Here is a 72,089-nt window from a genome sequence, read left to right on the forward strand (position 1 = left end):
AGGATGTTTTCAAACATAAACCTTGATTGCAAACAAGAACATCAGAAAGTTTATATTCAATACTAAGACTATGTCCACCCGCAGAAGAAAGGCTGTGGGTCGTTTTTTCAAAGTATAGAGAGGGAACAATGCCTTCTCTAATACAATTTAGGTCTGCTCCAGTGTCAATTAAAGCAGTATCTTTGACAGTGAAGCTGGACTGAATTTTGAGGATAATGTCACATTTCCATTTTTGATTTATATACTTTTCTACGGTATCAATATTATTAGAGAATTTTGTATTATTTGGTTGAGACCTTAAGGTAAAAATTTCTTGTTTGAGATTTTTAAGCTGAATTTTGACTTCTTTTTGTTCTTTTTTGAGGTCTTCAATGGATGCCTTTTTAGATGGAAAAGTTAGGGAAGAAGGGGCACTCTTTTTACCTTTTATCATCTCGAGATATTTCTTTAACTGTATCCCTTTTTCTTGAGGATTAGTAATAGCATTAATGGTCTCAAGAATGAAATGTTCATGTTCATCTAGGGTATTTAATTCAGAAGAAATATTATAAGATGTCATGGATGAATTATCAGAACTATTTTCCTTTTTAGAAGTGCAAAGATTATTGCACTCATCGTTAGAGGAAGAATTATCATCAATAAGATTTAAAGTATTAATAAGTTTTTCGATTTCATCTTCAGTAAAGGCATTGGAGTTTAATATTAACTCGTTAATCTTCTTTTTTGTTTCCTTTTGAAAACATTTATTAGCATAATGTCCTTTTTGTTTACATTTATAACATGTAGGAGTTTTCGTATTATTTCTATTTTTCCTAAAATTTCATTTAGGAGGTTTTCTTGGTATTCTTTCAGTTTTATTAGAATTAGATTTTGTTTTGCGATAATTCTTAGGACTATTTTTTATCCTAGGATTGTCCATTTGAAAACCAAATCGGTAACAAAAATCTCCCAATTCTCTTTTACCTAAAAGGTTTTGATTTTTTAATTGAATCTTAATTTTAATATCGTTGCAAAGTTTTAAACCAATAGTGTTGACCTTTTGGATTAATTCTCCGAAGGGAATTTGATCATAGAGAATGATGCCCTTACATTGTTCTTTAAGAGAAGTTCTAACGTTTTCGGCAAATAAAGGTGGAAGGCCAGAAATAAACTTTTCTTTCCAAATGGGATTATTACAATCATGTAGTTGGTAAATTTTTGACAAAAACACATCTTTGTACCATTTAAAGTCTGTAAGGGTTTTACACCTAAAATTTATGAGTTGTTCCCTGACTTTATCTTGAAGTTTATCGACAAGGCCTATAAAGTGATGATATATAGCAAGGAGCAGGGTGTAGACAGCATCATTAATCACATGTCCTGTCTTATCAAGGATAGGTTCACCATATTGGGATTTTTTATAACTATTTAAAATATTATGTTTTTGTGTATCAGTAAGATACCGATCCCACCATCCTTGTAATTGACCGGAAAATCAGATAGGTCATTGATTGCAAGAGATTTTCCTTTTTCTATATCTTTTAATCTCTTGGTTGATTCTTCATTAAAATCCTGGATTTGATCATCAAAAGGTTTATTATTCCTTAATTTGGTATTGGTAAAAATCTGAGGTGGAAAAGATGGTATAATCAGTTCATCAAAAGGTTTATTATTTCTTAATTTGTTATTGGTAAAAATCTAAGGTGGAAAAGGTGGCGTAACCAGAGGTTTCTTTATGTCAAGAATCATATTTTCAATTCTATCCGTTTGTTTACCTATTGTCTGAAGGTGAATATTGGCAAAATTATTTTGTTCGGATACAAGGGTAATATCCCTTTGCAAGGGTACCCAACTAGAAGGTTCCAAAGATGTGATAGGGACAGCTTTAATATCTTCATTTCCTACCTTTATTGGTTCAAAGGGTGGATGTAAAGATTCTATTTCTTTATTCTTATCTATTTTCCATGTATTGGATATTGTTTTTAAAACAAACGCGTTATTTTCAATAGGAAGATGTTTAAGAGAAGATTTTAGATCTTCTAAATATATGGCTTCAAACCATAAGAAAAAAGGTATATTTTGCTTGTTGGTTAGCATGAAATCATAATATAAGGTTCTAATAGATGATCTAAAGTCTTTGTCATATGCTTGAAAAAACCATTCCTTTTTCTCTTTGTTTTTAAAAGAATTAAAATCTTTCCTTAGGAAATCTTTATCGATTTCAAAGGATGATTTATTATTGAAATCTTCAATAACATTTATATTTTTAAATTTGAGATATGAATTTTTAACTGTCATGGTTTTGACACAAGGATAGCTTAGAAACTTAGGCATCTAAAGAAAGACTTTAAGACTCAACCTGTCAACAGCAAGGGATGAACACGGACAGAAAGGCCTAGACGCAAACAAAGCTTAGCGGGCAAAACCGTGTGAACTGCGACAACTAGTTAAGAAAATAAAGACTTTAAAGCAGATAACAAAAGATCAAGCTAAAAATTAAGCATAAGAAGAACTCTAAAAGGTTCGCAGTGTCCCCACCAGTCAACAACACCAGATGAACACAGAACAAAGCTGTGTAAGTTGCGACGAAGGCAAGTAAAAAGAGAACAATAAAGAGAACTAGAAAATGCTAGAGATTCTAGATCATACTAGAAAAAATAGAGAATTAAATAAAGCAGTAAAGCAAGAGAAGTGCTTAAGATTAAAGCAATAATAAAGCAATGAGGCTGAATAATAAAATGCTTGGAATTAAAGCTCTAAAAAGGAAATAAAGGAAGTGCTTTTAGAATTTAAAGTAATCAAGCATACAATATTTGTAGTAGTTGTTAACTACAAATATCTACAATTGTTTTATTGTAGAATAAGCACAAGAAACAAAGAGTGAGTTGTTTCTCACGGGGATATACACCGGCTGACGAGGTCTATGGTTTCACCACCGCAGGCCGACTCCTCCACCGGCTAACTTGGCTCTGATACCAACCGTGACCAGGACTTGTTTAGCCTTGATACGATAGAGCTAGCTCGGGGGGAATACTGTGTAGACGGAGGAGAGGATATATCTATTGTTTATAGCTATATCTTCTTCTTCGTTCACATGTATATCAAAAATAAAAGAAGAAAATATAGAAAAGAATAGTAAAAATGAACAGTAACAGCGTGAACAGTAATGAACAGTAATAGAGGCGGAAATGAACAGTAACAGAAGCAAACTAGATAGCATTTACATAAGAGATTTACAAGCTGGAAAGAAAATAAACTTAAACACTTACAAACCGAAAGCTGGGAGATCCGTTGGAACTAGTAGTAGTAGAGCACACTTATCTTACAAACACTCAAAAGAAAGATTAAAAGCAAACCTCACTCAGACTCAAACTAAAACTTAAAACTTAAAAAAGGGAAACTGGAGGGATTCCACTAGAGAGGATAAGACTTCAGCTCTCCAAAACGCCTCCCTTGAACGCATCAACTCCTTCTCCTTTTATAGACTTTTTAGGAACTATGCAAAGATTCCTTTCATATTATGACAAAGCTTGTAGGTCCCACCGGCTTCAATTTTGTCAAAACCTAAGAGAGGTAGAGTAGCGTAGCCTTTTTGTTAAAAATTGCCTTCTTCCTTAAGCATCCAAAGCTGAGTGGTCGTAGGTATGTAGGCTGTTATTTTAGCTGCAGTCTGCTTTATTTAGCTGTGAATAAAATATGTATAGGTCGTAGGTATGTAGGCTGTTATTTTAGCTGCAGTCTGCTTTATTTAGCTGTGAATAAAATATGTATAAAAGTTAGTAATTTTTTAAACTTTTTGAAAAGGATAATGGGTGATCGACTTAGTGTTTAAGTCATTGATATTAATCAGTAGTTACCATGAGTTAATGGTATATGAATTTTACCATAAGTTAATGGTGTATTTTACCATAAATTAATGGTACATCATAGATCAATTCCGTAACAATCGTCGCCATTGTTGTCAAAACCTTCTTCACTATCCATAGGAGTATCTTCAAGCACAGGTTCTTCTTTTAGTTTAACAGGCTCAGATGGCTCAGCAGGTTCAGAAGTAGAGGATGTAGTATCCATTAGTGCTAGTATCATTAGCATTTCAATATAGGTTAATGATTTTAGTTTTTCTTCACTTGCATTCGGATATTGTAGCGCAAATTTATCATAAAGGCTTTCTTGTATAGCCTTCATATCAGACCTTCTAGGATTTGCTTTTAGGCCATATTCTGGACTATAGTCTGGGAGCAAAGAGATTTTTCTTCCATTAAGATAGTTTGCAATATTCCATCGATCATACCATTTTACAGAAATACTCCTTGCGAAATAAGATGGTGTGTCATTAACACAATCCCAATCCCATTGCATAATCCAAGGGAGACCAAATTCCATAGATATTTGAAGCATATCTAGTGGAGATATATTTTTTCTTTGTTTTTTGAGGATCTCTTTTGGCATAATTTCTTTGATGGCTCCAAATTTAGCCCAAAATGTTTCAATAAACCAATTTGGTAGACACATTTGATTCATAAAACGTATCCACCATGAATGCTTACCCAGATGATTTTGAATATACAGGACATGTTCCCAAGCTGCTTGATAGTCCTAATAATTATATTGTTGGGGACCAATTAGAGTTTTTTCTTTAAACTTTCGCGGAACGTTGAGATTTCCATATGAGTTCCATTCATTTAATGGAATAATACGATATATTCTTAGCCGAGAGTAACTATATTCTTTACCTCGGTATCTATGATGAGCAAATGCACTTTCTGTTTCTTTAAGAATTTTCTCATAGTAGAGGGTAGTTTTACCAAACATGGACGGAACATAGTAGTATTCCTTGGGAAGGAACTTTGCTGCCATTTCAATCGGTAAAAGAGTCTGATCAGACATTTCGAGGATGACAAGTTTATCCAATGTTTTCTGATAAAATTGAGAATAAGTTCCCTTATTGTCTTGTGTTAAGGGAGTAGAAGAAGATCTTTCTTTTTCATGTGAGAGAGCCTATTGGTAATGATATTTTGACAGGGCCATATCCTTGTAGAAATTCCCAGGAGAGGAAATTATTATTATCACCCTTAATAAATTCTATATCAAAATCAAACACAGTAAGGATAGCTTGCCATCTAGCAAAAATTTGTTTAGATGCTAAGTTTTGAACATCGTATTTGGCAGACATACAGTCGATTCTAAGTAAGAATTTTTGGTTTAATAAATCGCTTTGAAATTTATTGATAGAAAGAACAATAGCAAGCATTTCCTTTTTTATTGTTGAATAATTTTTTCGAGTGTCATTCCAAGCACCAGAAGTAAAGGCTACTAGAACATCTTTATTGTTAACTCTTTGCTTAAGAATCCCCCCGTAGCCAAAATCAGATGCAACTGTTTCAACTATTTTAAAGGCTGTAGGATCTGGAAGGGATAAACAAGGCAACGTTTTTACTTTAGTTTTTATCCTTTTGACCGCTTCAGAATGTCTTTCTGTCCATTCGGTACAATCTTTTTTTAATCGATCACTAAGGATTTTTCTATCATAGGCAATGTCTTTATAGAAATCAGAAACATAATTAAGACATCCTAGAAATCTTTGTAATTGCTTAGTGTCTTTTATCTCATCAGGAAATTTATCAGCAAAGGCAATGACTTTTTGGATAGAAAAATAGTACCTTTGTTAATAGAATATCCTAAAAATTGTATTTTGGTTTGGAAGAGTTTTATTTTTCTAGCGGAGACAACTAAACCATTATCTTTAATGATTTTAAAGAAGATATGTAGATGTTTCCAATGTTGGTCGATATCTTTAGAAAAAACAAGAACATCATCAATGTAAACAATGGTGAAAGAGGTGTAGGGATTAAATATTTCGTTCATTATTTTCTGGAATTCAGAGGGAGCATTTTTTAAGCCAAAAGGCATAACATTCCACTCATAATGACCGAAAGGGACAGTAAAAGCTGTTTTATAGCGATCCTCTTCAGCAATTTGTACTTGCCAAAATCCTGATTTCATGTCAAACTTCAAAAATAATCTTGTTCCTTGTAATCTTTTCATTAGATCTTGTTTATTTGGTATAGGATATCGAATCCATTGTAAGACTTTGTTAAGAGGTTTGTAATTGATAACCAATCTAGGGACTCCTCTTTCAAGTTCCACAGCATTCTCAACATAAAAAGCTGCGCAACTCCAAGGAGAAGAGCTGGGTCTGATCAGGTTTTTCTTTTGTAGATCAGAAATCTCTTGCTTACATATTCTTAAAAGTCTCTGACTCATTTGTATTGGGCGAGCTTTGGTAGGGATTTTATTTTCAGAGAAATCATTTTCATATGGGAGGTTAACAACATGTTTTTTTCTAAACCAAAAAACATGAGAAATCTCCGAACAAACTTATTTTTAAGTTTTTCATGGAAAAGTTTTATCCTTTTAGCAAATTTTTCTTCATTAATTTGTTTTTCTATCTTTTCTAATTTAATCTTATCAGAAATGTCTTGAAGGAGCAAATTTTTCTTCATTAATTTGTTTTTCTATCTTTTCTAATTTAATCTTATCAGAAATGTCTTGAAGGAATTTTTCTTTATAAGATAAAGATATTTTCTATCTTTTCTAATTTAATCTTATCAGAAATGTCTTGAAGGAATTTTTCTTTATAAGATAAAGATAAGACTAAATAATTAAGATAACCTTCTTCAGGGGCATTGTTAAACTTGATAGTATATTTAAACCCATTTGTATGAAAACGAAGACCATTGTCATCAACAAAAAAGGGTTTGAAAGGAGTGCCAAGGATAATGCTTTGTTGTAAGTTTTTGACCAAGATAAAGGATGTTTTCAAACATAAACCTTTATTGCAAACATGAACATCAGAAAGTTTATATTCAATACTAAGACTATGTCCACCCGCAGAAGAAAGGCTGTGGGTCATTTTTTCAAAGTATTGAAAGGGAACAATGCCTTCTCTAATACAATTTAGATCTGCTCCAGTGTCAATTAAAGCAGTATCTTTGACAGTGAAGCTGGACTGAATTTTAAGGATAATGTCACATTTCCATTTTTGATTTATATACTTTTCTACAGTATCAATATTATTAGAGAATTTTGTATTATTTGGTTGAGACCTTAAGGTAAAAATTTCTTGTTTGAGATTTTTAAGCTGAATTTTGACTTCTTTTTGTTCTTTTTTGAGGTCTTCAATGGATGCCTTTTTAGATGGAAAAGTTAGGGAAGAAGGGGCACTCTTTTTACCTTTTATCATCTCGAGATATTTCTTTAACTGTATCCCTTTTTCTTGAGGATTAGTAATAGCATTAATGGTCTCAAGAATGAAATGTTCATGTTCATCTAGGGTATTTAATTCAGAAGAAATATTATAAGATGTCATGGATGAATTATCAGAACTATTTTCCTTTTTAGAAGTGCAAAGATTATTGCACTCATCGTTAGAGGAAGAATTATCATCAATAAGATTTAAAGTATTAATAAGTTTTTCGATTTCATCTTCAGTAAAGGCATTGGAGTTTAATATTAACTCGTTAATCTTCTTTTTTGTTTCCTTTTGAAAACATTTATTAGCATAATGTCCTTTTTGTTTACATTTATAACATGTAGGAGTTTTCGTATTATTTCTATTTTTCCTAAAATTTCATTTAGGAGGTTTTCTTGGTATTCTTTCAGTTTTATTAGAATTAGATTTTGTTTTGCGATAATTCTTAGGACTATTTTTTATCCTAGGATTGTCCATTTGAAAACCAAATCGGTAACAAAAATCTCCCAATTCTCTTTTACCTAAAAGGTTTTGATTTTTTAATTGAATCTTAATTTTAATATCGTTGCAAAGTTTTAAACCAATAGTGTTGACCTTTTGGATTAATTCTCCGAAGGGAATTTGATCATAGAGAATGATGCCCTTACATTGTTCTTTAAGAGAAGTTCTAACGTTTTCGGCAAATAAAGGTGGAAGGCCAGAAATAAACTTTTCTTTCCAAATGGGATTATTACAATCATGTAGTTGGTAAATTTTTGACAAAAACACATCTTTGTACCATTTAAAGTCTGTAAGGGTTTTACACCTAAAATTTATGAGTTGTTCCCTGACTTTATCTTGAAGTTTATCGACAAGGCCTATAAAGTGATGATATATAGCAAGGAGCAGGGTGTAGACAGCATCATTAATCACATGTCCTGTCTTATCAAGGATAGGTTCACCATATTGGGATTTTTTATAACTATTTAAAATATTATGTTTTTGTGTATCAGTAAGATACCGATCCCACCATCCTTGTAATTGACCGGAAAAGGATGAACATATGCCACTAGCAAGATCAGATAGGTCATTGATTGCAAGAGATTTTCCTTTTTCTATATCTTTTAATCTCTTGGTTGATTCTTCATTAAAATCCTGGATTTGATCATCAAAAGGTTTATTATTCCTTAATTTGGTATTGGTAAAAATCTGAGGTGGAAAAGATGGTATAATCAAAAGGTTTATTATTTCTTAATTTGTTATTGGTAAAAATCTAAGGTGGAAAAGGTGGCGTAACCAGAGGTTTCCTTATATCAAGAATCATATTTTCAATTCTATCCGTTTGTTTACCTATTGTCTGAAGGTGAATATTGGCAAAATTATTTTGTTCGGATACAAGGGTAATATCCCTTTGCAAGGGTACCCAACTAGAAGGTTCCAAAGATGTGATAGGGACAGCTTTAATATCTTCATTTCCTACCTTTATTGGTTCAAAGGGTGGATGTAAAGATTCTATTTCTTTATTCTAATAGGAAGATGTTTAAGAGAGTGTTTTAGATCTTCTAAATATATGGCTTCAAACCATAAGAAAAAAGGTATATTTTGCTTGTTGGTTCGCATGAAATCATAATATAAGGTTCTAATAGATGATCTAAAGTCTTTGTCATATGCTTGAAAAAACCATTCCTTTTTCTCTTTGTTTTTAAAAGAATTAAAATCTTTCCTTAGGAAATCTTTATCGATTTCAAAGGATGATTTATTATTGAAATCTTCAATAACATTTATATTTTTAAATTTAAGATATTAATTTTTAACCGTCATGGTTTTGACACAAGGATAGCTTAGAAACTTAGGCATCTAAAGAAAGACTTTAAGACTCAACCTGTCAACAGCAAGGGATGAACACGGACAGAAAGGCCCTAGACGCAAACAAAGCTTAGCGGGCAAAACCGTGTGAACTTCGATAACTAGTTAAGAAAATAAAGACTTTAAAGCAGATAGTAAAAGATCAAGCTAAAAACTAAGCATAAGAAGAACTCTAAAAGGTTCACAGTGTCATCACCAGTCAACAACACCGGATGAACACAGAACAAAGCTGTGTAAGTTGCGACGAAGGCAAGTAAAAAGAGAACAAAAAAGAGAACTAGATTATGCTAGAGATTCTAGATCATACTAGAAAATATAGAGAATTAAAATTTAATTCAAATAAAGCAGTAAAGCAAGAGAAGTGCTTCCGATTAAAGCTATTATAAAGCAATAAGGCTGAATAATAAAATGCTTATAATTAAAGCTCTGAAAAATGAAATAAAGATAGCGCTTTAGAAGTTAAAGCAATCAAGCATACAGTATTTGTAGTAGTTTTTTACTACAAATATCTACAATTGTTTTATTGTAGAAAAAGCACTAGAAACAAAAAGTGAGTTGTTTCTCACGAGGATATACACCGGCTACGGGGTCTATGGTTTCACCACCGCAGGCCGACTCCTCCACCGGCTAACTTGGCTCTGATACCAATCGTGACCAGGACTTGTTTAGCCTTGATACGATAGAGCTAGCTCGTGGGGAATACTGTGTAGACGGAGGAGAGGATATATCTATTGTTTATAGCTATATCTTCTTCTTCGTTCACATGTATATCAAAAATAAAAGAAGAAAATATTAAAAAAATAGTAAAAATGAACAGTAACAGCGTGAACAGTAATGAACAGTAATAGAGGCGGAAATGAACAGTGACAGAAGCAAACTAGATAGTATTTACATAAGAGATTTACAAACTGGAAAGGAAATAAACTTAAACACTTACAAACCGAAAGCTGGGAGATCCGTTGGAACTAGTAGTAGTAGAGCACACTTATCTTACAAACACTCAAAAGGAAGGTTAAAAGCAAACCTCACTCAGACTCAAACTAAAACTTAAAACTTAAAAAAGGGAAACCGGAGGGATTCCACTAGAGAGGATAAGACTTCAACTCTTCAAAACGCCTCCCTGAATGCATCAACTCTTTCTTCTTTTATAGAATCCTTTCAGAACTATGTAAAGATTCCTTTCATATTTTAACAAAGCTTGTAGGTCCCACCAACTTTAATTCTGTCAAAACATATATATATATATATATATATATATATATATATATAAATCAGAACGTTCATAGGGGATTAGGGGTTTGTTATTATTAAACAAGGTTCGTAGTATATATATATATATATCAACCTGCAACATGCACAACTCAACACACAAATCAGAACGTTCATAGGGGATTAGGGGTTTGTTATTATTAAACAAGGTTCGTAGTATATATATATATATATCAACCTGCAACATGCACAACTCAATTGTGCATCCGACCTCCGGTCTGAATGTGTGATCTACATGTCTCTTAAAGACGGGCAAAACACATCAATTGTTGCGGACTAAAAACCCATCGGGGGTGTGGCGATCGAATATTTGAACCATTGCATCAGCATTCACGCGGCAATCTTTAACCGGTAGCGGTACGAAGCATGAATATAACTTATCTGCACGGCCCCTCAACAACAGGGTTAAAACACCGACGACGGGTTGTTCATCCCAAGCAAGCTTGATGTGTGTTTGGCGTCTACGACATTGTCTAGATCAAGCGTTACAAGCACCGAGAGCGCGTCGCAAAAAACAAGTTTTATTCGTAGTGAAATATATAGTTGATTTTAGGCCGCGTGGTCCTTATAGTGGGAGCTACTCAAAATATGACACAAAAGCGGCCTGTCGACCTTAGATGTCAGCTGTTTCCCTATACTATATAATATATATATACTACATATATATATATATATATATATATATCAACCTGCAACATGCACAACTCAACACACAAATCAGAACGTTCATAGGGGATTAGGGGTTTGTTATTATTAAACAAGGTTCGTAGTATATATATATATATATCAACCTGCAACATGCACAACTCAACACACAAATCAGAACGTTCATAGGGGATTAGGAGTTTGTTATTATTAAACAAGGTTCGTAGACGGTCATACCCAACAGGATTAGCCCCTGATTAGTGGGTGATGAGCCCCTATTTATACCTAGCTGAGTGGGGTAGAAATATAACTATGGCTGAATCCAGGCAGAAAGCTGGATTAGCAGATATCTTTACAGGTTTCAACCGCATAGGCAATTAGTCATCCTCGATTGGACATGAGGGTGATTGAGGGGGGTATGGTGAGTGATGAGTCATGAGGACTCGTGGCATCCATGATGATGATAATGGATAGCTATTGGCGTCGCTTTCAAGGTCAAACCGCCTCTTGATTCGGCTTTGCGAGAGGAACGATAAGTGTTGGATAGTAGGTTCCTAATATGTTTCCTAATTTGTTTTGGTAACAGGTTATTAGGATTCCTAATCTGTTTTGGTAACATGATTCTAAATCTGTTTTGATAACAAGTTATTAGGATTCCTAATCTGGCTGGGTTGAGCTGGCATCATTGATGCTAAGATCCGACACATGTCGGCTTCATGAGGATGATCAATACTTAGGCTAATTGATGTTATAACAGATTCTATTCCTTTTTTTTTTTTGTATTATTCTTATCAAATCTTTATATCAGCCTCATCAATTCTTTAGTATTTTAAACATAATCCCTCAAATCATTGAGTTTGCTATTAGTTCTTCCAATTCTTACGTCTTACTACTTCTTCTCTTGCTTGAAGGTATTGATTGAAACAGTTTACAAAATTTGGAGACCTAATAGCAGTGTCAATGATTTGGAGGAATAGTTTTGACAATTGAGGGACCTATAATAGCAATTTCAATCATTTGAGAAACTAAATTTCAAAATATTAAAGATTAATATGGAAATTAAGTTCCCATTTCCGTATTAGGCCTTCAAATCTTCATATTTGTATTTTACACCTTTAATTAAACTAAAAGCAAACTAATGGATTTGTGTATTAGTAGGTTGTTATTTAAAACAATTAATGAATTTGATGGGTTATAACATTATAACTTGTAAAAATATGGGTGTTCTTTGCGAAATAATTTAATTATTCAATTGGGTCGACTTCGGTCCAACGCAATAACAGACGGGACGGTTTGAATCCGGATACCTAATACAATTGCCTACCCGAACCGACTCTTAATGTTTCCTGATATAGAATTCAGAACAAGTCGATCCAAGTCCTTCGTTAACGATACTTACCAAATATGGCTCCGGTTATTTCAAATCCTTGTTGTATTAGGACAGAATCTTATGTATTTATCTGCAAACAAATACCCTGCTGATAGAAAATTACACAAAAAGCTAGAGAGCATAGAAAGAAGAAGAGACGTTGAAAGCAATGAGATGGTAAAGCAAGAGAACCGCAGAAGGTTTCGAAGATCGAGAACTTGCCCGAGAACCCGCATGAAAATGTAAGTTTTTTTTTCTTTAATTATTGAAATTTTCTTTGATAATGTGTTAATGTCTTGCTCGGATCATTCTAGTCTGAAACTGGGTTTTTTTAAGGGATTGTGGATTGTCTTCGACCTGTTTGTTCTTCTAGATATGATCAGAAAACACATCATGGAATTCAAAGGTTTCACTCTGCAATGAGGTTATTGCAATTAATAAACCCCCTATTCCTAATCGAGAAGAGGAATAGTATTAAGTTAATCAACCTCCTAATCGAGAAGAGGAATAGTATTAAGTTAATCAACCTCCTAATCCTAATCAACTGTAGGAATTGAATTAAGTCAGTAAACCTCATAATCCTCTTAATTAACAAACCTCTTAATTCTAATCACTGTAGGAATATGATCACATTAATAAAACTCCTAACAGGAATCGGATTACCAATCTATGATATGGCTGAGAAAAATTGTGCAGAGCTTCCAACGGAGCTCCTCGGGCTGATCCTCCAGAAGTTGACCTTGCCGGATCACATTAGATTGAGTACGTGTTTGCAAGTCATGGAACCAAGCCGTTAGGGAGAAAGCCTGGCGCCCGAAGCCTGATTCCCCGTGGCTCATGCTACCCGGCGAAGACGATATTAGTGCTAAATCCTTGAGCTTCTCTGAAAATCGAACCTACAGCATCCCTCTCCCTCTTCCAGAGATACGAAGACGCGTGTGCATCGGATCTTCTCACGGTTGGCTCGTAACTGTCTATGATATGTCAGAGATGCATCTTTTGAATCCGGTAACCGGAGTGCAAATCCAGCTCCCCTCTATCACCACTCTACCCTATGTCTGCGACTACGTAGAGGCTGACCGTCGCTATTTTCTCTACAAGGCAATCCTGTCCTTGCCTCCTCCTGCTGATGGTAGCGGTGACTTCACAGTTATTCTTCTCCACAACCCTTTTAGGCTGCACGATGATGATTTCAGTAACATGGCAATCACAAAAGTTGGAGATAATAGCTGGACTTCATTGCCACAAGCATGTCATGACAGTATCGCGGATATCATACCCCACAAAGGACAACTGTATGGTGTGGATGCACGAGGGGTACTCCATGTATGGGACCATCATCACCTTACATCTGGTCCCAAATCCACTCTGAAAATACAATTTTATTGCGGCATGACCAAACTATTGGTAGAGTCCTTGAACGGAAAACTATACATGCTATACAAGGGCCTATATTACAATACATTTATGGCCATTAGGCTCGACGCGGATAACCCTGAATTCATCCCTGAGAATGATCTCGGGGACAATGTCTTTTTCGTTGGTTCAAATACCTTATTTTCCGTCTCTGCAACAAAATTTCCAGAGCTTGGAGGGAGCTGCATCTACTTCACAGATGACGTCTACTTTGACTTTGACAACCTCGAACACGAGCCACGTGAGATGGGTGTGTTTGATGTGAAGAATGGGAGCATGAAGCCTATACGCAATCTTGGACAGCACTTACATTGGCCTCCGCCTATATGGATCATTCCTACCTTATTCTGAAAGACTAGTAAATGACTAGCAACAACCATCAGAGGGACAGCCAGAAACCTATATGGCAACAGATTTTCGAAGGGTTTGTAGTCAGTCGGTATCAAAGTGTAAAATATGTGAAATTTTAGGGAACCATTTTTAATTTAAACTTCATACTACTACTTAGTTACAGTAGATTACTATTAGCGGTTTCTTAGCATTTGAAATGTCTGATGCAAAACCAGCTCTGTATCAGAAACGTGTTACATACGACTTAGCAGATTCGTCCTCGTTAAATAGCTCATTCTAATTCCTCATCTATATGCATATTTGTTTAGGTGCATTGAAGACATTTTGATTGATGAGGATGATGCATGATAGACATCTGGTTTCTTGCCTCAGAACTTCTTCTGCAGTAGTCTACACAATCAACTGGCTCTAGTTTCTAAACTGTCAGCATTTATAATATATGGTTGCTACACTGTATCAGAAATCTGATTCATATAGTTTCGTATCAGATTCATGAATCTTAAACATCTCAGTCAAATTACCAATATGAATATGTTTCCTATCTTGCGAGTTTACAGTTTGACACTGTAGGCTACGTTAATCTTCTCATATTTCTTTATGTTATTTATATGCACACATGTAACAATTTCCATCTGTCAGAGAAATGCAATAAGTATTACAGTTATGTGTCACATATTCTCTACAAACTTTTAGCCTTGAAGTATTCCATACCTATTTTGGAACAATAGTCTCGATAATGCAGGGCGGAGTAAAACAGGCTAGTAGCTATTATTGAAAACAAGAGTACTGAAATTAGGAAATTCTTGATACCATGTGAGAATTTATTGGCTCTTTACTTCAGAACTTATGATATCATACTCCCTTTAAAAGCACGAGTTCGGAAAAATCTTTTTTTGACAAATATACCCCTATAAAGTTTGAACTACCCTATCTATAATCAAATTCTAATTTTCAGATTTAATTAAATGATGGGAAATGATGCTGTTATTTTGGAATTAACTTTAATAACTATATACACTATATTAATAACAAATTCCCGAACAAAATATAGCTATAGAAATTAATAACATCTATATACATTGGAAATGACATTGTTATTTTGGAACTAACTTTAATAACTATATACACTATATTAATATAACAAATTCCCGAACAAAATATAGCTATAGAAATTAACAACATCTATATACACTATATTAATAACTATCACGGGTATAGGAATATTACAAAACATCCTATCCCGGGTATCATGGGGAACTAACTTTAATAACTATATACACTATATTAATAACAAATTTAATAGGGGTTTTTGCTTTTAGACCCATTTGTTTACTCTCATTTATCTTTAAACCCAAGTACTATTATTGTATCTTTAAGCCCAATTCACTTTTTTTGTTTATCTTTAAACCCAATCTTCAAAATACTATATTTTCATCACTTGTATTTATACACCATGAAGGTAAAAAAACCAAAAATACCCCTTCATTGCCAAATATAAACCAAAATCACTCTCATAATTTTCCCCTTTCTCTCTCAGCCCTAAATTCCCAAAACGACCACGAACTGCCGTGTCGCCGGCTCACCCACCGCCACCGTGTCGCGCGTCCGCCCACCGCCGTCGTGTCGCTCGTCGCCCACCGCCGTCGTGGTCGACCACGAACCCGTTGCCACCCATCGTCCACCGTCCCGCTCATCATCGCCGTCGAAACAGATCTCGCCCATCCCAGTCGTCGTCCACCGCCGTCAACCTCGTCGTTGTCATTTTGCTCAATTGGGTAAGTTCTAATTTGATTTTTTTAAACTTTGTTCCAACCTTACATGTTGTAAATATGGGTTGGATTTTGATTGTTTTAATCTGAAAAATGATATATTGAGTGAGGATTTCATAGGTTGAGATGGGTTCTGTATTAATTTGATATGGGAACTTTTTTTTGTGGATGAAGTTTGATTTCATTTTCATTTGGAGGTGATAGATAGAATTGGAAATTTGAGATATTGTGATAAATTTATAAAAATTATGTGATCTTGGGTTCATTAATTAGGGAGAGATGAGGTTTGTTGTTAATATGATTAGTTTTGGTTCTGGGATGTGGTATGGGTTCATTAATTAGGGAGAGATGAGGTTTGTTGTTAATATGATTAGTTTTGGTTCTGGGATGTGGTAGATGATGTTGATAAGTTTCATATTGGAGATGGATCATCATTGGTTCTATTAATATTAGTTCTAAATTGTTGTTGCCTATGATATCGTGGTAGTTTGATTCTGGGTATGACTGACATGGTTTTGGAGATGCATCAATGAAAATAACTCGTCGAGTGTGGATCGAATGTTTAAGCCAATAACGACAACTCGATTCTAAGAACATGATAAGATTATTTTCAAATGAGGGTAGAGAGGGGAAAAAATTATTTGCAAATTGGAGAAGACTAGCATGCTTCTGTTTCTTAAAAATGAGTCCTAACAAATAAGAGTATATTGCATTTTTTAATTTTTTTCCCCTTGTTTAATGCAGTATCAGTATATTGTATGTTCTTAGGAGGCTAAACAAAATGGGCATCACACGCACGGAAATTGCCTTAAGCGACACTGCCCCTGTATCGCAATAAGATGTTAACATGAAAATGATATACCTGTCATGTGGACTGTGAGTTGGAATATACACAACAGTAACTTATACAGATCTTCGCCCCGCATCGTCGGATCTCGTCGTCGCCGCCTTATCAGATCACGTCATCAGATCACATCATCTTCGCCTCTTCTTCGCCCGCCTCGTCTTCACCGCACGCCGTCAGATCTCGAGATCTGTTCCACAAGGTCGAATCGAAACTCTAGTTTTAATTTCATATCTAAATTTCTCTTTTGAATTATATGTGAACTAAGTTGTTTTGAAATGACGATATTACATTTCTAAATTGCTCTCTTTTCATTGGGCCCTTGTAGAAGTTTCACAGAAAAATACAACTCTCTCTTTCTCTCTCATCAGTAAGTAACAATTTTCTCGCCGTCGAGTCCTCTCTCCGACGATGGAAGAAGACGATGATGAAGACATTACTAGTAGAATATCAGAAGCTTAGATTGGATTGGGAGGCATTGGAAATTTAGGTGAGATTATTTTCCTGGCTGATTTTTTCCTCATTATTTGATGTTTTTTCTACAGTTTCTTTATTGAATTTATAGCATTGAAGTCCATCTCTAAAGATTAGAAGTAGTACTCTTACCTAATGCCGTGTTTGATTTTTATTTTTATTTTTATTTTTATTTTATATTTTTTACGAGCTATTGCTAGGTAAAATTCCAGCTTTTAGTAAGTGAAATTGGGGATTGCCAATTTCTTTCCACAATTTCTGAATATAGATCTCCATAGCCTTATACCTCACATTCAATCCAAGCAGATGACCCGACCATCTTCTCTAGAGTTCAATCAGACATCTCAACTTTGGATAATACCTCTTGCATTGATAATGTACATCCTAAATGTACATCCAAAGTTGCAACCATGGATCTATTTTGCTTGGGATTAGGATTAGGAGGTTTACTGACTTAATTCAATTCCTACAGTCATTATGAATACGAGGTTTAACTAAATCCTATTCCCATAGAGATTAGGATTACGAGGTTTAACAATTTAATCCTGTTCCTGTACCTATTCCTGTACTAGTGATTAGGATTAGGAGGTTGATTAACTTAATACTGTTCCTCTTCTCGATTAGGAATAGGAGGTTTATTAATAGCAATAACTCATTGCAGAGTGAAACCTTTGAATTCCATGTGAGATTAACACAATTTAATCCTGTGTTTTCTGATCATATCTAGAAGAACAAACAGGTCGAAGACAATCCACAATCCCTTAAAAAACCCATTTTCAGACTAGAATGATCCGAGCAAGACATTAACACATTTTCAAAGAAAATTTCAATAATTAAAAGAAAAAACTTACATTTTCATGCGGGTTCTCAAGCAAGTTCTCGATCTTCAGAGCCTTTTCGTGTAATTTTCTATCAGCAGGGTATTTGTTTGCAGATAAATACATAAGAATCTATCCTAATACAACAATGACTTGAAATAACCAGAGCCATATTTGGTAAGTATCGTTAACGAAGGACTTGGATCGACTTGTTTTAGAAAACATGTCTGAATTCTATATCAGGAAACATTGGCGTGATTTGAAAATTAAGAGTCGGTTCGGGTAGGCAATTGTATTAGGTATCCGGATCCGATAAGGTTTAACTAGAAGGGCTTGTTTATCGGGTTGGGTAGAAAATTTAACGGGGTCGGATTCAAACCGTCCCGTCTGTTATTGCATTGGACCGAGGTCGACCCAATTGAAAAATTAAATTATTTCGTAAAGAACACCCATATTTTACAAGTTATAATGTTATAACCCATCAAATTCATTAATTGTTTTAAATAACAACCTACTAATACACAAATCCATTAGTTTGCTTTTAGTTTAATTAAAGGTGTAAAATACAAATAAGAAGATTTGAAGGCCTAATACGGAAATGGGAACTTTCCATATTAATCTTTAATATTTTGAAATTTAGTTTCTCAAAGGATTGAAATTGCTATTATAGGTCCCTCAAATGTCAAAACTAGTCCTCTAAATCATTGACACTGCTATTAGGTCTCCAAATTTTATAAACTGTTTCAATCAATACCTTCAAGCAAGAGAAGTAGTAAGACGTAAGAATTGGAAGAACTAATAGCAAACTCAATGATTTGAGTGATTATGTTTAAAATACTAAAGATTTGATGAGGCTGATATAAAGATTTGATAAGAATAATACCAAAAAAAAGGAATAGAATCTGTTATAACATCAATTAGCCTAAGTATTGATCATCCTCATGAAGCCGACATGTGCCGGATCTTAGCATCAATGATGCCAGCTCAACCTAGCCAGAGGTGACTCGAGTCACTTGGGCACTCGACCTTCCAGAGCTAGGACGAGTTGACACCAGCTCTCATTCGACCCATCATTCGAATCAACCACCCTCATTCACTCGGCTGTATTGACAACTTGCGAGGCCAACTAGAAAGGCGGTACTTATCGTTCCTCTCACAAAGCCGAATCAAGAGGCGGTTTGACCTTGAAAGCGACGCCAATAGCTATCCATTATCATCATCATGGATGCCACGAGTCCTCATGATTCATCACTCACCATACCCCCTCAATCACCCTCATGTCCTCGAGGATGACTAATTGCCTATGCGGTCGAAAACTGTAAAGATATCTGCTAATCCAGCTTTCTGCCTGGATTCGGCCATAGTTACATTTCCACCCCACTTAGCTAGGTATAAATAGGGGTTCATCACCCACTGAGCAGGGGCTAATCCTGTTGGGTATGATCGTCTATGAACCTTGTTTAATAATAACAAACCCCTATGAACGTTCTGATTTGTGTGTTGAGTTGTGCAGGTTGCAGGTTGAACGGAAAAGGATGTATGCATGATGATGGTAATGGATAGCTATTGGCGTCGCTTTCAAGGTCAAACCACCTCTTGATTCAGCTTTGCGAGAGGAACGATAAGTACCACCTTTCTAGTCGGCCTCACAAGTTACCAGTACAGCCGAGTGAATGCGGGTGGTTGATTCGAATGATGGGTCAAATGAGAGCTGGTGTCAACTCGTCCTGGCTCTGGAAGGTCGAGTGCCCAAGTGACTAAAGTCACCTCAGGCTGGGTTGAGCTGGCATCATTGATGCTAAGATCCGGCACATGTCGGCTTCATGAGGAAGATTAATACTTAGGCTAATTGATGTTATAACAGATTCTATTCCTTTTTTTTGTATATTATTCTTATCAAATCTTTATATCAGGCTCATCAAATCTTTAATATTTTAAACATAATCCCTCAAATCATTGAGTTTGCTATTAGTTCTTCCAATTCTTACGTCTTACTACTTCTTACCTGGATTTGGCCATAGTTACATTTCTACCCCACTCAGCTAGGTATAAATAGGGGTTCATCACCCATTGATCAGGGGCTAATCCTGTTGGGTATGATCGTCTATGAACCTTGTTTAATAATAACAAACCCCTATGAACGTTTTACAAATATATAATTAATATATATACAGTTATATATACTTATACATATATACATATATACTATACATACTTACATACATACATTATATATATATGTGTGTGTGTGTGTGCGCGCGCGCGCGCGCGTGCGGCGCATACTATTTCCAAAGCCCAAGAAAAAATTTTTTACAAGATTTCCGCCAGGCCTAGTTCAAAGTGTGTAGGAAAAAACCCACACAAACAAGCCTAACTAAGATTTACTGTGCATATCTCACCGTTACAGACCACGTGTCTCCGATCCGTTCAGCCTTGCGTCGATCTAGCGGCGCGCATCAAATGCGCGTGATTTTAGCTGCAAGCGGGCCCTACCTCGTATGGGTGCGCCACTGAAGGGGGAGAGAAAAACAAGCAAGGGACCACAAGAGGATATTTCAGCCAATAATTGCATGCCACGTGGCATATGGAGTGCAGAAAAGCGGTACAAATACAGAGTCCTATACATGTATGTGTACAAAGTGTTTTATGGGTGTTTTGACTTTTCTATGGCCCCAGATTGTGCCACAAGTCATATCCAAAGGGCAGAATTAAACCCTAAGCAGATTAGGGCTAGCAAAGCCTACTTAAAGGCTGTTAATGACGACGAAGTGAGATTAAAAAAAAGAGAGCAGAATACAGCAAAATTCGCAGATACTTCTTGCGCAGGCTTTGCTCAAAAATTGGTAAAAATCTTCGTTTTGTGATCCGTCAAAAGCTGTACGAAGTAGACTCAGAGCCAGACGCGTTAATACTAGTTTTACAGTGAGTGCTACTTTAGAAAATTCCAGATTGATGCTACAAAGACAATAGAATATGCAAATCCTCCTTGCACAGACTTCGCTCAAAAATTCGTAGAAATTCATCAAAATCTCTGTTTTGTGATCCGTCAGAAGTTGTGCGAAGTAGACTCAGAGATGGACGTGACAATACCAATTATACAGTGAGTACTACCTTAGAAAATTCCAGATCGACGCGATAAAGACAACATTGAGCTTCTATAAACTTTGTTCCTTTTTTCGTTGTCGATTTGTATCGTCTTTTATACTTATTTTGGACTCTAGATCTGTTTTAGGTTGGGTTGCGGGAAATCAGGCCATTTGAAAGCTGAATGTCTATTTCTAAAATTCGTGAAAAATCAATGATGGTGACCTGGGATGATGATGATGAGAATGATCCCGAAATGGAGGACGCTTTCTTGACATTGTGCTTAATGGGAGACGTCGACAAGAACAACAATGAAGATGAGGTACAACCCTTGTCCAAGTCTGACATTATTGCGATTTGTGATAACATGTACACCATGATAGAACAATAACATGCTAGCATAAAGGAGTTTCAAGAAATAAATTACAAATTGCAAGAAGATGATTATAACTTGAAAATAAGAAATGAAAAGCTAGAAAATGAAAATAAAACGTTGAAAACTCTTCTTGCTAAAATCGAAGAAAAACATGCTTCGCAAGAAAGTAGAATTTGTGAGAGGTGCTCTATGCTTGAATTAGAAATCAAAACTTCTAAGAAAAATTTCGAATGTGAAGTAGATAAACTGAAAAATGATTTGAAAACAAAAACTGTTTGCGAAAAATGCCTACTGTTTAAAAAGGAATTCGAGAAGGAAAAAGAAAAGCTTTTGAAGGAAAAAGAAACGTTTGAAAAAAAAGGAGGATCTTTTGAAAGGTGAGATTCAAAATCAGAAAACTTTTGCTAGTTGTTGTACCTTAATAGTTAATGAAAATATCTTTTTAGTGACATTGCAATTGACCAATTATTGACAAACACGACAAGAACATTGCATGCATAAATTGGGATGACTATGATGCACCAAAATTTTAGTCCGACATGGGGAAAACTATGAGAAACTTAAAGAACTTAATCCTACCCCCTTTAAAAGTACGAGTTCGGGAAAATCTTTTGGTAAACAAAAATACCCTTAAAACTCAAATACTAATCCATAGACCTAAATTATCTATTCTCACTTCCTTTTAACTAACCTCCAATCAAAATTTTCGTTTAACTGACTGGCTTAATATGCATGTATATTATTCAATTATCTCATACTTTGGCGATATTTTTTTTGAACTGTTGTAGCCACTTTTGCATGTAAGCCCTTCATATCCAGCTATTTTCATGTTTACTTAATCCTAATGCTAGGAGAATTTTACATCAATTCAATTTAATAGTCTTTATGAATTTGTTTTATCTTTTAAGTAGGAGTTGGATTTGTTCGTTATGTATATTATTCAATTATCTCATACTTTGACGAGATTTTTTTATTTTTGAATTGTTATAGCCACTTTTGTATGTTAACCCTTCTGAGTTGGATTTGTTTGTTATATCATTGTAGAGTTACTATTATCATAGAATTCTTTAATAGACCATCTACCTTATATATATTGCCCATCTTGCACCCGTGAACATAAATGCAAACAAATTAATTAATCCCTAATTAAGCTTGTTGAATATTATTATTTAAATAGAACTCTCTTTATAATTGTTATCCTCTCACATGCAACATAACGTATCGATATATATAAACCAAGAAATGACAATAATTTTCTTAGCACATTCGTCTCCTTCAACAAGTATGTGACTTTGTTATTTTCTTCTTATTAGGTTAGATTGGATTATTTTAAGGTAATTAATTATATTATATGTTTGTATATTACATCTTTTTTAAGATCAAGAAATTGTAACAATTTTCACAGCACTTTCATCTCCTTCAACAGGTACACGTCTTTGTTATTTTCTTATTAGATTAAATTAGATTGTTTAATCAATACGCATGTATATTATTCAATTATCATGCATGTAGAACCAATATACGCGTTTAAAATTTTTTTAAGAAGTATTTCTTAATCCTATATCTTGATTGAGGACAATGTTATATGTATAAGCATGAGTTCGTGAAAATAGTCTGGTAGACAAAAATACCCTTGGACTTCAAATACTAATCCATAGACCTCAATTATCTAATCCTGCTTACATTTAACTAACCTCTAATAAAAAATTTGCCTTATATATATTGTTCATCTTGCACCCGTGAACATATATGCAAACAAATTAATTAAGCCCTCATTAAGCTTGTTGAATATTATTATCTAAATAGAACTCTATTCTGCTTCTACTCCAACTATAGGGAACGAATACCTTTGAGTCCAAACAAAGCTTTCCATCACGAAGTCCAGTTCTACTCTTCATTGAGATAGGCCTCTGCCTTTCCTGGAACAACAAAAAAAACTATTATAACATGATACTTGTCGCTTACCTCAGCAAATTAACACCGTTGACATTAAACTCCCATAAGCTTACAATCAGAAGTTACATTAATTCCTAAAAATGTATGACTTTTAGTTCCAATTTTTGTCAACATTAACTTCATATAAGAGTGTGTACATGAACTCCTAGAAATATTTAGTAGAAAATACCTTACACCGGCTGTGTCCATGCATTGCGTGACCAGCAATCATTGAATTCCAAGCAACAACGTCCTTCTCAGGCATTTTATCAAACACCAAGCACACATCTTCCAAGCTGCCACACTTATAATACATATCGAGGAGGGAGGTGGAGACGAAGGGGTTGGAGAGTGGGAGGAGCTTGAGGGCGAGGGAGTGGAGGGTGCGGCCGATGGGGAGAGGGGAGGACTTGAGGGCGGAGGAGAGGATGTAGGAGTTCGGGAGGGGGTCCGGTGAGGAGGATTAGACATAATATACTACTTGTTATCATTAAAATCATGAGAAATGAACCAATTCTCTGATAACTCTAATCGCCAATTGAACCAATTCACGAATAATTTCTAGATTTCTTTAATGACCCTTCCCCTCAGCATCTCCTTTCCCAGCATCTCTATTTTCCCCTCAGCGTCTCCTCACCTAGCTGCTTCTCCTACTTATCCATTGGAGATAAGGCACTGAAAATCATTGAGAAAACAATACCAAGATTCAAATTCAAGCGTGACAACCAAACCAAAGTTTGAATATGCTAGAGATAGCCAATGTGAGCAGTTATCCCAACTCGATATAAAGTCTGCATTCAATCATCTAAAAGAAGACGTTATACATACAACTTTAGACCTCTCCTTCCATAACATAATCTGACAAAAATTATGACCTCGAGTTAGAATCCACTAGATTATACAAAAGAAAAATGCTCAGGATCAAACATTGCTTAGTCATTTTTTAAAGAATCAAAAGGAAGACATGCTCAGGACTAAATTATTACTAATTTTCCCCATCCTTTGTCATTCTGTGGTGATCCCTGCAGTATACATGTATGTATAAATATGACAGGCTAACAATATTTTATATCAGTGAATCTAAACTCTTCATCTCTAACGCTATTCTAGCTTAGTTAATTAAGAATATTCTCACAAATGGAAACCACAGTAAAGATTGAAGATCATCATAAACATAGTAAAGTGTACTACATGAAATTTGCAAAATACAGTTCATAAATTAAAGCCTACGACATGAATTGGAGCATTTGTCCTATCCATATGTGTATTTATCAAATAACATATAATTGTGTGTATTTTATTTTGCAAGATACTAGAATGGTATAAAGTGAAAATAGTGGCTGTAGTGAATGTAATTGGTAATATAAACGAAGTACACTTGTTCATTAGAGACAGTGCGCTGAATTGTACTGCAAACATACTAATAATAACATAATAAAAATTTCAAACTATTATATATGTTTCCAACAATATTTAATATAATAGAAATGCAAAAAGTAGAAGTAATAAATTTCTATATTACAACGTCAATTTAAATAACGAAAGCCTAACAAGAAACTTACATAGCCTCAACTTCGGATGCTTTACTTCAATCACCTTCGCTTCAGTTAACAATAGAAGGTTCAAATATAATTCAGTAAAGTTTGTCATTAGATATTGAACGATAATATGATATCGGACAGCTAAATTAAACTCCAACATCATCAACTATAACACTAAAAGTTTCAATTATTTACCATAATTCAGAGGACAAAGACTACTAAACAAACATATACATTACATGGTTGAGAACATTAAATACAACAGAAATGTTACAGGGAATAGCAATCTCGCCCGTGCTCCGCGTACCCCATTGATCATCGCGTCCCAACAGACGCAATCTCGCGCGGTCGTTCCATCAAACATCTGTCGCGCGGTCTCCAAATCGTCGGGCTTCGCGTAGCAGGTGATCATGGCCGTGGACAAAAATACCCTTGGACTTCAAATACTAATCCATAGACCTCAATTATCTAATCCTGCTTACATTTAACTAACCTCTAATAAAAAATTTGCCTTATATATATTGTTCATCTTGCACCCGTGAACATATATGCAAACAAATTAATTAAGCCCTCATTAAGCTTGTTGAATATTATTATCTAAATAGAACTCTATTCTGCTTCTACTCCAACTATAGGGAACGAATACCTTTGAGTCCAAACAAAGCTTTCCATCACGAAGTCCAGTTCTACTCTTCATTGAGATAGGCCTCTGCCTTTCCTGGAACAACAAAAAAAACTATTATAACATGATACTTGTCGCTTACCTCAGCAAATTAACACCGTTGACATTAAACTCCCATAAGCTTACAATCAGAAGTTACATTAATTCCTAAAAATGTATGACTTTTAGTTCCAATTTTTGTCAACATTAACTTCATATAAGAGTGTGTACATGAACTCCTAGAAATATTTAGTAGAAAATACCTTACACCGGCTGTGTCCATGCATTGCGTGACCAGCAATCATTGAATTCCAAGCAACAACGTCCTTCTCAGGCATTTTATCAAACACCAAGCACACATCTTCCAAGCTGCCACACTTATAATACATATCGAGGAGGGAGGTGGAGACGAAGGGGTTGGAGAGTGGGAGGAGCTTGAGGGCGAGGGAGTGGAGGGTGCGGCCGATGGGGAGAGGGGAGGACTTGAGGGCGGAGGAGAGGATGTAGGAGTTCGGGAGGGGGTCCGGTGAGGAGGATTAGAGGGGAGGGAGGCGGGGGTGGAGGCTTGAGTAGGGAGAGGGGAGGGCGGCTTAGTTGAGGGATATAGGAGCGTGGAGCTTGAGGAGTGAGGGCGGGTGGGAGCGTGGGCGGGTGAGGGTCGCGAGAGGAGAGGCGCGACTGCGGCATGGAGATCGGCGGTGTGGCGGCGCATGGAACTGATCCATCTGCTTGCTGGCAGGGCGATTAGTGGGAGTTGTCCCTCGGAATCACAGAAGAATTAGGAATGAAATTTAGGTGGTGATTAGGGGTTTCATTTCCGAGTTTGAGAATTTAGGCAGGGAAAAATTTGGAAATGAAATTTTTAAGGGAAGGGCGCACTCTTGTGGAACAACCATCCTAGACTGAAAATTTTCGTCTAGGATGCATCCTATATGGAAATCCGTCTAGGATGCTAGTCCCATTTAAAATTAAAAAAAATTAAAACACGAAAACCGTCTACTTTGCTATTGTAGACGGAAAATTCCGTCTAGGATACTTTTTCCTAGATGGAATATCCTAGACGAAAATTTTCCGTCTAGTTTAATAGCAAACTAGACGGTAACATTTCCGTCTAGGATATTCCGTCTAGGATGTGGGATTTTCTACTAGTGATATATAAGCCAAGAAATTATAATTATTTTCATAGCACTTTTGTCTCCCACAATAGGTGTGTCTTTGTTATTTTCTACTTATTAGATTAGATTAGATTATTTTAAGGTAATTAATTATATTGTATGTTTGTATGTTTCATCATTTTTTTAAATCAAGAAATTGTAATAATTTTTACAGCACTTTCATCTCCTTCAACAGGTATGTGCCTTGGTTATTTTCTCCTTATTAGATTAAATTAGATTGTTTAATCAATACGCATGTATATTATTCAATTATCATATGCATGTAGAACAAATATATGCATTTAAATTTTTTTAAAAAGAATATTTTGAATCCTATATCTTGACTCTGGATAGTGTTATATGTATGCCACAAGCCAAGTAAGAGATTTCCCTCTCAGTTTCAAAGAGTAAATTGCATAGAACATCCTAAAACTTAAGGGTATTTTCCATGAAAGCCCCAAAACTTTTTTAGAAACCCCCAACTTAACATTATCTATACAAGACTATAATGAACAAGAAACCTCTCTGCGATAAATAAAAAAATCATTATTTACATCTTTTGGTTGTGATTTTTTTGATGTTAAATGATTATGCAACTAGCAGGGTATTGGGAAGTACTTAAAAGTGTCGAGTGACATATAATTACCCCTATTAAAAGTTAAATAATAATATTTCTGATTCTCTTTTCACTTTTTTATGAAAAACAAATTGGACACGATCCCTTGAAAAATGTGAAAAAATACAAATAACTAAAAAAGCAAAAATCACAAACACCGCTCTGAAAAATATAAAATTATAAATGAATCCTTTAAAATCTAAAACTTGCTAACAACTCTTTTAAAATTTCAAAAATTACACGCTACCTCCTTAAATTTTTCAAAAACTATAAATAGGTTCCTAAAAATACAAAAATTATAAATAATTTCTTTAAAGATCTAAAAATTTCCCACAGCTTCATATTGGTTCAATGTTGTAGTAATGTAATATAATAGGAGCATAGCAATATTGCAGCATGGGATACTATAGTTGTGATTTAAATTTGGCAAGACTATATTTTTTAGGTTAGTTGTACGCAAGTGTACAATATCCTTTTTTATTTTAGAATATTTTTGTTATCCTAAGAATAAAAGGCATATTTTTAGTCCATGTAGGCTTCAGATATTTTAGACATCAAATTGTTTAGCTGATCATAGTATAAATTCATTGATTTTAAGCAAAAAAATTTACTATGAAGAAAGGCTTAGCATTCTTAGAATGGTCAATTGACTACATATGAATTATTATATGAAATCTGACTTTATCTCTTGCGACGTTCTGAATGCTATCCCTCATGTCTAAAATGTTAACTGTGGCAACAAATAGGCCAATATTGCAAATAGTAAAAATCATCCTAGATTACTTGAAATCGAAGCGCTATTCAGTCCTGAGTTTTTTGTCCTTGTACCCTTAAAACTGAGAATAGTATTTGTCAAATCCCTCTTTCATTTAAATAAAGCTCCCCCATTCTACATATATAATTAAGTTCTCAATCTTATACAATACTCTCTATCACTCAAAGAACCTACCCATACTTCACTCATGCAACGGCCAAACTTACAAGTGCAGTTTTACAGTTAAACCCCTCATACTTCCAATTTTGCATGACACCTCGTATTGACTTCCTAAATGGACCAAGACCCATATTATCCATATATCACATTAAAAAAAGAAATTCTAATTGTCATCAAATATTTGATAATCCTAAGTTGGAGCATTATAATTCCCTCCATTTGTTCAGACAAAAGATATATAACATTATTCTTAAACAATTAACTTTTCAAACATGGAAAGCAACTAACCTTGTTAAACAAAAAATCTAGAAAAAAAATTATATCAATTCACATTAATTTAGATTCTTTTTATTTGGTCAAGCAGAAGATATGTACAACATTCTTGAGCAATTAGTTTCTAAAACACACGTGAACTAACAGTGTTAATTTGATAAATTTTTGCCAAGTATTTTTGGAGGTTTAGTGAGAGTTTTAAAGGTAATAGGGGTTTAGTGTTAGATACTCAACTTGTTTGGGGTTAATTACCCATATTTTATTTTATAAAGATACTAGATTAGTTGCTACATGTGAAAACCTTATATCTATTGAAGAATAAATTAAGTGTTCAAATGGGTTTGATATCATAGTCCTTTATATGTTAAGTTTGGATTTCTATTTAGTGTCTCAAATTGTTTAATGTAATATTAAATATATAGGACATAATCTCTTAACAAAAAGGGTATCCTATTTTCTCTTCGGCATACCAAAATGAGGTCGAGGAACAAACTTAAGTTTGAAAAAAACAATAAAAAGATCATTCACATGCATATACTCAAAGAAATATACTACAGTTGAGTCAATAGTTTTTGATGATTGAGTAGATATAATAGGGCTTTTTCAATATTAGTCCATAAATGTTTTGACATTTAACCACGTGTATTACACGTGCATAAAAACTAGTACATAAGTAAAGTCTCAAGGGCAACATTCACTAGCTAATTTTGAAATTCGTTTCAATCAAATAATATGCCCCAACCGCCCAACGAGACAATTGTTCGAGACCGTAGTTTTACAGTATTGCCCCTGGAACCTCTCAGGTGTTTTAAATAGCACTCACAGCTATCAAATGTTTTATAAATTAAACCCATTGCCATCGGAGGCAATCACCAACATTCATCATCGATAACTGACGAAGCGTCTGCGCCAATCACCAAGAAATCATTTCGTCAAAGATTTTCAAGGTGAGTTCTCCTACGTTAAGAGTTTGCAGATTTTTTTTCCTCTTCAAACCGTGAGTTTCAAACCGTGAGTTTGTGAGTTCTGTTGTCCTAAGCGTTTACATTTTCTCCTCCATTAATAGTTAGCACCCTAACATCAAAGATTTTCAAGTTCTCCTGAATTGAAATTTTCTTTGCGTGTTGTTTTTTTCCCTTTTTGGTGTCGTGTTGTTTTTTCTAAATGAAGTTTCTTGAACCGTGTACGTGTTTTCTCTAAAGCAAAATGGAGGTTTCTATAAGCAACAAAAAGATTTGTCTAAATGAGTTTCCATTCGTTACTCTTTGCTTTGTAGTTTTCTTGATTAAACGGTTCTGTTACTTGTATTTGCAGTAGCCACTAGCCAGGGCTGCACGCTTGTACCTCATTATTTATATGATCGATACTCGTAAATAAGTTGGAGATAGGACTAAGTGGCTTTCATCCATCACGATAAAGGGGTTTACTAGTTCTAGTTATAACCGACACTTGTAATCTACGGTCAAGATAGTTATTAGATATATTAGATACAAGATGGAAGGTTTTGCTTGGTTAGATTAATAATTCTTATATTTCTATGGAAACTCAACTCCGGTTCAGTAGTTATTATAGGTGGCAAAGTGGAGAGCTGAGGTACCTAATAATGTGTTATATGCGTCTGTTGACCTCTTTTTTATTTGTTATTTCTTGTATTGATTGCCAAAGAAATGGAGGTTTTGTTACAGGATATGATTTTGTAAGTAACGGTTTCGTGTAGCAGATAGGTTAGAGTTGAGTTTATAGTAGATTTAGCAGCCTTGTGCTTGACGGGGCAAGGAATCGTCCAAATTCGTAAAAGAGCATGCTCATAGATTGAGCGAAAACTCGTGAGTAGAACTGTAAGATTAAGAGTAGGTTCTAACCTTATCAGAAGTGTAAATTAAAAAAAAGGGAGTCGGTCGTACACAGAAAGTTTGTGGTTTATGAGCGTCTTGGGTGAATTCTGAGTACACCTTATTATTTACCAAATTCAGCTTATCAAAATGTTTAAATATAGTATCATATAGAGTATGATATTACTAAATACAATGATCTTTTATCATCTGTTGACGACCACTAGGAATTAAGTATGTTCTTGCCGATCTATATTATAAATTATCATTCTTGTAATTTAATCTGCGGCACTTAAATAAGAAATTTATATTTTATGAATAGATATAAACCAATAAGAATATATGTTACTGAAAATTTTATTTAGGGATCTAATATAGAAATTAGTCAGATACTAATTCAGACTAACAATAATTAGGGAATTTGGAGGCCTAACAATTCAAAGATTGTGCTGAAGAAGTGATCTGCGTACTTCAAATCATATTTGACCATGTTGGACTTTAAATGTCATATAACATTGAATGCTTTAGGCCATTTATCTACAAAGGCAACATGTGGTATCATGGTGGTGTAGAATTGTGACATAAAATTAACAGTTCTTTATATTTAATCACTTTAATATATTGAGAAATGAAGTTTGAATACTTTAGACATTTTCGTTTGACGAATTTAACCTTTATCGTTTTTATCGCAGAGTCATGGAGACAATCAAGAAAGAAGCTCTGATGTCTCTAACAGTTAGTGAATAAAACTCTACAACATTGGCAGAAGATCAGCAAGAGGCAACAAGCTTAGGACATGATTTGAATGCAAGACCCTCTGTTGGTCTAGAATCTGCCGATGGTGAATTAGACAGGAATCTTCCCTCCTCGTCACTGGAAATTGAAGAACAACATGAGGAGCTGGCAGACTCTAACTCTGGGGTTGAGAGAGCTACAACGAGCACGGGTACATGAAACTCACATACTTTCCCAAATTATGTTGCTGTTCATGTCAATCCTAAAATATCTTTTACTTGTTCTAAAAGATGTTGTTTTATTATTTAGATGCTCCCCTACCAGAGACATCTAATGCAGACTCTAATTCTGGTGTTGAGAGAGCTACAACGAGCGCAGGTATCTGGAACTCACGTACATTCCCAACTTGTGTCGCTGTTGATGTCAATCCTAAGATATCTATTGCTTGTTCTAAAATTTGTTATTTGTAACTCAGATGATCCCCTGCCGGAGACATCTAATGCAGACTCTAACTCTGGGGTTGAGGGGGCTGCAACGAGCATAGGTATATGAAACTCACATACTTTCCCATCTTATGTTGCTTGTTGTTGATGTCAATCCTAAGATATCTATTACTTGTTCTAAAATAGGTTATTTGTAACTCAGATGCTCCCCTGCTAGAGACATCGAATGCAGACTAACTCTGGGGTTGAGGGGGCTACAAAGAGCACAGGTAGCTGAAACTCACATACATTCTGAACTTATATTTTTGTTGATGTCCTAAAAGATGTTATTTATAACCTAGATGATCTCCTGCCTGATACATCTAATGCATATGTTGCAGGGGGAGTGGCAATCCCTCTAAGGAGAAGCAGCAGGAAAAGACTCACAGCTTTCTGTTCGTGGAGACATGTTGGCTGTCTTGGGAAAAGACTGCCAGCTTTCTGTTCGTGGAGTTTGTGCCTTGTATAGGCAGCAAAGTTTTGAGGAGAAATTTGCGCATAGAGCACTAGAAAGAAACAATAAGGGTTTCAGCATAGCAGACACAAAGCTGTAAGAATAGAATATTGAGTTCCTTAATATTGTATAATTTTTTGCTTAGAAAGGAAATGATATTTATGTCTTACTTTTTATTTACAGGGCTTCCTGTTACGCAAAGTTCATGCTTGGAGAACAAACAAATGGGGACATCCAAAGATCAGTGCGTGAGCTGGACAGAAGGTATCCTTATGCATCAGATAGATGCATAACTATTTCCATGAAATACTCGAAACAGCTCTTTAGCATCTATAAGAAGGGAGGGGACCAATTCTTTCAACCGTAGTGAGGAGAGAGCCTTATAAATACTAAAGACTGTCAGTCTTTTGTAATCAGAAAAAGCAGTTTTCTTGTGTAGTATCTGACAATTTTATTGTAACATGGTATCTGATTTTAGTATAAGTTACTGTTGTGTATATTCCAACTCAGTCCACGTGACAGGTATATCATTTTCATTTAACATCTTATTGTGATACATGGGCAGTGTCGCTTAAGGTAATTTCCATGCGTGTGATGCCCATTTTGTTTAGCTTCCTAATAACATGCAATATACTGATACTGCATTCAATAAGGGAAAAAAATAAAAAAATGCAATATGCTCTTATTTGTCAGGACTCATTTTTGAGAAACAGAAGCATGCTAGTCTTCTCCAATTTGTAGATGAATTTTTTTCCCCTCGTATTGTAACTGTTATTGGAAGTGATTTTCCAGCTTTGGATCTCGTAAGTCATGATTGCATAATTTAGATAATAGTAATTTCAAATGAGGGTAGAGAGGGAAAAAAATTATCTGCAAATTGGAGAAGACTAGCATGTTTCTGTTTCTCAAAAATGAGTCCTGACAAATAAGAGCATATTGCATTTTTTAATTTTTTTTTACCCCTTGTTTAATACAGTATCAGTATATTGCATGTTATTAGGAGGCTAAACAAAATGGGCATCACACGCATGGAAATTACCTTAAGCGACACTGCCCATGTATCGCAATAAGATGTTAACATGAAAATGATATACCTGTCATGTGGACTGTGAGTTGGAATATACACAACAGTAACTTATACTAAAATCAGATACCATGTTACAATAAAATTGTCAAATACTACACAAGGAAACTGCTTTTTCTGATTACAAGAGACTGACAGTCTTTAGTATTTATAAGGCTCTCTCCTCACTACGGTTGAAAGAATCGGTCCCCTCCCTTCTTATAGATGCTAAAGAGTTGTTTCGAGTATTTCATGGAAATAGTTATGCATCTATCTGATGCATAAGGATACCTTTTGTCCAGCTCACGCACTGATCTTTGGATGTCCTCATTTGTTTGTTCTCCAAGCATGAACTTTGCGTAACAGGAAGCCCTGTAAATAAAAAGTAAGACATAAATATCATTTCCTTTCTAAGCAAAAAATTATACAATATTAAGGAACTCAATATTCTATTCTTACAGCTTTGCGTCTGCTATGCTGAAACCCTTATTGTTTCTTTCTAGTGCTCTATGCACAAATTTCTCCTCAAAACTTTGCTGTCAATACAAGGCACAAAGTCCACGAACATAAAGCTGGGAGTCTTTTCCCAAGACCGCCAACATGTCTCCACGAACAGAAAGCTGGGAGTCTTTTCCTGCTGCTTCTCCTTAGAGGGATTGCCACTCCCCCTGCAACATATGCATTAGATGTATCAGGCAGGGGATCATCTGGGTTATAAATAACATCTTTTAGGACATCAACAAAAATATAAGTTCAGAATGTATGTGAGTTTCAGCTACATGTGCTCTTTGCAGCCCCCTCAACCCAGAGTTAGTCTGCATTCGATGTCTCTAGCAGGGGAGCATCTGAGTTACAAATAACCTATTTTAGAACAAGTAACAGATATCTTAGGATTGACATCAACAACAAGCAACATAAGATGGGAAAGTATGTGAGTTTCATATACATGTGCTCGTTGCAGCTACCTCAACCCCAGAGTTTGAGTTTGCATTAGATGTCCGGCAGGGGAGCATCTGAGTTACAAATAACCTATTTTAGAACAAGTAACAGATATCTTAGGATTGACATCAACAACAAGCAACATAAGATGGGAAAGTATGTGAGTTTCATATACATATGCTCGTTGCAGCTACCTCAACCCCAGAGTTTGAGTTTGCATTAGATGTCCGGCAGGGGATCATCTGAGTTACAAATAACAAATTTTAGAACAAGCAATAGATATCTTAGGATTGACATCAACAGCGACACAAGTTGGGAATGTACGTGAGTTCCAGATACTTGCGCTTGTTGTAGCTCTCTCAACACCAGAATTAGAGTCTGCATTAGATGTCTCTGACAGGGGAGCATCTAAATAATAAAACAACATCTTTTAGAACAAGTAACAGATATTTTAGGATTGACATCAACAACAACATAATTTGGGAAAGTATGTGAGTTTCATATACCAGTGCTCGTTGTAGCTCTCTCAACCCCTGAGTTTCTGCCAGTTCCTCATGTTGTTCTTCAATTTCCAGTGACGAGGAGGGAAGATTCCTGTCTAATTCACCATCAACAGATTCTAGACCAGCAGAGGGTCTTGCATTCAAATCATGTCCTAAGCTGGTTGCCTCTTGCTAATCTTCTGCCAATGTAGTAGAGTTTTATTCACTAACTATTAGAGACATCAGAGCTTCTTTCTTGATTGTCTCCATGACTCTGATAAAAACGATAAAGGTTAAATTCGTCAAACGAAAATGTCTAAAGTATTCAAACTTTATTTTTTAATATATTAAAGTGATTAAATATAAAGAACAGTTAATTTTATGTCACAATTCTACACCACCATGATACCGCATGTTGCCTTTGTAGATAAATGGCCTAAAGCATTCAATGTTATATGACGTTTAAAGTCCAACAGGGTCAAATATGATTCGAAGTATGCAGATCACTTCTTTAGCACAATCTTTGAATTGTTAGGCCTCCAAATTCCCTAATTATTGTTAGTCTGAATTAGTATCTGATTAATTTCTCTATTAGATCCCTAAATAAATTTTTCAGTAACATATATTCTAATTGGTTATATCTATTCATAAAATATAAATTTCTTATTTAAGTGCCGCAGATTAAATTACAAGAATGATAATTTATAATATAGATCGGCAAGAACATACTTAATTCCTAGTGGCCGTCAACAGATGATAAAAGATCATTGTATTTAGTAATATCATACTCTATATGATACTATATTTAAACATTTTGATAAGCTGAATTTGGTAAATAATAAGGTGTACTCAGAATTCACCCAAGACACTCATAAACCACAAACTTTCTATGTACGACCTACTCCCTTTTTTTTAATTTACGCTTCTTGTAAGGTTAGAACCTACTCAATCTTACAGTTCTACTCACGAGGTTTCGATCAATCTACGAGCACGCTCTTTTACGAATTTGGACGATTTCTTGCCCCGTCAAGTATAAGGCTGCTGAATCTACTATAAACTCAACTCTGACCTATCTGCTACACGAAACCGTTACTTACATAATCATATCCGGTAACAAAACCTCCATTTCTTTTGGCAACCAATACAAGAAATGACAAATAAAAAAGAGGTCAACAGACGCATATACCACATTATCAGGTACCTCAGCTCTCCACTTTGCCACCTATAATAACTACTGAACCAGAGTTGAGTTTCTATAAAAATATAAGAATTATTAATCTAACCAAGCAAAACCTTCCATATTGTATCTAAAATATCTAATAATTATCTTGACCTTAGATTACAAGTGTCGGTTATAACTAGAACTAGCAAACCCCTTTATCGTGATGGATGAAAGCCACCGAGTCCTATTTCCAACTGTTTGTGGAAAATTTGCAGTAAAAAGACAATGAAGGAAAATTAATTTGTATTCCTTTAATCTCAGTTACAATTGGATTTCCGATTACAAAAGAGAAGAGAATGATCTGGATTCTCTCCTTTGTTTAATTCTGGGTTCTTCACGGTGGCGATGAGATGCCTCCCTCGAATGCTCGCGTCGAGTTTGCTTCTCGTTGACGATCCGATGTCTTGTTTCACTGGAACATGGTCTTCTCCTCACGATTTGACGTTGTGGAGAACTCTGAACGAGTTTAAAACTCTATGAAAGAGTTGATTTAACCGAAAGTCGGTTTTAAGCCAAGGATAAAAAAAATCTTGTTGCCGATCTCCAAAGCTCCAACCGAAGGATGAAGGATCCTCTTTTCGCTGCCAAGAAATTCCAACCGACCGCCTCGAAAGATCCAACCCTTATCTGATTATCAAAAATCTGATCTTTAACTCTGTTGAGTTTGTTGTTATTTATAGGGGATTAAGGGGTGTAACCACCTCCTTAATTCGCTCCTAAGTGAGGCTAATGGGATGTAACCGCCCCTTAAATCACTCCTGAGTGGAGTTGTGATCCCCTCAGATCGTGGGAAACGGTTTTGAAACCGTTCAACTCGTGTTTGAATGAGTCAAACGCAGGCCCGCGTTCTGATGTGAATTCTGCATTCAAACGCAGTGTCTGGAAGCTTGAACGCATCGTCTGGAAGCTCGAACGCATCGTCTGGAAGCTCGAACGCATCGTCTGGAAGCTCGGACACAGCAATTAGAAGCTACGTTTGCAGCGTTGGAATCTACATCTGAGCTGCGTTTGCAGCGATTTGGAAGCTGCGTCTGGCGGTGATTTGAGCTGCGTTTGGCGGCGATTGCTGCGTTTGCAGCGATTTGGAAGCTGCGTCTGGCGGTGATTTGAGCTGCGTTTGGCGGCGATTTGAGCAGCGTTTGGCAGCGATTTGAGCTGCGTCTGGCAGCGATTAGAGCTGCGTCCAGTGGCGATTTAAGCTGCGTTTGCAACTTTTAGAGCTGCATTTGAGCTGCGTTCGTGGCTATGAACGCGGCGCATCTTGATGCTGGTACGCGGGAAGGACTTCCACGTCTTGATTTGAAGAGACCATTGATTTGTAGTCTCTTTCTGTCGAAGCGTTGCAAAGATCGTCATTTTGTAATCTTTACTTTAGCTCTTTGATATGCAAGAGTCGTCAGATTGTAACTCTCGATGTTGATGGTGAAGGCTATTAAACTAGAGCTCTCATCGGTTGTCGTGAAGGTCGTCAGATTGTAACCTTCAGCGATCTACGTGAAAGTCTTCAAATTGTAGTCTTCTGGAAGTCGTCAGATTGTAACTTCCATCATCGGTGTTTGATGGGGATCAGCTATCTATTGTGATTTTTAAACAGCCTACACCAACTTACTTACGAGTATCGATCATATAAATAATGAGGTACAAGCGTGCAGCCCTGGCTAGTGGCTACTGCAAATACAATGACAAATACAACAGAACCGTTTAATCAAGAAAACTATAAAGCAAAGAGTAACAAATGGAAACTCATTTAGACACAAATCTTTTTGTTGCTTATAGAAACCTCCATTTTGCTTTTGAGAAAACACGTACACGGTTCAAGAAACTTCATTTAGAAAAAAAAAACATGCAAAAAAGGGAAAAAAACAAGAACAACAAAATTACAAAAAAGGAAAAAAAACAACACGCAAAGAAAATTTCAATTCAGGAGAACTTGAAAATCTTTGATATTAAGGTGCTAACTATTAATGGAGGAGGAAATGCAAACCCTTAGGACAGCAGAACTCACAGTTTGAAGAGGAAAAAAAATTTGCAAACTCTTAACGTAAGAGAACTCACCTTGAAATTCTTTGACGAAATGATTTCTTGGTGATTGGCGCAGACTCTTCGTCAGTTCTTGATGATGAATGTTGGTGATTGCCTCCGATGGCGATGGGTTTAATTTATAAAACATTTGATAGCTACGAGTGCTATTTAAAACACCTGAGAGGTTCCAGGGGCAATACTGTAAAACTATGATCTCGAACAACTGTTTCGTTGGGCGGTTGGGGCATATTATTTGATTGAAACGGATTTCAAAATTAGCTAGTGAATGTTGCTCTTGAGACTTTACTTAATGTACTAGTTTTTATGCACGTGTAATACACGTGGTTAAATGTCCAAAGATTTATGGACTAATATTGAAAAAACCCTATTATATCTACTCAATCATCAAAAACTATTGACTCAACTGTAGTATATTTCTTTGAGTATATGCATGTGAATGATCTTTTTATTGCTTTTTTCATACTTAAGTTCAACTGTAGTATATTTCTTTGAGTATATGCATGTGAATGATCTTTTTATTGCTTTTTTCATACTTAAGTTTGTTCCTCTACCTCATTTTGGTATGCATGCATGTGAATGATCTTTTTATTGCTTTTTTCATACTTAAGTTTGTTCCTCTACCTCATTTTGGTATGTCAAAGAGAAAATAGGATACCCTTTTTGTTAAGAGATACCGTCCTATATAAACAATTTGAGACACTAAGGGGGTGTTTGGTTTCACGGTTTTATAGAAAAGTTTTCTCAAAATGTCTGACAATGGTAATTCTGTAATTAAAAATTTCTCTAGATTTTTGTAAATTGTGTTGGGTTTAAAAAAATTTACAGAAATGTTTTCTGTAAAGTACAAAAAAAGTTCCAAAATTTACAGAAATCGATTTTCTCTCAAAATGGGCGGAAATCACCCAGAAATCTGACACCACATTGACACTTTTCTATAAAGGGGGTCTTTGGTTCAATTTCTACAAATTATAAAAAATCTTGTTATCTTCTATAAAGTTATAGGTCATTTTTTGTTTTGAACCAAACAAGCAAAGTAAAAAAATAAGAAAATTGGTTCTTTTTTACTTCTCAAAAATTTTTCTATAATTTTTTTAAGAAATACAAGGAAATCATATTTTGGGTGAAAAATATTTCCTATAATTTGTAGAAATTGAACCAAACACCCCCTAAATAGAAATCCAAACTTAACATATAAAGGACTATGATATCAAACTCATTTGAACAATTAATTTATTCTTCAATAGATATAAGGTTTTCACATGTAGTAACTAATCTAGTATCTTTATAAAATAAAATATGGGTAATTAACCCCAAACAAGTTGAGTATCTAAAACTAAACCCCTATTACCTTTGAAACTCTAACTAAACCCCAAAAATACTTGGCAGAAATTTATCAAATTAACACTGTTAGTTCACGTGTGTTTTAGAAACTAATTGCTCAAGAATGTTGTACATATCTTTTGGTTGACCAAATAAAAAGAATCCAAATTAATGTGAATTGATATAATTTTTTCTAGATTTTTTTTCTAGATTTTTTGTTTAACAAGGTCGGTGGTTTTCCATGTTTGAAAAGTTAATTGTTTAAGAATAATCTTATGTATCTTTTGTCTGAACAAATGGAGGGAATTATAATGCTCCAACTTAGGATTATCAAATATTTGATTACAATTAGAATTTCTTTTTTTAAGGTGATATATGGATAATATGGGTTTTGGTCCATTTAGGAAGTCAATACGAGGTGTCATGCAAAACTTGAAGTATGAGGGGTTTAACTGCAAAACTGCACTTGTAAGTTTGGCCGTTGCATGAGCGAGGTGTCATGCAAAACTTGAAGTATGAGGGGTTTAACTGCAAAACTGAACTTGTAAGTTTGGCTGTTGCATGAGTGAAGTATGGGTAGGTTCTTTAAGTGATAGAGAGTATTGTATAAGATTAGGAACTTAATTATTATGTAGAATGGGGGAGCTTTATTTAAATGAAAGAGGGATTTGACAAATACTATTCTCAGTTTTAAGGGTACTCTGTAGGTGGGTAAAAGTTGGGTCTCGATGCGAGATTTGTATTGATAAGAATGGCTTATTACAAATCAATAAAATCCAAGATTTACAATAGAAGCGGAGAAAGGGATCTCATTGTTTAACGTGGGTTCTTCGGTAGCGATAGGACGCCTCCCTCGATGCTTGTGTCGAATTTGCTTCCCTTGGACGATCTGATCGAAGTTACGGTTGAGCTTCAGTACGCAGTAGAAGCTCCGGGTGATTGAGTTCGATAAATACCCGAGCTTGATGATTATCAAAATCGAATGTTTGGAGAAGGCTAATATACAAGAGTTTGCAAAGAGCCAAGAGTCTCAAATCTGAGAGTTCAGATTGAGCCTACTTTAACAATCCAAGAAAAAAGCTAGGAAAGTTCTACCAAGCAAGCCAATGAGAGAGCCTCTGCTTGAAGAGCCTTGGAGATGCCAAGCTTTCTTAAAAAATATTGCCAGCCGAACCTTTCCAGATAGGCCTCTGCTGAACTGAACCTCGTTGATCCCTTTCATGTTGGCAAAGAGGTCTTATAAATAGGTAAGGGATGGCATGGGTCATCCCTTGATTTGTGGGATATGACCACTAATAGGAATAAGGAGTAGCATACTCCCCCTATAGCTATGAGATGTGACCACTATAGGGATGATGGGAGTCATGCCTCATTACCCAAGACGTGGGAAGTGGGTAGGCCCACTCCCACAAGCAACCAGCCACTTGCACTGTTCAAGCGAGACTGACAGGCTTGTAGGCGAGCTTGAGTGCTGCTTGAACATTCAAGCAAGCTTGCAGGCGAGCTTGGCAAACAAGCGGGGCCGGCTGGCGGGCCCCTTGAGCATGTGAGTTGGCATTCGTTGGCAAATTGGGTTTGTGCAGGCGAACTCACTGCAAGCAAGCTTGACTCATACGGGCGAGCAAGGCGTTCAAGCGAGGTCGAGCTCGTGCTAGCGAGCTCAAAAATCAGGCGAGCTTGACTCGTGTTGGCGTCGAGCAAACAGGCGAGATTGGCGACGTTTAGCACGTGCAGGCGAGTCAAACAAACAAGCGAGCTCTGCTTGGCCTCTTGAATGCAGGCGAGCTTGACTTGTGCTGGCAAGTCAAGCAATGCAGGCAAGCTTCACTTGGCCTCTTGAATGCAGGCGAGCTTGACTTGTGCTGACAAGTCAAGGAATGCAGGCCAGCTTCGCTTGGCCTTCTGCTTGCTTTGAGCACGCAAACGAGCTTTGGCTTGGCCTTGAGCTCGCAGGCGAACTCGAATAGACGAGGTTTGAGCTCTCGTGTAAAGGTAATTTTTATTGCCTACAAAACCTCATTCAAAGTTTTCAGACGTAAATATGGTTGTATGTGGTCTGGAATACTTTGAATGAAGAGGATAACTACTCACTGGTTTAGGCCAATTTGAGCCCTTTGGTTGAGTTAAGCTCTTCAGGCGAGCTCGACGAAGTGTAGGCGAGCTCGAGTCTTCAGGTGAGCTCAAGCCATTGGCAGGCCGAGCTCAAAACCTCAGGCAAACTTAGCTGTTGGTAGGCGAGCTCCGCATCAGGCGAGCTCAACAGAGGGTGGTGGCGAGCTCCAAATGTGCGGGCCGAGCCTCAAATATGCAGGCGAGCTCTTTGCTTGCAGGCAAGGTCTAAAGTCGAAGCTTTTGCTTGCATGGCGAGGTCATAGTCCAGTGGCGGCTGCGAGCCACGTGTCTGTAGGTGAGCTCTTGCGCTTGCAAGCTAAGGCGACGCCTAGTCGTCACGCGCTCGATTTGGGTCGTGGATTTAGTGGCGTTCTTGATCTCAACCATCGATTCGACTAGAGATCGTGCTCGAACCGCCAGATCTTGGCTGTTCACGCAGAATTTTGAACGTCCCGCCTCGCTTGCGTCCGTTCGATTTGAACTATCGAATCTAACTGTCCGCAAGCGATATGAGCCGCTCGCTTCGACTGAGCTAGTGAATCTCAACCGTTAAGATTCGCTTAAATGAAGCACTCGTCTCCCTCGTCGGGGGGTTACTGTGCTATTGAAAAACTTCCACTCAAGTTCTCACAAAAAAACAGAGCCCCATCCTCATTCTTCCTCGAACTTGCCATGGCCCTAAGAGTGAAGGTGTCTGCTTCGAAGGGGAAGAAGGAAGTTTCTTCCTCCTCCGCTGCCAACGTTGTTGCTACCGCCCCCGGCGTGGTTGAAACTCACCATGGTAAGTCCAGGGGACTGAAGACGAACACTCCTATTCATCTTCTAGCGAGCTTCGTCTATTCAGGCGATGCCCTGCTATTCTGGTGAGCTTGCCTGTCAGGCAAGCTCTGCTTTCGCCAGGCGAGCCCTGCTTTGTTAGGCGAGCTCTGATCTTCGTTAGGCGAGCCTCTGCCTTTGTCAGGCAAGATCTGTTTGACAGGCGAGCTTTGCATCTCGCTTGCATGATGGAGCTCGTCTGCATTTCACAAGCCGTATGTCTTCAAGACTTAGAAAAAATTTGACCTTTTAGATCAAAAATTTCTAACTTCTTTCTGTTGTATTGTGCAGTTCGAGAGGAGGCCCCGGTTGTTAGGCCTCGTAATTCAAGGTCTTTGGGAAGAGACCTCTCACTGCCAAGGAGGTGGATTGGTATGAGATCGCTCGTAAAAGAAGACCATCGAGACCCAAAATCATTACAATCTCTGACGATAAGGCGAAGGAAGAGCTCACCTCAACACCTGTTCGGACACATACCTCGCAGTCTAAGTGTAAGCCTGACTTCTCCGACCCGGCTAGCATAGAAGGATTTGGGTTAAAGCCATCTGTCGATGACGACGGACCACTGTAGGCTATAAAAATTACCTTAATAACGGGAAAACCTAAAAACCCGCTTGTATAGGTATGCATGCACGCAGAAGAGCCAAACAAGCTCATTTTAATCGTCGAGCCTGCCGACAAGAGCCCAATTCCGCCTACATGACTCGCCAGCACGAATCGAGTCCACTCAAGCGCCAAGTTCGCCAGCACGAGTCCTGCTCGTCTGCGTGTCCAGGAAATCAGCAGTTCGCCTGCAAACTCGCCAAGCTCGTCAAAACACTAGGCGGCTATGATGTCACGTACAGGGGTGGACCTTCCCATTTCCCATGATGTGAGGAGCGAGTACAGTACTCCGCACCCATCAGGTAGCCGCTCACAGTACGAGTGAGAGGCATGACATCTCTCAATAGTACATGATCACATCCCATGATTCAAGGGAGTGACCATGTTATCTTTTCCCTATTTAACAGCCCCTCCTGGCTACGTGAAGAGGGTTCTCTTTCGGCTGGTTGATTCACTTCTCAGTTGAGTTAGTAATCTGCTCTTCGCATTGCTCTTGCACTGTAGCATCTTCTTCCAGCTTTTGGCCTTGATAGCCATTAAGCTCGGGAACTCGAACTTGAACTCGATCAACGTGAGCTTCTACTGCGTACTGAAGCTCTCCTGCAACTTTGCTCGGATCGTCCAAGGGAAGCAAACTCGGTTCCAGTACTGCTGGAGGCATCATATCGCTACCAAAGACCCCACGTTAAACAAGGAGAGTATTCCCTCCACTTCTGTTATAACTTTGATTCATTAATTTGTAATAAGCTATTCTTATCAATACAAACGAAGTCCCCATTTCGAGAAATTAAATTTTACACCCCACAAAAGATGGCAACCACAGTGAGAGGAACCGTTTCTTCAACTGAAATGGTGGTGACTCAGTTCGACGAAGTTGCGGTTAGGACAACCGTGGAGTCCGTCATGATCGAGTTCGACCAACCCAAATACGAAGAATACTTGTCTTCCTCCTCCTTTGGTGGCAATGCGTCTCGCAAGCGTCAAGGATTGTGCGTGTGGCCCGACCCTAAGTGGTCGAGGCATCCACGCCTGATGACTCTACCCAAGCCATGGCAGAGGGTCCTATCTTCCTCGGGCCAGTCAAGGCCGAGCGAAAGACCGAGAGCACAAAGCGAAAGACTGCTAGAAGGGTCGCTAAACGATCTTCGCAGACCCCCACTCGAGAAGAGACAGTTGTTCGCCTCGGCTCGAGGAGAGCCTGCCAGCGACGACGATAGGCTCTCGCCCGACAAGAGGCCTAAGCCTTCACCTCTTATGACGACCTGAATTATTACTCAGGCCTGAAACAGAGACACAACCTTCTCAATGCTGGCAAGCAGAGCAAATTAGGTGAGCCCCCATGTTCAGGCAGGCTTCGCTCTGGTCGCAGAGTTCCCCGTTTTGGTGAACTCGGTACTTCGGGCGAACCTGGCAATCCAGGCGAACCAACCAAATTAAGCGTGCCCACCAATTCAAGCGGGCTTCGCTTCTCAGGTCATATCCCTGATTAAAGAAAACTATCTAGGTCAGGTGAGTCTGCCCGAGCAGGTGAGCCAGAGAAGACAGGCGAGTCCTATCAGGTCCGCCTGACGGACAAACCTCACATAAGAACAAGTCTTAACAAAGGCAAGACGACGGTCTAAATATGCAAACGATTAAAGCTCGCCAACTGGCTGAAGCTCGCCCGAACGCAAGAACCCGCCTGTCAAGGCGAGCTCGCCTGAATTCGACACTTAGCGATTTCGCCCAGTGTACTCAATAGAGTTCATTCGATCCTCTCACACATTATCACATGTCTGGCCCGCCTGACTCTGGGGGTTGTCACCAGCGACCCGCGGGAGATCTCCGGGATCATCTAGCCCGCAAGTGCGCTATTCATGAGGAGAATCCGCGGTGCCACTGCGAGAGGCTCATCCAGATAGTACTTGCTGATTGCAAATGTCCCAACAGACTGAGACCTTCGGTGTTCGAGAGGCTTGCTCAGCAGCCTCCCAAATCGGGACCTCGTCGGAGACGCAACCGTCAAAGAAGGCGAACTGTCGATGACTTAGAACTCTCGTCTGCTACGATCAACATGACGGGGAAAGGTAAAGCCACGCGTTTGGATTCCTCGGACTCGGAATTTTTCCTGGGGCCTAACCCCCGCTCGTTCAACATGAACGCGAGGGTATATTCTTACGTACACGTACTCGAACGGGGGCCACCATCCAACTCAATTATGCGCTCTTAGCGTCTCCTTCCGACGATGGGGACGAGGTTCCCTCAACAATGGCTACATCCCAAACCTCAAACTCGATTCAGGGCAGACGAGCGAGGGTGCACATGGCGGAAACCGCGGATGATCAAACAATCACTAAAAAAGTTGAAGAGCATCAGGCCGTCATCGAGTCCATGAGAGAGATGTTGGAGCAACTTCTGAACAAGAAGAAGAAAAGGACTTTGCGCACCTCGCGGAAGCCAGCAGGGAATAAAGAATGGGAGCATACTCCTAATCAAATGACTGAACAAGAAGATAACATCGGGCCACATTTGGATCATTCTTCCAAATCGGTCGGCAGGAATGTCGCATACTGGGGGAAACTTACCAAGACAAGAGGCTCAATGAGTTCCAAAGCCAACTCGACGCCTTGAAGCTTCAACAGAACATGAACAAGCTGGGGTGGTCAGGCCATACCTGATCGAATGGAATACGGTTCCTTACCCAGCGAAGTTCAAACTAATGAGCTTGGTACAGTTAGATGGCAAGGGCTCCCCTCACAGCACATCTACTATTTCATGTCTCAAACCGGATTCCTCACTGGGAACGACGCTATCCTCACCCGGCTGTTCATCGGCACCCTTAAAGGGGTAGCCTTCGAGTGGTTCCGCAAGTTGGAACCAGGCTCTATCACATTATGGGCCGATGCGAAAAGACTCTTCTTGCCATATTTTGCTAGTGGTTAGTTGTATGCTATAAACAAATATTTTAACCATTATTTTCTTGGTCTTTTTCACATTAATCACCCGGCATCACAAACTATAGATGTTTTTCCTGTTTATAAACCCAAGACTTAGTCCCATTTATTTTTAAACCTGTTCACTTCTCGAAAAGCGTTTTTACCTACAAACCAAAAGTTGTATCACCATTTACTTTTAGACCCACCCACTTCCTAAATCACCTTAGATCTAGCATATTCGAAAGAATTAATTTTGAGCCCACTTTATACGTTAGCAGATTGGTATTGGTGTACGTTGTTATGTTAGGCTTTAACTTGCTATTTTTTTTCAAAACAGTTAGGTGTATAGTTTATTTTTAAATCAAATGCTTAAATTGTTATTTTTTTAGTTTATTCTCACCAGGATATCGCGGTATCATGTGGGTCAATTTTGCTCGTTCTCATCGAGACTTCTTTCTTGTGTAGGAGAAATGGAGAATTTGGAGATTGCCCGCTGATCTCAGAATTATGGCCAGTCCCCATGGTTTAGCTCGCTAGGTTTTGCACTGGTTAAAACTAGAGAAAGAGGTTGACTCATGGTCGTAAAACCTTATAATAGAGCCTTGCTCCATAGCTTGATCCCATTTTTATGGGCAAAGGCTAGATGACGATTTATGTATGTATGTATGTGCTTTTTGGATTTACCAAACTATACACTGAGTCACTCCTTCAGATTTCAAGCTGGTTTCGAAGTTTCCAAAGACCTGAATTCTTCAGGTTTGCACGTACGGGTTTCAGGTTCAACCTAACTTTGTTGACACCCCCCTTGCATGTATGTTTTAGAACATGATCTAAAAGGAATATAAACAATGATAATATGGATGTGACAGTAAAGGTGGACAATAGGTTGGTACCACTAATGGAGGCAGCAGCAATGCTACCAGCTAGTTGAACTGATTATTTACAATATTTCCATCTTTGCATATTTATGGCAAGTCGCATCAATGTCCTGCTGTTAGTGTTGGTGCTTCTCAGGATATACTGATGATAAAAATGCAAGAATGACCTAACAGATCAAACAATAAAACAGATAAATGCATACAAAGAACGGGAAAAATTCCTTAATATATCACCACTAATAGCTTAATCAAAAAGAAAATGGTTACGGTAAAAGATAATAGAGATTAATTGAGGAAACCAAACTGAATTTAAAACCAGAAAATAAAGAAGTCTCTAGAAGATCATAATAATTCACCTTCTATGTGCCGTTTCTTCTCTTTGTCATAGTATACAGTTATCCCACTTCCGGTGGCAATAAGCAACAAAAGGCTCAACCACGAGACAGGCTGCATTCAGTAAAGTTACTTTAATAATTCACAAATCAAGAAACTCATATGGATGTCTAGATCGTATGTACATGAGAGAGATAAGTACAGGAAAGGTTCTTTTCCTATATAATATAACTAATCAACTTTGGAGAAGAATGCAGCACCAATAGTAGAACCAGATAATGAAATACAACAGAATCACAGCAACTATGAAGAATTTATCCCATATTTTTGGTCAGCTAAAGTTTGATAAGCAAAATAATAACAGAAATATAGAACCAGAGAAGGTAAATAAGTCATATCCAAAATGAGAAGATTATCCACATTAACAACAAAGCATTAAAGGGGAAAAGGAAATTCTTCTTGAAAACCCATCTGACTGGGAGCCCTTAAAAATTGGAAAACATCCTCAGCATCAAACGGAAATTCTTCTTGAAAACCCATCTGACTGGGAGCCCTTAAAAATTGGAAAACATCCTCAGCATCAAACTACTTCCTCATCTATTGAAATTCCTATGGCCCTATACTGCTGATATGTTTGACAGGCAGAGGACTTTATGAAGTAAAGGAAAGAGTTAGAATAAAGAAGAATATAATACGCAGAGGGTGAATGAAATCAAAAGGACAGAGGAAATCATAAGATTCGATCAACTCAAGCATCAACTACTATGTCCAGAATCAGATGCAGAAAACAGCTATGACAAGCCCTAAAGTTCAAGGTACAGATATGATGAATACAGTAATAGAGTGCTGCTAAGGATATGGGCATGCAGATATGACAAATACTAAAGTTCAGAATACAGATACATCCTGGATATAATAGCTAGCCAGCAAGATACGAGATCATGGTTAACAGAAAGTAATATCTCTGACACTATAAAAGAAGCTCTCTAAGTCAAATAAACCAGCAGTTGACCAACCACTTATTTATCTTCCTTTATTTAGAAAGCTGGATCCTGATCTGCGCGTTAGAATTTTTTTATGGGAAATTTTGCAAAATAGACCGTTTTTATGAAATATATAGCAAAATAGACCACTTTGCTAAATAATTAGCAAAATAGACCTCTTTTGGCTTCAGAAAACATACGGGACTACTAGTCCCGTATGTTTAGAGCCAACTAATCTAATGGTTAGCGAACTCAGAAAATAGAGCCAACTAATCTAATGGTTAGCGAACTCAGAAAATATACGGGACTAGTAGTCCCGTATATTTTCTGTTCATTAACAAAACGTACGGGACTACTAGTCCCGTACGTTTTGCAGAGCCACTTCCCCTCTGCCCAGCAAATCCACGGGACTACTAGTCCCGTGGATTTGCTGGGCAGAGGGGCACCATGCACCAAACATGCATGGGCCTCATTTATCGATTACAACCAAAATTTTCGCCAAAAAGATATCATTTACATTGTATACTATGATAAAAGTTATAAAATCACAACATCACAACACAAATCTCATCATAGAGTACATCACCACACAAATCCAACGTAATCAACAACATCACAACACAAATCCGACTGAATACACATCACATTCAAAATCCGACAAAAATACACATCACAAATGCATACGATAATTTATATCAGTCTAAGCTAAACTAATCCAAATGTCTCAAGTCGACCCATACGATAATATATAGTTTAAGATAAACAAATCCAAGGTCAATAAATCCATACGACAATATATATCTTAGTGGAAAAACTAACAAACAAAAAATCCACCCCTCCCCCATTGTCTCTCTCTTCGCACTCATTGAGATCGTCGGCGTCCTCCTTCGACTTGAGCTTGAATATGCTCGCTCTCCGGTTGTGTGTGGGGTTGTGAGTCAGTTGCACAACCGGCTTGCCATAATAGATTTTGTAAATTGACCTCTCCATGTTTTTTCTTAAAATTAGCTCTTATATGACGCAAGCAATATCGATGATGATGTGGTGCACTCCACCCCTCGTGCAAGGCTCGTGGAATTCCTTTCATCCGGTCAGAAATAAAGGTAATAACTCGTGGACTTTGAACAGTCGGAATATATTTGTAAATACATTGAAAAAATCACTTCCAACTCGATGTATCCTCCACCTCCACAACTGCAAAAGCTATAGGAAATAGCCCACCATTTGCATCTACACCGGTCGCAACCAAGAGCACTCCTTTGTACTTGACATATAAATGAGTTCCATCGATACTTAAGAGCGGACGACAAAAAGAGAACCCTCTGATAGCGGGCCCAAATGCCCAAAAAATCCATATGAACCTCTCTATTTCTGGCGCGACCTCCTTAGACACTATGTCATATTCGGTACCCGGATTTTTTCTCATAATTGCTGAAAGGTAATGCGGAAGTAATTGGTAAGATTCCTCCCAATCTCCAAAGATTTTAGTCAACGCCTTCCTCCGTGCATCATATGCTTTAAACTTGGATATTGTTATTCTTTTCATATCATATACCCTTGTAATTATCTGTCCTGGAGTAAGATCAAGTTCCCACCTAACTTCGGGCATAATTAGCTTTGTGATATAAGAGGAAGTCAAAGTCTTATGATCATAAGTTGCAGTCGGATTAGAACATGTATGGAGTCCGCAATAACTAAAGATCATAAATTGGCCATTAGATTTTTTCCTAACAGCTGCATTAAGCTTCCATGGACACTTTGAATTTCTATCATCTGCAACACTTGTATTCTCTCCTTGACCTTTCTCATTAAAGTAACACTTTACATGATAGCTAGTTGTGTTGCTTTTCACCGTCTTGAATTTGACCCGGTTTTTGATTGCCCATTCACGTATAGCGAAAATTAATGTTTCCTTGTTCTCGAAAAGTTCTCCTTTTTTGAAAGTAAAGTCCTCGGGTCGATCGAAATTAGGGCCGGAATCGACGAACTCAGCTTGTGAGGCATTTATCCACTCATCATTTTGAAACTTTTCTGGCAATGGCTCTTCAGACTCTACATAGTCGTTATTTACGCAATATTCATCCATCCAACTTATGTCATTATTGTTCTCTCCAATTGCATATTGCATACTATCAAGACGTTCATCCTCTTCAGCATCTTCAGTATCATCATCGGCATCTACATTCTCATCATTATCGTCTACTATTATAGAACCCCCCCGGTAAATCAACTGAAACATGACCCGGCGAGTTGTGAAACACATCATTTGACATTGCACCCGACTTATTTTTTAAGCGCATGGCACTTTGAGATAATGAGATTTGATTTTCAAGCATGCGTGAGAACTCTCCACGAGCATATGAAACTTCAGCAACCCCAGACATTGGAATATTTTTAATAAACAACTCGATTGATATTTGTTTTTCCGCAAGTTGTATCATGTTATTCAATTCTTCATCATTGGTGATCTTTACAGCAATTATTCTTTGATCATTTATTGGACAATTACAGAAGACCTTAATGGAATTTTCGACGTGATTAATTCCAGTAACTCTGTATATTTGCGCCATCAATCTATCAAAGTTGCAATTTCTCAACAACATGAACATTTTCCTAGAGCCTCCATCGTATATAGGCATATTATTCATTCTAACGCTCAGTTTTCCATTGAATAAGCAAATAATCGGTACTTTATTCGCCATTTTAACTGAAGCATTAAAATTCATCATATAAAATTATATTTTTTTCCAGACATTTAATCATAATTATATATTTCTTCTAGATATACAACATTAACTAAACAATACAGATAAATTTATGGAAAAATAAAAATTTGTACCTTGATTAAATTTCAGATCTCCTCGGCCTCGTAGAGAATAGACGGCGTCGGCGTCAGATTTGAGGGAGGAAGAGGTGAGTTGGGTTTGGGGGAGATAGGGATTGTTGGGTCGGATTTGGGATAGATGAAGATCGGGTTTGGGACGTTGATTGGCTTGGGAGAGAGTGAGAGCTCGGGAAAGAGAGAGGGGGAGATCTGGAGTTGGAGCTCAGGAGAGAGAGAGGGGAGGGGATCGGGAGTTGGTGCTCGGAGAGAGAGAGAGGGAGATGGCGAGAGAAAGAATTCGGGAGGCGAATGTGCCCTAATTTGAGGTGTATATATAGTCTGCAATTCTACGGGACTAGTAGTCCCGTAGAAATTGCAGAGCCCACTTGTATTACGACAAATCCACGGAACTAGTAGTCTCGTGGATTTGCTGGGCAGAGCGGAAGTGGATCTGCAAAACGTACGAGACTAGTAATCCCGTACGTTTTGTTAATGAATAGAAAATATACGGGACTACTAGTCCCGTATATTTTCTGAGTTCGCTAACCATTAGATTAGTTGGCTCTAAACATACGGGACTAGTAGTCCCGTATGTTTTTTGAAGCCACTTTTTCAAATTTTGGCCTATTGGCCAAAAAAGAGGTCTATTTTGCTAATTATTTAGCAAAGTGATCTATTTTACTATATATTTCATAAAAACGGTCTATTTTGCAAAATTTCCCTTTTTTTATTTGTTGTCCTTGATGCATATCAGAATACGTTATCAGTTTTTAGGATATGTTAGCAGAAGTACCAAACATGTTTCTATCTGGAGTAACCAATGTGGGTAATTCTCTATTATGAAGTACTCGTGCCAGAAGTACCAAACATGTTTCTATCTGGAGTAACCAATGTGGGTAATTCTCTATTATGAAGTACTCGTGCCTCGTAGGTCATCCACCAATCAAAATGGAGTAACCAATGTGGGTAATTCTCTATTATGAAGTACTCGTGCCTCGTAGGTCATCCACCAATCAAAATTACTAATAAGAAACACAAAAATATAAAATGTAATTTCAAACAAAGATAACCTCCAGCTTGATATCAAATTGAAATAATTAAAAAATAAAGTCAAAACAGAAACTTAAGAAAATTGATACGCCCTGTATACTAAAATGATACGTGCAAATAAGTCCAAAGTTGTTTAGCAGGTTTATCGATTCTCTATCAATTCTCCAGCGGTTGGAGGAAAATTGACCTCAAACTATAATTTAAGTCGTCTTGGTAGCCTTATGGAGACCCCTTGCAGGTCTTCCTGAGAAGGCAACCTCCAATGATCTGAAATTTAGAATAAATCTATACATTCCAGATGTTTAAGTAAAAATGTTTGTGTAAGCCATAATAGTTATCTATAATAAGATTGACAGGAATAATTAAAACCTTTTATTCAGGTACCAACTACCAACGTGACATCTTTTATATTAACAACACTTGAAAAAAAATACTATGTTATCAACATGATTCGCTGATTTAATGTGTCAATGGACAGTCATCAAGTGTCCAAGTGCCACTGTCAACAAACTAAAATAGGCACAATACAGGTAGAAATCAGAAGCATTGGTGAACAAAATACATGTCAATGCAGAGGTCACAATGAATGGCATTCTGCAAGACCCAAAGAGAATCTATGCATCACCGGAAATACGTGAAGATGCCTACAAGTCTTACATTTAGTAACCAAATTGCATGGTGGAATAAAGAAATATGGCTTTCTTCATCTTTCTGGAATACAGTGTATACCAAGTCAAGTGGAAGGGACTCCAGTTTCTTCATCTTCATAGTACCATGCAAGTGAACTGCAGTCTAGGCAGTACAGTGTCTGCTTCCTTAAATATAACTATCCAGTATTACATAGACTGATATACTGCCGCAAAAATTGTAAGGAATACCGACAGTTGCCTGCGTACAACAGTATATGGCAGTGGTTTCTATATTAATATATGCCTGTGTTCAAGAAATGAACTGTCCAATGCCTTGCTAGCAGTAGAAAGCATAAAAAATCAAATGAATTGCCAACCATCCAGGAGGTATGTATAGCCAATATTTTAAGAGAACAGAGTCACCTGGATGAACTAGCATATTAAGGACATGCTGCACCAGATCATACTTCATATAGCATGGATGTTACATGCTTCATCTAGCATGTATATCCTAGATTTTAATAGGAACAGAGTCACCAGGATGAACTAGCATATTAAGGACATGCTGCACCAGATCATGCTTCATCAGGATGAACTAGCATATTAAGGACATGCTGCACCAGATCATGCTTCATATAGCATGGATATTACAGCTCAAATATCAGATTTCCAATAAATTCTAGTAATATTTATTATTTTCCTACAGATATGATATCAACATGTAATATATTAAACATGACAAAGAGACTACAAGAGAATCATACAGAGTAGAAAATAAGAAGCAAATCAGTATGAGAATAAGCTTCATGCATATAAAAGAAACATGTGGGCTTGTGACTTACCCCACCTCGTTCAGCCTTTTTAGTAAGGATCGGACGAATTTGGTTCAAGCCCCTTTCACTTCACCTGAAGCAACAACTAAAAAAGTGTTCGTGCTGACATTCGCTGAAGCCGAAAGAGCTCTAACAAGGAATTTATTGAGGTTTCATTTGCAGTTAATAAAGAAGTAACCTGTAATTGAAAAAAAAACAAGGCAACAAACAGATGAGAAAAAGAAAGATAAAAGCAAAATAATTGTAAAGGACGCATATAAGTTATAAAAAAAAAAAGATGCCAACTATGAAAAGGTGAATTTAATTCCTTTCTGGATACTTCTAAACATATTCCAGAGTCATCCCCTTTTGATGAGGAAAACTGTCAGGTGATATCACAGTTATGTGCACTACATGAGGAAGAAAAGAATGGATAACACCTAATTACTGTAGCACCTTGATCACTGTGGCACATAATTTGAAGCATGAAAAAAAATTGACTAGGTTTCAACATTAAAGTTCCACAAATTATAGGTTGAAACAAGGTGTCGGTAAGCCTTCACTTTGAATCAAAAACTAACAATTTGCAAACTTTGTAAGTTAAAGAATAGTTTTTTGATTTTCGAATTAGTGATCCCTAAGCCATGTCATTTCCATCTTTAACAGAAAACTTCAAATTTTAATCCTGCGTCATATTTAATAAGTAGATTCTCTAGTTTAATCTCTTGTTATTTTGTTATCAAAGCAAAGTACCTGTCTTTAGGGCTCTTTTTTCTCTCTCCTTTTTTTTTGGGGAACTGTTCGGTTGGTGTCAAACAATTATATCCACCATCTCTACACCTAAATGAGTGGATTTGCAAAATAAAAAAGAATAATCAGAAAACTCTTGGTTTGGACTTCTAAGTCATTAATATCAGCTAAATAGCTGATCAGCTGTGAACATATCATTCTGGTCACACCTATTCTCTCCACCAAAGAAGAAAAGTTCTAAGCATTAGAAACTCTTGGCTCCAACCAAGTATAACCGACTGCTTGATGTATAGGCTTAGATTAAAAAGAATGGAATGCCCAATGAAGTTAACTGTTTTCTACAGAATATTTTGCAAAGCAGGCTTTACAGATTAAACTACTAGGCATTTACATCCTTTCCCTTTCAGATCTGGGCATCGGCTGTTAAAGCCTTATATTATGATGTCTTGAGTTCAGCTTTGTAAAAGTTAAGGTTATGGCCCTTTTGGACCTGCAATGTGTATCACATCAGGTTCTATTTGATTGTCATTTAGGATAATTGGGGGTCTGACTTCATCTTGATAGGGACTGAAATCTCTCAAAATCATAAGATTGAAATATCCCAAGTTTCTATATTGACTGACTGGGACTTCGTGATATATCCATTCTGACACATAATAATTATTAGTATTTAAAATTAGAACCATGTCATAGACAAACATCGTGATATATCCATTCTGACACATAATAATTATTAGTATTTAAAATTAGAACCATGTCATAGACAAACATCCACTGGTTTCTAAATTTTGAAAACAATTATTAGTATTTAAAATTAGAACCATGTCATAGACAAACATCCACTGGTTTCTAAATTTTGAAAACCGTTTACAACTTCCAATTACAGGAAAAAGAACCGGAAACTTGGTCTTTTATGATGAGAAATTGAGAACAGACCAAATCTATGATACTAAAAGTGAGCACACCAATCCTTTTGACTGAAAGAAAGATGCGAGGAGAAAAAAAAAACAAGGAACCATCACATCTTAAAATGAGCATAACATGGAAACGCAGAGTTAAGTACATAGGTTTGCAAGATTTAATCAAAATGAAAAAATTAGCTCAGGCATGTAGGTTTCCAATTCTTTGTTTCTGACTAGCATGAATGAACACAGAAAACGAAAGAAGTAAAGTTGGGAAAGCTAAAGCACTACCGACCTGAGGATAGCCTCTCCGAGATATTAACCCAAGGAAACAGTGAGCACCCTTCAGCCTACTCATTTCCTCAAACAAATGCTGCAAACATCCATACAAATTGATTATCCAAGTAGCATAATTTAATAAGAGGAACAAGAACATAAAATTCAAGTATACATGAGAAGATTTTTTTTTTAAAAAAATATAAATAAAAACATGCAACTTAGAACCAAAATCCACAGTCCAAATTGTGACTTACTCTTTGAAAATCATATAACAGCAACAACAACCAAGCCCTTATCCCAAGGTTTTAGGGTTGACAATGTTAACTTCCTCATCAATTATCCTCTGATTAGAACCAACGGCAGCAAATCATAACGACAACTATCCACTTTTGAGTTTTACAACCACAATCTCTTTAAAACAAGAAACATTTGGATGCATTAATATATATTTCATTATGTGGTAAAGCGATAATAATTCAAACTATTCGAAGCAACATTAATTTCAGTAGTAAATGGTTTACTTGATTCATTGAACAGGAAAAATTATTACATTCCGATTCATCCTCATATATTATTAGAAGTACAAAATCACTGTTACAAGATGATTCCGAAAATTCAATAACTACAGCTGCTATGGGTTATCTTCCTCACAATAGCCCCTTAATTGTAAATATTTTATTCCAATTTAATTGCAGACGAAAAATTGATTGAGGAGTTTAGGGGATTAATCTCGAAAGAAATCTAGCCGATGTTAGTTAGGGTTAGGGTTCAGTCGCCACCAGAAGAAGGAAGAGGAGGGAGAAGGAAAATACCTCCAAGAAGCTCCCGAAGCTGAACCGATCGCAGGATTTCTCGAGGGTACAGAGAGGAGAGGGGGTTTTGACATTTTTTGACCCGAACCCGAAAACATCACATGGTTTTTTTTTCCCTATATAAACCCGCCGCTTGGTATCCTATCGGGTCGGGTATTAGCGGTGACAATTAGCTTAAACTCACCGCCGGCCACGCTCGCCTCCCGACTCCTACTCCTACTCGGATTCGAATTAGCTTAAACTCACCGTCGGGCACGCTCACCTCCCCGACTCCTACTCCTACTCGGATTCGGATTAACCAGATTGTCTATATAAACCCCTGTGACATTTAGCTTAAAATCACCGTCGGGCACGCTCACCCCCCTAACCCACATCAAAACACTTGTAAGCATGGATTCTTCGCCTGCAGTTCCTTCTTCTTCTTCTTCTCCTTCGAAATTGCCGTCGCCATTGCCTCCATTCAATGAAGATGGAACCCATCCTTGTTTGCCGTGGCCGGGGCTTCGATTTCACCCGGCCGGCGATGTCGTCATCAGGCATTTTGTAAGCAGCAAAGTTTTGGGAGCGCCGTTACCAATTAACCCGATCAAAGAGATTGATGTCTATCTCTTCGAACCTGATGAACTCCCCGGTGAGTATTTCTTTCTTTCCGTTTTATTTGGGTTTTGTTTAATCTGATAAATTTTCGTAGTTACTTATTTGTTTATCGACATCTGGCTTAATTGATCATCATCTTATCTATTTTATTGGACACATTTTTAAAACCAACCCATTTTCAAACGTATTCATCAAAAACGACCTGTTTTTAGCCAGTTGGTTGAAACTGTGTCGTATTTGGCGAAAAAATTACAAAACTTCACAGGACTTCAAGTCCTGTGAAGTTTTTTACATAAAAACTTTACAGGAGTTGAAGACCCGTAAAGTTTTGTATTTTTTTTCACCAAAAACGACCAGTTTCAACCAGTTGGCTGAAACTGGGTCGCTTGTTATGAATAAGTTTCAAAGATGTCGTTTTTTGCAATTATTTTTGGAAATTAGTTGCTTTTCATATTTTGTCCCTGTTTTATTTAAATCTTAATTAAAGAAAACCCTAACTTGAAAATTTAATTATAAACTTTGACCTAACTCAACATATCTAAGACTTTCTTAGATACAGCCCTGGAAATGTTACAAATCAAAATAATTAAAATTGGATCTTAGCTTGGTTTATATTTTAATAAAATATTAAAATTGGTCTTTTTGAAAAGAGGGTCTCTTCAATTGCACTTTTTGATGAGGATTTGATTCTCCTTTGATTAGAATTAGATTTATGATTTTTCGTCTTTCTTATTTTAAGTCAGGAAAAATTTTAGGGAGGAAATATTTATTTAAATATCACTGGGGTCAGTGAGGAAATATTTAATTAAAAATCATTGGAGGTGATTATTATAGGATTTAAGGGCAAATTTTTTGCTTAATGAAATATATAATTCTTCTTAAATTTGGAGTATATTGTACGACTTCTTAAGAATTTTAAAAGCAGGAGGATTGTGATCAACTAAAAAATATAGGGTTTTTTCAAATTTCAGGTAAACATAATTTTACCTAAGTGAGATTCACGAGGATAAAAGGAAAAATATTATTTCGAATATACTAACCTTGAAGCAACAAATATTAATTGCTATTGCTATAAAGCAGTTCATATTTTGTTTTTATTATTGTTTCTTCGTAATCTGACGGTACATAATTTTTTTTCCTTACATTTTCTTCATATAAAATAGTTCTTGTTGTGTGTAAACATGAACCAGTAAATAACTTCCTGAACAACCTATATATCAACATTCAATCCGTATTAATTGATGTCAAGGGTAAGGCCTCTTAAGTCTCTTTTTCTAGCGAAATAGAAGGAGAACACATATCATGTTCTGTTATAGTGAATTTTCATCATTGAGTTTCCAGTGTTGTGATGTCCATATTTCTTCATGTGCAGTTACTATCTCTGATGGTAATGAGCGTTGGATGTATTTCTTCATGTATATGACTGAGGAGAACTCAGACCGTTCCACCCCAAAAGGCTATTGGAAGTTAGATGTGAGCGATGAGCCCATCAAGGATCCTGATACCAAAGAAATCATCGGGTTAAAGAACACGTTTATCTACTATAGTAAAGAACTTGGACCAAATGGGCGGTACAAGACCAATTGGACCATGCAAGAATTTCGAGCAACCAATTTGGAGAACCTTAAAGATCCCAAGGTGAGATACTATCTCTTCTTGTAGGTTAAAAAAATTTATTCTCTTGTGATGTATAGTTTGTGCTAATGTGCGATTATTTTCTTCCTTGTAGATGAAAAATTGGGTTGTTTGCAAAATACAAACAGTGATTCCTCGAGAATATGAGTCGAAGGTTTCGAAGAGGGGTAAGAGGAAGAAATCGTTTACATAAGTAGCAAGAAGTATTTCCCCCTTAGGGAATCATCATATTTCCTTTCTTTGAGATGGTCGATATTTTATCATGGTCTTTCAGTTGATCATGAAAATTTGTAGTAGTTGAAAGAAAATTCAAAGCCAGTTATCTTTTGTTTCTTTTTTATTTTCTTTTAGCATTTGTAGTTTGATGTTGATCGGGAGCAATTTAGTTCAATAGGATATTACTTGTAATTGTTTGTTGCCCTTTTCTTAATCAATGATGAAGGCTTCAAGTCAAAACAGCTGGTTATTTTTTTTCCCCAGATGAAATCTTTGTTTTTTTCTCTGTAATTATTTTAGCGTTTATTGTTCAATTTTGAAATGCATTTTAATTTCTTGACTTCAGTATAAAAACAGACTTTTGCAATCTCAAATCCTTCTTAAAAAGGTTGCTTCACTTCTGTCGGTCTGCTCTGCTAAATCTAAACAATCAAATCTCGAATAACGGTTTAGATATCATAGTAAAAGAACACAAAAAAGAACGGTTACTCTGTGCAATTCCATTATATTCAAAAAGAGACCTGATTAGAAAATCCGTACCGAATTTTATTTATTGCATCAATCTGTGAGCATGAATTAGTAACAATTTACAGGACATGTATGTTATTCCACTGTATTGACTGATAACCCACATTCTACACTCATGGCTTCCATAAGCTTAGCAGAAACCTTCTCTTCCCTTTCCTTCATCTTTGTTCTTCAGATTGCCGCCAGGAGTCTCTCCCTCTCCCAACCCCTGTACAGAATACCTTTATTCGGTTCTCTTGACACCAACACTGCACCGGTTGCTTGCTGTTGAACAATGATAACAGAAATTAAGCCAGCAATATCTTTTGGCACCAGTTAAATTTAATAGTGTTGAATAGTTTTTTTTAATTTCACATGTGTAGCCAAAAAAATTTGACCATAAATAAAGTGTGCGTTCCACAAATCTCATTTGTCAAAAGTGAAGGTGATTAATTTCTTGGACGGTGTCAAATCTTTGCTAAAAAGAAAAAGTGGTAGGCCCCACCATAAGAAAATTAGGACGTGGGCCCACATGCATAGTAAAATAATATTATTTTATTAGTACATAGTATTTTTTCAAACGCTATAAATAGACCCCAAACTCTTAAGGAAAATTTATTCTAAAATTAACAACCAATATATACAGATATATATGTTGTAAAATAGCTGGTGCTCGTAGGAACATTGCTTGGACTGAAAAGGTCTTATAGATCGAGAAGATTGTTCCCTTGACTGAGAAGGTCTTATAGATTGAGGAGATTGTTGTCTTGACCGAAAGGTCTTATAGATCGAGGAGATCATGACAGTACTAAGTCGGTGCACACCAGAGTATTGTACTGTTGTTCTTGGAAGCAATTTGGCATTGGGATCCTTGCAACGGAGCAGGCCAAATATTACTTTAAGCACAGCGTTTTACAAACGCACAACAGCTGAGTTGGAAAATTTTAAATTATAGCACTTTAGCTTTCTTTTCAGTTTTCTCTGTTTTTATATCTGTATTATTCCAGATTTAACCACATGCGCCAACAATGTTAAAGCAATATTCTGATCTACCATGGATCCTATAAGGAGTCTTGGAGTGGACTGTCTTAAGTTAGAGAACTTTAATAGTTCCACTTTAACACATGGCGTCGGAAAGTGATATTCGGGATGCAACTCCTGAAAATCTACTATGTGATCTCTGAGGAGAAATCCAACTTTGAAGAAGATTCTGAATCTGAAGCCTCTTGGGCTAGAGATGATCACTTCTGCAGGAGTTATCTCCTTAACTGTCTGACCGATCATCTAGCAGATGCTTACACCAACAAGCCATCTGCAAAGAAAATCTGGAATGCTCTGGAGGATCAGTACAAGGATGAGGAGAAGCTGTCTAAATCTAACATCATCGACAAGTTTCTAGACTTTAAGTTTGAAGACGACACTAAGTTTTGCCTCAAGTCAAATAGCTTGAAAAGCTTGTTATGAAGCTGAAGGATGAAAAGATTAGTCTTTATCAAACCTTCATTTCCGGTGTAATTGTTAACAAGCTTCCTCCATCTTGGATGTTATTCTCCACTGACATTCGGAGAAGGAAAAGACAGGTGACTCTGTCTGATCTGAAGAGGTTCATTCGGATCGAGGACGAGACTCGAACCTGCACGAAGACTGAGCTCCTTGCTAAGCAGAAGGCGTCTGCTAACATGGTGGCTGCTAACTCTGAGAAGGATAATAATTCATCTTTCAACAAGAAGAAGAAGTTCTTTAACAAAAGGAAGAACCAGAATCCAAAGAACCTGAACGTTTAGAAGAAGGAGTTCAAGAAGAGCGGCAAATGCTTCAACTGTGGGAAGCAATGACATTTTGTCAAAGACTGGAAGCACCAAAGAAGGAAACAACACACAATGTCAATCAAGTTGATGATTGTGTGGCTATGCTCTTCCAGGTAACAACTCAAATCAACATCTCTAGTTGGTGGTTAGATACAGACGCTACTTATCATGTCTTCTCCAACAGAGATTTGTTCTCTTCTTGTATTGCTGCCAAAGAAAATGTATCAATGGCTGATCATTTTGTAGTTCCTCTTCTTGGAACTGGGATTGTGGTGTTGACTCTTTCTTCAGGAAAGACTCTCACATTGAAGAATGTGAAACATATTCTCTTAATTGCCAAAAAATTAGTCTCTAGAAGCCTGCTGTGTGATGCAGGTATGAGGCTGGATTTTCAAGGAGGAAAAGTTGCGTTATCCTTTAGAAAAATATATTTTGGCAATGCATATTGTACTGATGGCATGTATAAGATCAGTACGAGTGCATCCAACCATGTTGTAAATGAAGTATCCTCTTCTACTTACTCCTTTGTGTTATGATGTAATAGGCTGGAACATGTAAATTATAGAAAACTATCCAGCATGGATCAGTTAGGATTACTTCCAAAATGTGAGGGTAACAAACCTGAGAAGTGTGAAGTTTGCGCACAAGCAAAGCTGACGAGGAAGCCGTTTTCAAGTGTCACAAGGAGCACCAACCTGTTGGATCTGATTCATTCAGATACTTGTGACTTCAAGAACTTCTTCACTCAATGCGGCATGAAGTACTTCATCACCTTCATTGATGACCATTCTCGCTACTGTCATGTCTACCTGTAAAACCCTGTAAATTTAAAAATTTTCATAATAAATAATGATAAATATGTTTTATGCTGAAAAATAACATATTTTAATGTTTTAGTATGATAAGAATTGATTTAAAATCAATTTAATGTATATTTGTGAATATATGAGTGCAAATGCACAAAACATGCACGAAGAGAAATCTGAGAAAAATAACCAGTTAAGAGTTTTTATATTTTACATAACGATTCAGTTAGAATCTAGAAAAACTTAAAGACCAAAGTTATATGTCTCTTCAACAGCTTTCCAACAAATCTTAAATCATCTCATTCTGAGAACGGATGAGAAAGTTACAGCCAAAATACCGAAGAAGATTTTCCCAGTCAAACTAGGTTTCCTGGTTCGGGTCAAACGGGTTTGTTTCGGATTTGCCTCTATAAATACCTATGTTTTTCATAAAAATTCCTCTTTTTTTATCATATATCTGAACCCTAGTAGCCACCCTCTCCCCTCAAAAACCCTAGATCTTTTTCTTATGAATATTGAGAGCTTTGTGAAGCACAACACCGACACGAGGACGAGATCATCGACATGTGGCAAGGGAGAACGTGTTGTTTGCACTTGTGGATTGCTTGCTGTTTATTTTAGAGGATTGCACATGATTTTAAGACAATATCTCTTTCTCTTTGACTTGTCGTTTCAATTTTTAGACCTATTATGAATTTGCTTGGACTATACTGTGATTTGATTATGCTATGGCATGAAGATTGTGATAACTGTGTGGGCTTGTTAATGAATAATATTTAAATAAAGATAATATGATAAATAGTTTAAAAGAAAATTATTTTGTAAAAATATTATTTTGAGATGTTTTTAAAAGAAAGAATATTTTAAATATTTTTGGAGTTATTAATTATGAGAAATAAATTAAGAGAAATTATTTTAGAAAATGAATTATTTTCAGAATTATATAGTTGTTGTTCATGATTTATAATTCTTAGACTTGATTATCTGATATGCTATGATATTATTACACATGACTAGTGTTATTATTATCTCCTTATTGTGATTGAGAACCTTAGTAGTTTATGATTTAGTGCCCTCGTAAATACGTCATGGACAGACCTAGTGACATATGTGGGTGTGTTGACTAAATTTAGATGGTGAACCAGAGATATTGTGGACTTTGATTGTTGACTTAGAAAAAAGGAAAAAGAGTTAGGATGAGAAGTCTTTGTTCATGTGATCAGATGTGGATGTTGATGTATCTTCCAGGCTCGTGCCAGTGAATTCGTGTAGTCACTGGGGTTGGTTTGTTGGGTCAAAGTGAAGTTTGTGTAGTCACTTTGGTCCGTGAGTTTGATATTCACCTGAGTTTAGCTTGAGTTCGGACTAGGCTGAAAATGGATTGTGTGTAGTCCTCTGACTGAGTTTGTGTAGTGGTATTGGATGCAAGTAGGGGATTTGTGAACAGTCAGTTATCTGATAATGTGAGCGTTGACTCTGTGTGAGATATGAACCAGTGAGCTGTTATAGGATAGATAGTTACATAACCTTGTTTCTTGGCTAGGTATGATTTCTTATGAGATGTAGGTTAGTTGTATTTCTTTTCATACATAGATCGGGGTTAATAGTTAATTATTTACAATTTGAAACATATGGTATATACATGAGGGTTTCCTTGTTTGGATTATTTCGCTCGACGTACTACATCTCTTGTTGTAGATTTTTAAGTATTAATTCCATCTAGTTATATGACCATGTTACTTGGATGATTATTCTGATCGCTAGCTGCATGATCGACTTGCTACTTGGTTGATTTTGTTGGATTTCTAGTTGCACGTTTCTTTATCATTTCTACTATCGTATCATTTTCCGCTCGGGCTTTCGTTCGCTCCATTTGCTTTGTGGGGTCTTGCCGTGTGCCATGCATGCTGACGTACACCTGTTTTCTCTGGTGTATGTCAGACTTAGAGGAAGGACAGGTCCAGCTTGGAGATGTGCCAGAACCGAAGGATCCTCCGCAGGAGTGTTTTGCAGACCGAGCAGAAGAAGTCGAAACTTAGTTATTCCCTCTAGTTATTTCGATGGTCTTAGCTTACTTTTGTAGCATTTCCTTTTCCGCTTGATCATTGTATTTTATATTCTCCAGTATTCATTTGTTCAGTTTTGTATAAGGGCACGTTGACCCGAATATTATGTTTAGGATGATATTCATTGTGATATATATTATTTTTCTTCTGTGTTGTTTTATTATATTCTCGTTATTGTGATCGAGGACCTGTGACTTCGTTTTATATATTGCTTGATGCTTAGCGTATTAGGTTGAGGAGAAATATTTATTTTTTTATTTTCTCCTTAATCTAATACTTCGCGGGCTTGTTCACGTTCTGATTCCTGGGTATTTTGGGAAGCGGGGCGTAACACTACTTGTTGAAATCTAAAGATGAAGCATTCAGTAAGTTTGTCGAGTTTCAGACTTGTGTAGAGAAGCAACTTAGACTTCAAGTGAAAAGACTTAGGAGCGACAGAGGAGAAGAGTACTGATCTAAGGAGTCGGAAGTATACTTCAAGGAGCATGGAATCATTTGCTGAAACGATTGCTCCGTATTCTCCATAATCTAAGGGGTTGTTCATTTCGCAAAAAAAAAAATTAGGAAATCAAAGAATATGAAACCTATTTCCTATAATAATTGATTTGAGGTTGTTTGGTTGGCTTAAAAAAGAAGAAAACTATAGAATAGGAGATGAGATGAGTTGCCACCTTATTGTTGGATGATGTGAGTGATTTTTTAAAAAAAACTTGTTTTGAGGTTGTTTGGTTGGTTAAAAAAATAAGGAAATGAATTGGAGATATATTATTGATGATGTTTTGAGGTTGTTTGTGTTTGATTCATTTTTAAAAATAAGAAAATAGATGAGATGAGATTAGTTGGAGGTATATTATTGGATGATGTGACACATACTTAAGGAAATCAATTTCTTGTTTTTTTTTTTTGAGGAAATGGATGGAAAGGAGGGTTTAATGAGATGAGATGAGTTGTTATAATATTATTGGATGATGTGTGTGATTTTTAAAAATGAGATAAGATGAGATGTGATGAGTTGGATAATGTGACACATTTCTTGTGTTTGGTTTATTTTTAAAGGTAAGAAATAAGATGAAATGAGATGAGTTGGAGGATAAAAATATTATTTTATTGGATGTTGTGGGTGAGTTTTAGGGATGGAAATAAATAAAAATATTATTTTATTGGTTTCCTTATACCGATTTCTTTTTCTTGATTTTTAGGAAACCAACCAAACGGCCCCTAATGGGATTGCAGAAAGGAAGAATCACACATTAACCGAGATGGTGAATTCAATGCTAGTCACATCTGGTTTACCTATCTGCTATTGGGGAGAAGCTTTGCTGATGACAAACTGGATTCTGAACAGAGTATCCTATTCCAAAACTGATAGTACTCTCCATCAGTTATGGTTGGGATATCCAGACCCTTTAGATAATCTCAAAGTATGGGGATGTCTCGCATATGCTCGAATTCCAGATATCAGAAGGACTAAGCTCGGACCAAAGGCTAACAAATGTGTGTTTCTTGGCTTCGCTAAAGATAGCAATGCTTACAGGTTCTTGTACCTTGGAACCAACTCCATCATTGAAGCTCGAGATGCAGAATTCTTTGAGGATAAGTTTATCAAAGATAAATGATTATTGCTCAAAGATATAGCAGAGAATGCTAGTACGTTAGATGCACAAGAGGAGCCATTTTTGCGAGAAATTGGAAGAAGTTACTGAAACATCATCCAAACGTGTCAAGAGACAGAAAGATTTTGGAGATGACTTTATCACCTATAATATAGAAGGAGACCCACAGACTTTCCAAGAAGCAATATAGTCAACCGGCACACTTCTGTGGAAAGAAGCTATAGAGGATGAGATGGATTCATTGATCCAAAATCATACCTGGGAGCTGGTGAATGTACCTAAAGGTGCAAAGGCCTATAAGTTACAAATGGATCTTCAAGAAGAAGCTTCATCCTGATGGTACTATTAAAAAGTACAAAGCAAGACTGGTAGCGAAAGGATTCTCTCAGAAAGAAGGTATAGATTTCTTTGATATTTATACACCAGTTTGCAGGATCATTACCATTAGAGTGCTTATCGCATGGGCGGTGATAAAAAGGTTCGTCATACATCAGATGGATGTGAAGATTGCATTTCTCAATGGAGAGCTCACAGAAGAGATCTACATGGAGAAACCAGAAGAACTTGATGCTCCAGCTGATAAGATTTGTAAACTTGTTAAGTCTCTATATGGACTTAAGCAGGCACCAAAACTTTGGCATGAGAAGTTTGATGGGGTTGTTCGCAACAATGGGTATCAATTCAGTGAATCTGACAAGTGCCTATACATCAAGGTTGCTGAAGGAAAGATGGTGGTCATTTACCTCTATGTGGATGATATGCTCATTATCGGGAGTGATTTGGAGATAGTAATATCTACCAAGAAATTCCTATTAGCACAGTTCAGCATGAAGGACCTTGGAGCTGCGGACATGATTCTCGGAATCAAAATCATATACTCTGAAGAGGGTATTGGATTGTCTCAATCTCATTATGTCGAGAGCATGCTAAGGAAGTATGGCTATAACAACCTGTCAGAACTGTCAGTGCCATATGATTACAACAAGAAGCTTCGACTGAACACTGGAAGACCAGTAGAGCAGCTAAGGTACTCAAAGATCAGTAGGAGTCTTATGTACGCAATGAGCTGCATAAGGCCAGATATAGCATTCGTTGTAGGGATGCTTAGTAGGTTCACAAGTAATCCTGAAAAGCTTCATTGGGATGTTGTCTAGAGATTGATGAGATACTTGAAAGCAATTATAGGTCTGGGTCTATTCTATATTAGATATCCGGCTATAATTGAAGGCTATTCAGATGCGAGCTGGTGCTCAGAACCAGAGAAGTATAGATTTACTACAGGTTTTGTCTTCACCATAGATAAAGTTGTCATCTCGTGGAAGTCTAAAAAGCAGACCATGATTGCATAGTTATCGATGGAATCTGAGTTCTTCACACTCTGTGCTGCAGGAGATGAACCTGAGTGGCTCAGTTGTTTTCTCCGAGACCTTCCATTGACAGAATTGCAAGGCGCAATTACTATCTATTATGATAATCAGACGGCGAGTGTTGTGACAGCAAACTCGATGTTCAATGGAAAGAAGCAGACCATTCGTCTGAAGCATGACTATTTGAGAGAGTTTATTTGTTAAGGAGTCATCTCTGTGATTGACGTCCGGTCTTCAGAGAATGTGGTTGATCCTTTGACTAAGGGTTGTTCACAAGCCGACGAATCTTTTGGTCAGAAGACGCTCTGGAAGTAAACACTACTCGCCAGGTTACGGATCAACTTGACCCGAGAGATTGGAGTTTCCCGATCATCGACTACGTTCTATACGGTATACTACCCAAAGATATCAAGGAGTGAGAGTCTGTTCGTATGCGCACATTAAGATTCTACTACGACTCAACCACAAAGGCATTGTATCGTAGGTCATACGACGGCATGCTGCTTCGATGTCTCTCGACGACAGAAGCACAGGAGGCTCTGCATGAAGCCCACGATGGTACTTGCGGAGCTCACTAGCCCGGACCTAAGCTCTAGGATCACCTATGGAGGATAGGCTACTATTGGCCTGAGATGGTTGGCGAAGCAGTCGCTTATGCCAAACATTATCACGCATGTCAAATCCATGCCAATTACATGCATTGATCGTCTGAAGACCTACATCCGACAGCGACTTCATGTTCGTCCGAAGCATGAGGGATGGATATAGTAGGACTGATATCTCCGCCATCAGCAAGAGGTCATTGCTTCATCCTTATGATCACCGACTACTTCTCCAAATGGGCTGAAGTTGTTCCTTTAAGAGAAGTCAAGACCAATAATGTGATCATATTCATCAAACATCATGCCATATACCGATACAGCGTCCCCAGACGTATCATTCATGACAACAACATGCAATTTGTCAATCATGCATTCATTCGGTTCTGCGACAAGTTCATGATACAGAACCTTTCCTCAGCAAACGGCTTATAATCCCTTAGCAAACGGTTTAGCCGAGGCCTTCAACAAGATGATCATCAAAATCCTAACCAAGCTAACCTCCAATAGCAAATGAGATTGGAACGAGAAGCTTGGCAAAAGTTTATGGGTGTATCGCACGACGATTCGCACATTGACCGACACCACGCCTTACTCATTGGTATATGGCTGCGAGGCCGTACTACCTCTGGAGATTCAGATTCCCTCCCTCCGCGTCGCCTTCGCATGAGGATAGTCATCAATGGTGTCTCACAGAACTCGAAGCGCTAGATGAGAAGCGACTTGAAGCTCAACAGCACATTGAGTTCTACCAAGCCCGAATAGCCAAGGCTTTCGACAAAAAAGTCAAGCGTCGATCCTTTAAGGAAGGAGAGCAGGTCCTCACCGTTCGACGACCGATGATTCTCAACTTCAAGAAGAAAGGCAAGTTCCAACCCAAATGGAAAGGTTGTTCGTGATAGAGACAGTCTATTCGAATAGAGTTTATCACCTCGTCAAACCAAACGGCAATAAGATCATGATGCTTATCAATGACAAATTCATAAAGAAGTACTACCCTTAGTCCTCCTTCAATTCCCCCAGTACTACGACTAGTATATGAGTATAAACTATTTCTCTACGTCCTCCCACTAGTATATGAAGCTAAACTACTCCCTACACTTTTATTTTGGGCATACTTTCCTACAGTTAGAACCAAAAAGCTAAAATCCCCTCTTGATCCGCGAACAAGGGGTCCATCAACTTGAGCGATCAAACCTTTGAACAGTTAAGATTGCCTCGAACTCCCACTTGGTCAAACCTTCAGATAGTTATGACCAAAACCACAATCCCCTGCCAATCCTCTTCAATAGGATGGCGGGACCCCACTGTAGGCATAAAAAATTGCCTATAGGTTCTCGCATATAGCTCGAGATAAAAAAAAGACGATGAATGTTACTATCTGAGTCAAGGAGGATTATCTGAGTCAAAGGAGATCATCTGATATTGTAGAGAAGCTAAAAATCACACGAAATAAGTCGGCGAAGCGTACGAGTCTGTGAAACATGCTAAACGATAAAGGAACAACTCAACCAGGAGTTGTGCTTTATCCACAAAAGGGTGAAGTACCATGTGTGTCTCATCTACTCTATGAGTGTTTTGCCTATGGAAAGTTGTATATCTCTTCGTCAGCTTTCCAACGCATATTGGATCATCTCATTCCAATATCATACGAGGGAGTTAGAGCCAAAATACCCGAGATAGTACAAACTGTCTCGGAAGTGCGAGACAGACTTCACTGTCTCGGCCATAGAGTTGGTTACAACACATTTTTTGACGGGTTTTTTTGGCTTCATAACTACTTGAGATCAACCATAAACGTGGGGAGATGGTTACAAACTGAAAGGAGACCCACTAACATGATAAAAGGATGGTATTTAGGTAGTGGGACAATGGTTACAAAAGGGGGCTGATTAGAGAGCATCCAAAGGGGGCTGATTAGAGAGCATCCGATCGAGCACTTGATAGAGCAATCCAGAGCAGAGAGAGCAGACTTGAGTTCTTGGCAATTCCTTGAGATTCGAGCTTTGACTTGATCTTAAGAAGAACGATCATCTTACTTTGATAAGATCTTCGTTTCAAATTCTCACTTCGATAAACGAAGGAAGAATCATTAAGCCCCCTTCACGATCTGTGATTCGGCGGTCCACGAGTCAAAGCACTCCCAGCACAGGAAAAGTCCCACAAAAGCAGGAGTTGATAAACAATTTCTGTGTTATTTTCTCGAGAGTTGTATTTTTGCTTATTTTCATTGTAATTTTCTGTAAACGACTGAAGTTTTAATGGAATCGACAATGGAAACGACTTTCACTGAAAACAAACTGGCGACCACAGTGGGAGCCAACGGTCTCGCTGCCGAGACCGTCGTGTCGCAGCCGATCAAGATTCCAGTTGAATCCACGGTCGAATACGAGTTCGACCAAACCAAGTTTGAGGAATATCTTTCATCATCCTCTTCAAGATCTTCATTGTCTCACAAGTATAGGAGGATCTCACCATTGAAGAAGGCTTACATGCCAAAGAAGGCCCAAAGTGAAGACTCTCACCCAATCGTTGTCGAGGCCTCCCCTTGCAACATTATCCCGGCAATCCCCAAAGCCGGAAGCTCTGATCACAATGATTCCGTCCTAATTAAGGAATCGTTCGGTCGAAGTTTGCTAACTCTGACGAAAAGGGCTCGTCAGAGGCAACGCCAACGCCTCGCTCGTCAAATGGTTAAGGCCTTGGAACAAACCGACGGAGTTCGTTATTATGCGGACTTAGAGTCGAGGAAACAACAAGTGGTTTGTTCAACTCAACGACAAACTACTCACGTTTCTGCACAACTCACGACGGAGAAATGGACTCTCGTCAAAAGGGCTCGGTCGACCCTCAAAGAACGTATACAAAAGCGTCATGCAAACGCTGCTCATGCTCGTGCTCTCTTACAACAAAGACGAGAAAGAAACAAGAAAACGGTGGCCAAAGAACCACCAAAACTCTACGAAGTTTGGATTCCAAAGCCTGGAGTTATGCAAAATCAGCATTTGAAGCCCATTAAGACTCCGCACCCGCAAGGGGGTGGTTCTAAACATGTGACTCCTGACATAACCTTAGATCGCTCAAGGGCAACAATAATTTGTCCTGAGAATGCCAACAAGGTTTTACACCCCCAGAAGAAGACGTGTTCGTCAAAAGACATCGTTATGCCTGGGAGGTCATACCAACAGACGATAGGATTTTCCGGCAATCATGCCGATGAATCGTACTATCAAGCTGTGAGTTTGAATGAATTTCGAAAGAGAATTATTCGAGAAATAAACTCTCATTGTTCCTGTGTGCGACTCATTAAAGCAGCATTGTCAGAATATAACTACGCAAAACGAGAAGCCATCCCACGAAGAGCCTCGGTATTTCACAGTCTTTTCACCAAAATGTCGAAGCCTAAACCGAGATATTTCCGCAAGAGAAAATCAGCTATCCAAGATGACGAATTCCCTGAAGTCACCATCAACATGGCTGATAAAGGAAAATCTAAGCGGCATTCGAGTGAATCAAGACCCGATTTTTCCCCGAGAGGAAAAGTCAATCCAAGAATTGCTCAAAGGATGTCTCGACTCCAATTAGGAGCCATCAGACGCAGAGACTACAAAAGAATGCAAGAAGGAATGTCCTCGGAGGATGAATTCTCGGACACTTGTTCTGCAATCGCTTCTGATGATACAATGTCTAGCACGGGACAAACCAGAGAAGTACTCACGATCACCTCTGATCAATTTGCTCAAATACTTCAAGAAGCTCTAGCCAAACAACGTGAAGAAATTAGAGCTGAGATGAAGACAGAGATAGAGTTAGCTATTCAACAAATGAGAGAGTTGCTAACTCAACAACCTCAACCTCCCGAGTCCAGTCAGCGAGCTGAATCCAGCCACCACACTCGAAGACGATGACGGGAAAATGCAAAAACTTGAAGACAAAATCAATGCTTTGATGACGGCTCAAGAAGTTAAGAAGACGGGTATTCCGTGTCCCTATCCAAGAGAATGTGATTCAATACCGTACCCGGCAAAGTTCAATCTGATTAACTTCACACCATTTGATGGGAAGAGCTTGCCTACTCAGTACTTGATTTATTTCAAGTCTCATTTGGGCATGATCTCTGGAAATGAGGCTTTAATGGTCCGGTCATTCGTTGGCACCCTCTGTGGGCCCGCCTTCGATTGGTACCGACGTCTCAAGCCAGGGAGCATCAGTTGCTAGGATGACATGGAAAGTTTATTCCTCGGTAATTTCTTCGATGATGACACCGAAGTGTCAATTAAAACCCTTTTGGATGAGAAGCAAAAAGACGGAGAGTCAGTCGATAATTTTGTCAAACGCTTCCGTAACAAGGCAATGAATTGCAGAGATCCTGTTACAGAGGAGTTCATCCTGCAAACATGCCACAATAATCTCTCCATCGATGTCCTGAAAGCCCTGGGGGTCGTACCATCCGAGACTTGGAAAGATTTGAAAATGCGCGGTGAACAAGCTGAACACTTTCTTAAAAGAAAGAAAGCTGAAAGAAGCCGAACGACGACATCTGCAATCGCTGGGAACGCGACTCTCGATCCGAAGTTTCAAAAGGAGTATTCTTTCGAATTGAAATCCCTCCTCGCCAATGACAAAATCGAGCTACCACCTATCAAAGATCAGGAGGGAGCTAAGAGGATTACGGATCCAAACTACTGTGCGTACCACAGAAGGGTTCTTCATCCCACCGAGATTTGCTTTGGACTCAAAAGAAAAATCCAAGCCTTAATTGACTCCGGTGTCATAACGGCGAAACAAGCCAAGTAAAGACGACTCTAACTCCATTGGGTGCACGAGTATAAACTGTTTCCCCTGACTCCGATGAGTATACGAGTATAAACCGCTTCTTCACGCCACTCCGAAGAGTATACGAGTATAAACTGCTCCTCGATACTCCAATAGGTATATGAGTCTAAACTATTTCCTTTCTTTCACGGGAAGTTCCTGGAGAGCGCTATGCATAGTACTCT

The 72,089-nt window shown here is 37.4% G+C and overlaps 4 protein-coding genes and 1 long non-coding RNA gene across 15 annotated transcripts; 3 read left to right on the forward strand and 2 right to left on the reverse strand.

The window, feature by feature from the left end:
• Window positions 3,684–26,088, reverse strand: LOC109824609 (pentatricopeptide repeat-containing protein ELI1, chloroplastic-like). Of its 6 annotated transcripts, none has more exons than XR_002242687.1 (3): window positions 23,617–23,813; window positions 23,339–23,410; window positions 3,684–3,731 (listed from the first exon to the last, which is right to left on the reverse strand). XR_002242687.1 is itself a non-coding variant. In XM_020391242.1 (3 exons), the coding sequence occupies exons 1-3, from the start codon at window positions 26,015–26,017 to the stop codon at window positions 14,142–14,144; spliced, it is 231 nt and encodes a 76-aa protein (XP_020246831.1). In that variant the 5' UTR covers window positions 26,018–26,088; the 3' UTR covers window positions 14,088–14,141. The 6 variants fall into 6 exon arrangements, 5 of the variants coding, with proteins under 5 accessions (XP_020246831.1, XP_020246830.1, XP_020246833.1 ...); XM_020391242.1 differs by lacking the exons at window positions 3,684–3,731; window positions 23,339–23,410; window positions 23,617–23,813 and adding exons at window positions 14,088–14,174; window positions 25,614–25,685; window positions 25,892–26,088; XM_020391241.1 differs by lacking the exon at window positions 3,684–3,731 and adding an exon at window positions 14,103–14,174.
• On the forward strand, window positions 13,039–14,152 carry LOC109824607 (F-box protein SKIP23-like). The gene has a single exon (XM_020391238.1). It carries the CDS (start codon window positions 13,197–13,199, stop codon window positions 14,124–14,126), a length of 930 nt encoding a protein of 309 aa, XP_020246827.1. The 5' UTR covers window positions 13,039–13,196; the 3' UTR covers window positions 14,127–14,152.
• Window positions 26,314–33,178, forward strand: LOC109823209. The gene is made up of 7 exons (XM_020389494.1): window positions 26,314–26,368; window positions 31,204–31,383; window positions 31,482–31,550; window positions 31,648–31,716; window positions 32,018–32,204; window positions 32,292–32,372; window positions 33,085–33,178. The coding sequence occupies exons 1-7, from the start codon at window positions 26,314–26,316 to the stop codon at window positions 33,176–33,178; spliced, it is 735 nt and encodes a 244-aa protein (XP_020245083.1).
• Window positions 33,181–55,973, reverse strand: LOC109824610. Of its 6 annotated transcripts, XR_002242691.1 has the most exons (11): window positions 55,876–55,973; window positions 55,318–55,474; window positions 55,080–55,157; window positions 53,163–53,331; window positions 46,858–46,948; window positions 34,617–34,866; window positions 34,435–34,518; window positions 34,137–34,352; window positions 33,951–34,032; window positions 33,631–33,839; window positions 33,181–33,543 (listed from the first exon to the last, which is right to left on the reverse strand). It is a non-coding gene; the product is annotated as an uncharacterized LOC109824610 (long non-coding RNA). The 6 variants fall into 6 exon arrangements; XR_002242688.1 differs by lacking the exon at window positions 55,318–55,474 and having other exon boundaries at window positions 55,876–55,971; XR_002242692.1 differs by lacking the exon at window positions 55,318–55,474 and having other exon boundaries at window positions 33,951–34,016; window positions 34,286–34,352; window positions 55,876–55,970.
• On the forward strand, window positions 56,124–58,563 carry LOC109824608 (NAC transcription factor NAM-B2-like). Its single transcript, XM_020391239.1, has 3 exons — window positions 56,124–56,506; window positions 57,845–58,110; window positions 58,202–58,563. Exons 1-3 carry the CDS (start codon window positions 56,266–56,268, stop codon window positions 58,298–58,300), a joined length of 606 nt encoding a protein of 201 aa, XP_020246828.1. The 5' UTR covers window positions 56,124–56,265; the 3' UTR covers window positions 58,301–58,563.

This window comes from Asparagus officinalis, chromosome 9, assembly GCF_001876935.1.
Source record: "Asparagus officinalis chromosome 9, Aspof.V1, whole genome shotgun sequence".
Classification (NCBI taxonomy): Eukaryota; Viridiplantae; Streptophyta; class Magnoliopsida; order Asparagales; family Asparagaceae; genus Asparagus; species Asparagus officinalis.

What these genes read in the sequence shown, in the direction of transcription:
- LOC109824609 (XM_020391240.1), bottom strand. Translation starts at nt 26,017, where the DNA reads ATGTATTATAAGTGTGGCAGCTTGGAAGATGTGTGCTTGGTGTTTGAT. An exon ending in ATGGACACAGCCGGTGTAAG is followed by an intron (nt 25,686 to 25,891) that starts GTATTTTCTACT and finishes TTGTTGTTCCAG; the next exon opens with GAAAGGCAGAGGCCTATCTC.
- LOC109824607 (XM_020391238.1), top strand. Translation starts at nt 13,197, where the DNA reads ATGCTACCCGGCGAAGACGATATTAGTGCTAAATCCTTGAGCTTCTCT.
- LOC109824608 (XM_020391239.1), top strand. Translation starts at nt 56,266, where the DNA reads ATGGATTCTTCGCCTGCAGTTCCTTCTTCTTCTTCTTCTCCTTCGAAA. An exon ending in CGAACCTGATGAACTCCCCG is followed by an intron (nt 56,507 to 57,844) that starts GTGAGTATTTCT and finishes CTTCATGTGCAG; the next exon opens with TTACTATCTCTGATGGTAAT. An exon ending in AGAACCTTAAAGATCCCAAG is followed by an intron (nt 58,111 to 58,201) that starts GTGAGATACTAT and finishes TCTTCCTTGTAG; the next exon opens with ATGAAAAATTGGGTTGTTTG.
- LOC109823209 (XM_020389494.1), top strand. Translation starts at nt 26,314, where the DNA reads ATGGAGATCGGCGGTGTGGCGGCGCATGGAACTGATCCATCTGCTTGC. An exon ending in GAGAGCTACAACGAGCACGG is followed by an intron (nt 31,384 to 31,481) that starts GTACATGAAACT and finishes TTTATTATTTAG; the next exon opens with ATGCTCCCCTACCAGAGACA. An exon ending in AGCATAGCAGACACAAAGCT is followed by an intron (nt 32,205 to 32,291) that starts GTAAGAATAGAA and finishes TTTTATTTACAG; the next exon opens with GGCTTCCTGTTACGCAAAGT.